This window comes from Herpailurus yagouaroundi, unplaced genomic scaffold (assembly GCF_014898765.1).
Source record: "Herpailurus yagouaroundi ecotype Mexico unplaced genomic scaffold, PumYag 139, whole genome shotgun sequence".
Classification (NCBI taxonomy): domain Eukaryota; kingdom Metazoa; phylum Chordata; class Mammalia; order Carnivora; family Felidae; genus Herpailurus; species Herpailurus yagouaroundi.
Window position 1 is genome coordinate 54335616 of NW_024412394.1, and position 72089 is coordinate 54407704.

Consider the following 72089-nt stretch of genomic DNA (forward strand, 5'->3'; position numbering starts at 1 on the left):
TTTCATTCCATGTAGTGAGAAACAGAAATCGAATAGGACCAGTCCCCTTCTTGAATGAGCAAAATATCGAAATTGAACTCATTATGTTTTACCACTTGCCATTGGCTGGACATGGCTCTAACAGTTGTAGGGGAGTAAGTTCTGTGTGACTGTCTCTCCAGCTAAAATGTCAGGATTCTCTTATTGAGGGAAGAAAGTTTTTTGGGGGGGCATTTTTAGTCTGCTACAGTTGGTAATCAAAGGAATGTTCTTACGTCTTATGGGATCCCGAGGCATTATTATCTATTTCCATACAATGTAATTCAGCAGGAAATAAAGAAAGTGAATTGGTAGCATTCGATTTCCATTATATTGTAAACCTAAAATTGAGACTCATGATTTAACAAATAAATATGAAACTAATGGAGGAATGTTATAAGTTAATATTGTTTCAGTGATCCCAGGAGGTGCAGGCAGGATACTGAGTGAATAGACACATGCGCTGCCGCCGTTGTCTTCAGCCTCGGCAGGTGTTTGTAATTCTCCAGCTTACTGTTATCAAAGTAACAAATTTTTTAGAGTCAGTTAGACCTAACTACTAAAGCTCATCAACTCGATCACATAGTTATTTAGCGTCTTTAAATTTTTTCTCCTCATCTGTAAAATGGAGCTAATTGTCATTTCAAGGTGTTAAGAAGATTAGAGATAGCATGCAGAGTGCCCAGCAGTGCCTGGCACAGAGAAGATACTCAGTAAATGGTGAATGTTATCATTAGTACTTTATGTGTTACTTCTCTATTTCAGCATACATTTTTTTACCCAGTGCTTTATATCTACTGAGCTTACTCTTTCCTAAGACTCCCCAAAAGTTCAAACAATCTCAAGCTAATACAAAACACTAAACTTTCTGCCTATATTGTGTTCCAGCAAAGAACTAAACCACTTAAAAAATACAAATTTGTTTTGGTCTGTATCTTGATTCCTTTCTTCAATTAATCTATTACACGTCTCTCACAAGCTAAACACTTGCTTTCATTTCTTCTGTGCATTTCCAAATCATAATCCTATCAATCACAGTAGACCCATTTTCCTCCTACTTTAGGAAGGGCAATATTGAAGTTAAATATGAATATCCACTTAAATGTACACAATAACAACAAATACTTATATAATAACCTTGCATCCTTAACAGCTGGGAACAACATATCTATTCTGGGAAACATGAAGTATTCTGAAGCTTGATCTTACTTAAAAGCATATTATATTGTGAAAGAAAGAAAGAAATAGCAGTATCCAATGCCTAAATATGTGTTTCTTCTTAACAGAGCCTAACTTTAAGAAAAATCAGCCTTGGGGCACCTGGCTGGTTCAGTCAGTAGAGCATCTGACTTTTGATATCTGGGTCATCAGTTCAAACCCCATGTTGGGTGTGAAGTCTACTTAAAGGAAAGAGGGAAGGAGGGAAGGAGGGTCAGTCAGCATTTAAATTTTAGTGAAAATGTCTTCTGCTGGGAAGAAATAACAGACATATCAAATACATGAAGGTTGTATACAGTAGGATTCTTAACCACAATAAGATTTTTATAATAAGAAAGAGAAAACAGAAATGAGTTACCATCATTACATAAAAATACAAAACAACAGTGTACAGACCAGACCGAAAATAACTGACAAATCGACTGTCCTTTAATAATAAATTTTCTATGATTTAATTGCATAAAGTAACTACACCCAGAACAAAGAGGCAAATTGATTTTTAAAGGCCATAATATTTTGCTGTGGCTTTGTCTTATAAATACTAGAAAGTGTAAGATTGATGATGTTTGCTAATATTCTATTAATCATAGAGAAATAAAAAATACACATCGTTATTCGTCAAATAACAACAGGAGATTAATCTGAGTAGGTTTATTGGAGCTCTATTTGAGGGAGCAGTTAAGATTTACAGAATCTGAAACATAACTTTAATGATCTTTTTTTTTTACTATGAGAAAGAAGATCAGTGAAAATGGAAAACTTTGGCTAAATTTCATCAAGATTCTATACTGTAAAATATTAGCAAATTCAGTATGTTCAGCAAATTAAAGTCATTTGCATCTGAAGATTTATTTCTTCAATAAGTTTATTAGCATACAGTCCTTTGAGTATAATGAAAAAATAGTTGGATTTCATTCCTGGTATGGAAACTGAATATCTGTGAATATTCTTTCACCTGTTTTCAGATATTAAATACATGTGTTTGAGAATAGAGAAATTGATCAGTCTGCTAAGTTAAAATAATGAAATTATTTTAAGCAAAAGATATTAACAAATATTCTATATGCCACCTAAGTATGAATACACTAATTTATATATTATGTTTTTGCTATAAATTCTAATAATTATCATGCCATAATATTAACAGAATAATTTAAATGATTTATTTTTTTTTAGAGCATATACATTTTTTTCTCAGTATATTAGAGTTTTGAGATCAGAGTCAGAAATTTTATATCAAATGATGCTATTATTGAAAGTATTATTTTGGTAGGTATTTGTTTTGTATATTTTCATGGAATAAATTTATTAGATAAAAGATAGCCTCCATATCAAGGCTCCAACTCATTCACACTTTTGGATTCTGCAATGTGAGGAAAGTCCTTTTTTGTCAAAGCCCAGCTACTCATCAGGAAATTGTTCTGACATTTCCATAAATATTCTACATTTAAATGTTCTCTAAAGACAACTTACCTATACACATATTTTAGGAAAATAATACATATTTGAATTAGAACAAAATTACTAAGTCACCTAAAAATTTTTAGGAAAAAAAGATGAAAGGTGAAAGCTTGATATGTTTATCAGGTATATTATTTTGTTTTTTCAAAATTTTATTTGTAAAGCATTAAGAAAAGCCCCACAAAAGGAATAATTGATGTCCTATTGTGTGAATGGTGACTAATATGTTTCTGGAAGGATGGATAGATGAGGAAGAGAATATAGATGCACAGATAATTAATCTGTCCAAGCTAATTTTTGCTACTCATAATCATAAATTTCGCATTCTCTTCTGTAAGTTGGTAAGTGCTTAGTGGTAATTATGAAATAAATTGCACTTAGACATTTGCCAGGCCTATGGCTCCATTAACAATGTGTGTGTGTGTGTGTGTGTATTGTATATACATATATGCAGTATATGTGTATAATATATATACCATATGTGTATATGTCTATATACATTTTTTTTTTAACTCAGCACTTTAGGTAACCAGGCCAAGTACTTTCTATCGTATAGGGCACATATTCAATTGCTATCCTGCCCCTTTGACAGTTCTGTGCTCTCTCAGAACAGTGAACATAATTATTTTAATGCCACATGCCGCATGCTGATCATAACAAAATCTCAATGTAACTATATGTTGAATTGTTCCTCTCTTACTAAGGTTATTGTGTTACTCGTATCTGGATGCCAGAGTCTAGCTCAGTGGTTGGCACAAAGTAGGTTCTCATATATTTTAAAAGAACATCCCAACTTTGCTCCAGAACTGAGTATGTCAAGGAAGAGGTTGAGATCAGAACTAAAGACGTGCATAAAAAATTGCCCAGATCCAGGGAATACATAGACACCAGATATACACACACACATTTATTTCAAACAGGGCAAAGTTTCAGAAGTAAACTAACATACAGAAGATAGAGGTGAAGGAAGTGCACCAAAATTACAGTGGAAGCAGATGTAATAAACAAGAAACAAGCATAAAAAAGAACATTTTAATACTCTTTCTGCTAAAAAATGCATCCACAGGCTACGTCTTAAGAGGGCAGAAATCATAGGTCTCTTCGGTGCAGTAACTTTTCAACTTGGAAGATTTATTATTTGTGCAATTTTATGCCTGATTAGGAGAAATGAGACAGTCCAACATGGGTTGGTCAGTGCATACATGTCATCAAAATAGCAAAAACAACTCAAAGCACAGTACTTATACAGTGACTGACATGTGACTTTTGCTTCGATGTGTAATCATGAAATAAGGCACCATCTGGCATGAATAGGGAAGACATCAGAATCCACAATGAAAAGCATACCAGAGAGTTTTTAATGTAGAATATGTGGCCAACTACCTCTCCAGCCTTGTCTTCAGGCCTAAGTTCTGATACCAGAGAAATTCTGAGATGAAAGAGAAGTTGAACTTCTCTGGTGTTTGAAACGAGTCTTTTTGGATTAATTTAATGTATATTATCTAATATGTAGAAATGTAGTCCCTTCTCTGAACACTCACCTCAGTTTGCAACTGCTCTGGAAGAGCCTTTCCAATAAAAAGTATGCTCCACTTACCTAAAATGAACAAGAAGATATTTAACAAACTTTTATGTTTATTTATTCTTGAGAGAGAGAGAGACAGAGCATGAGTGGGGGAGGACCAAAAAGAAAGGGAGACACAGAATCCGAAGCAGGCTTCAGGCGCCAAGCTGTCAGCACAGAGCCCGATACAGGGTTCAAACTCATAAACCATGAGATCATGACCTGAACCAAAGTGGGATGACTAACTAACTGAGCCACCCAGGAACCCCAACAAGCAGATATTCTTAAGGGCGAACTTAATATCTTTACAAAACTCTGTTGTCATACCACATCTAATCTCTGTAACAGTGTGGTGAGAACCAGGGACAACCACTGAGAGTGGAGGCTGCTGAAGGGAGGCAAGAAGAAACTTTTTTCCCCCAAATACTCAGGATGTAATTATTTATGTTTTAGAATGGGCTAGGTCATGCTAAGGTAATGAGTAATATTAAAACCAATATCGTACAAAATGATAAGGTTTATTTGTACACAGGTCCATCATGGCTTGCCTGGGGATATCTCTCAATTATCCAGGTTGATGATGTATCCAACATTTAGAGCATTACTGGATAGGTGGGGGAATGCATGTGGTGAGTTGCACCTTGGCTCTTAATTAAAGACTTCTGCCTAGAAGTGCAATCACTTCCATTATCATTTATCAGCCAGAGCCCAGTATGTGACTATACCGAACTTCAAGGGAAGGGGAAGGTGCCATCCTACCAGGTACAGAGACAGAATGGGGGACTTCTAAATTTTTGTAAAGTTATCACAGTTTATCATTGTAAGTAACGTTTCTTCAATTTTCTATTTTGGGGAACTAAAAAGCAACTGGCATGTTATTTAAATGTTAAGAGAGTCCGTCGCTTTCCATGTGCCATGTTATTGAGCAAAGACCATAAGACCTCATCTAAAGTGGAGAACGTAAACTATCCTATAATTGATGATAGATATGTTTAAAAGTTATGATGCTATTGATTCATTGAAGGAATAAAATTTAAAATCCCTTAAGGATAATCTTTTGAAAACTATGATTGTAGCTTAAATGACTAGCTGAATGTTAGAGAACTATTTTTTAAAAGAACAAATGACATTTTTACTTAAGTATTATTTCGTCTTGTTTTGCATTTCTCTGATTAGTGATGTCGAACATTTTTTTTCATGTGTCTCTTGGGCATCTGTATGTCTTCTTGAGAAAAATGTCTATTCAGATCTTCTGCCCATTTTTATTTCACTTTTTAAAAATGTTTATGTATTTTGAGAGAGAGAGAAGAGAAGAGAAGAGAAAAGAGACAGCTAGAGCACAACTAGTGGAGGGGCAGAAAGAGGGAGAGAGAGAATTCCAAGCAAGTACTACACTGTTAGCTCAGAGCCCAGTGCGGGGCTTGAACTCACAAACTGTGATATCATGACCTGAGCCAAAATCAAGAGTCAGACACTTAACCGAGTAAACCACCTAGGTGCTCCAAGATCTTCTGCCCATTTTAAAATCAGATTATGTGTAGGTTTTTTTTTTTGTGTGTGTGTGTTGAGTTGTATAAGTTCTTTATACATCTTGGATATTGACTCCTTATTGAATATATCATTTGAAAGTATCTTCTCCCATTCAGTAGATTGCTTTTCATTTTGTTGATTTTTTTCCCTGTGCAAAACTTTTTTTATTTTGCCATAGTCTTGCTACTTTATTTTTGCTTTTGTTTCTCTTGCCTGAGAAGACGTATTCATAAAAATGTTGCTAAGGCTGATGTCTAAGAGATTACTGCCTATGTTGTCCTCTAAGAATTTTATGGCTTCAGGTCTCACATTTAAATCTTTAATCCATTTTGAGTTTATTTTTGTGTATGATGTAAGAAAGTGGTTCCGTTTCATTCTTTTACATGTAGCTGTCCAGTTTTCCCAGCACCATTTGTTGAAGAGACTTTCTTTTCCCAATTGTATATTCTTGCCTCCTTTGTCATAGATTAATTGACCATATGAGTGTGGTTTTATATTTGAGTTCTCTTCCGTTTTATTGATCTCTGTGTCTGTTTTTGTGCCAGTACCATACTGTGTTAATTATTATAGCTTTTTAGTACATCTTGAAATCAGGAATTGTGATACCTCCAGCTTTGTTCTTTTTGTTGTTTCTTCTTTTCAAGATAAGTTTGGGATTCCATACAAATTTCAGTTGCACGAAAACTAGATATGGGAGTCCTAGCAAGCCCCAGTTCATGTGAAAAACAACCGAGGTTTTTATCTGATGACAAAATCCATACAACTCAAGAGCGTTATTTGTCTGCTGATGAAGCTTAAGAAATTTTACCCTGGGTTCATAGAAGTCTGGTGCCCCATTACGGGCTAGAATGGTACCTCTGGCAGCTGCACTGATGAGTCCAAATAGTAAATGTTATGTTGATTCTGTTCCCCCATACATGTATATATTTATAAGCTAGAACTGTGTCTAGAGTATCAGTAACAGTATATGTAAATAATTTATGAATGCCCACTTAATAAATTGTTGAAAGAAATGCTTAGAAAGAAAAGGTTAAATGGAGAGTGGCATCTGTCCTAAAATGTATGAAACATTATCAGGAACAAGAAAGGGATTCATCCCCGAGTTGTTTCAGAGATAACTGAAATCAAACTCATATTCTGGGGAGGCGAAATTTATCTCAGGATAAATAATTGTCAGTTGATTTGTACATTGGAACTAATCTTGTGACGAAATCACAAATTCCCATTCCTGGAGATTTTAAGCACAACTCATGGAAGGTTACCTGTCCTTACCTGGACGTGCCTTGTACTAGATGATTTCTAAGCCACTATCTGTTCTAAAGTTCCTATTTTAATCATGTAAATTTGTTTGTGGTTGTTTGCTGCATATTTTTCAAAAAACTTTCAAAGTTCCTATTCAAGTTTAATGTGTTGATTTCAAATGAAACACCCCCTTATAAACTGTTTGTATGTAAAAAGACTGCTGTTCTGGCCAAATGAACTCACACAGATAAAGCTAATCCTGTTCCAACATAGCACAGACTCACCACACACATACACACAAACTCACAACACACACACACACACACACACACACCAGTTCACACATTGTTACAGCTAGAAGTGCCTCTGCTAAGTGCTATCTTCAGATGTGGGTCCTTTCTCACTGTCATTTATCAGACTTCTTTCTTGGTTTGAGACACAGTGAGATGCAGAGAATGAGTGAGGACTGCATGGGGGATGGAGGCTCTTTGTCTCTCACTGACCTAACAGGCTGGTGCATTTCATGTTCTTGCAGAACACGCTTGCTTTCACTACAGCCCCCTTCTCTCAGCTTCTTCATTTTGTTTTCATTTTATTTGCACCCCTGGCTGAAGTTTTTCTTAATAAATTCAAGGTAAAAAACAAAAGTTCTTTGCATGACTAGGTTACACTCATTACATTAAGGGCCTGAGAATTATCATATATATAATTTTGGAAAACAGGGCACTTTGTGAAGGCCAGCTGTGGGATGCCTGGTAACTAAGAAGACCAGGAAGACATGTGGGATGGTGAGGGGGAGAAGATCAAAGAACAAGGAACAATAATGGTTAAAGACCTTTCTGTGTTATGGAATATTTTGTAAACCTTATGTCACTGAATCCTAACAGCAACCTATAAAATGAGTATTATTAAGCCTTTCTGTGGTTCAGAAAGAGCACTTAAATAACTTGCTTAAGATCACATCACTAATCCATGGCATAGCTAGACTTGAAAACAGAATTTTTGATTCTAAACCATCAGTTTTCATTTATTTAGCAGATGTATGCTAGGGAATTTCCACAATAATTTTATAAGCCTTGTTTGAAGATTAAGGAGATGAAAGCTCTGAGAAGGAAATGAGCATTCCTACAGACAAAGAATTAAGAAATGTTACAGGTGGAATGTCCGTCGATGTTTATGATCAGAGTCTGTTCTCCCATCACACGTGGATAGAGAGTGACCCTCTGTATTTTGTCTGTTGCTTTCCTTGGATTTGAAGAGCATTCTTAAAATAGGGGGGTAATCAAGATTTCTGGCATTACTTTGGAAAGTTGGAGTCATCCCCTTCAACTGTTTTTTTCTGTCATTCTTTATTGTCTGCTTAATCATATTTTGTCCCTTCCTTTGCTATCCTGGGGTTAGTTTTTCTTTATTCCCTAGAAGTTTTCTTGTGATACAAAAACTTGCTAAAATATTAACATTTTTGTAAAGTCAAGACTAATGGGAGAGTAACATATTATAGTAGTTAATGGCATAAGGACTTGGTGTCAGCCAGTGTTCAGTTTGAGTCTAGTTCTGAGCTTAGCTCTTTGCAAGCTGTGAAACCCAGAGCAAGTTTCTTAGTTTCTAACCCACTTATTCTCATCTGGGTATAAAGATATTAATACCTCTCTCATAGTAGGGAGCATGGTTAGTAGGACTATGAGAAATTATGAGTATAAAAGAGCTTACTCTGGTACCAGACATGTATTATACATCTCCTATATTATCATATAATGCCAGACATGCTCAATCCATGTAAAATACAGTATAATTTCCCAGATGATTGTGTTACATTTTGTGTTCTATCAGATGATGCCCGACCACATCAAGAAAAAAGACATTAAAGAAATATTTTGAAAGTAATTTTTATTTGTTTCAGAAAAGGAAGTTTAAGGGATTTTGGTGACAACAATCTCACAGTGACATAATGTCAAATCTGGGCATTAAATTCAGAATTCTCAGCCTTTGTTTTGCTTCCAAAATGCATGCATCCAAGAGAAACACAAGAAAGAAATATAGCCCTGTAACCTAATAATGCACTGCTGAACCCTGTACCACTCCTAACACATTTTCAGATTCAGATGGCTTTAAAGCATATTTCTCAAATGCACTTAAATTTGTTTAGATACACAGCATAACAATAGCTATGTCGAAAAATCAGAGTTTGTGGGCTTATCAGAATTCTATTTTAGTTATGTGCAAAATGTCTGCTGTACTCACTCATGGCTCTGCTTTAAAGACTTGGCTGTTCGACATTTATACATCCATTAATTAGCAGCTAAGCATGATTTAAAGGATAACGTTCCTGGCGTTCGGTGTACATGAAGCAGTAAACAGCTTTTGTGGAAGATTAAACGCTGTAGCAAATCAGAGACATTTGGTGACCCCCAGCAGCCATTTGTTGCCAGAAAACTGCAATGCTAGGATTTTTGTGCCAGGGGGGAAAACATAGTCAACTCGTAACACAACAAACAGAAGAATGCATTTGAATTTGCCTCTTGCATGTTTAGAAATAGGTCTCCTTTTTTGTTTCTATTTTAATTGAATTTCATTTGGAAAAAAGTTCATATGAGTCATTACATACAATGTATGTAAACATACCATAGATTGTAAGGAGTTAACAGTTCTAGAGATCAATGTGTGTTTGTAACTGAGAAGTAAGGTTGATGGACCTTATTTTTATTTCCCTTATTAAAATTGAATTTAAATTTGAAAGAGGTTTACCTATTCCTATTTATTAACTGTCAATAAATACATGGATTTTATACTGATACATATTTCTAAACATAGTATTTTTATTGGTCATTATCAAAATATATTTTGGCTTAAAAAGTAGAGAAATGAATTCTAATTATTGTTTGGAAAAATCTGACTATTAACAGTTTTATAAATTAATATATTGATTTGGAAATGTATGTTTATATGGACAAAGACAAACTAATTTAAGTTAGGATAATAATATTTTTCTAATGCATTTGTGAGACCACTGGATTTACATGTTGTTCTATCATTAATTTTGCAATTTCTTGATCCGTGTAAATCGATTCTAAATGAAATATAATTGAAATTTAAAACAAGGGGAAAATATTCTGCAAGAATAAAAAAGATGTTTGATAACACAGTAGCCAATGCATAGAGAAAAGTCCTTTTAATACATATACATGTTTATGTTCTAGGCTTACTGGAAAAAATTACATGGTTTAGTAAGCTGGTTTAGCTCTCAATAAGAAAAGAATTTCCACCGTTCTTTCTCCGTAATTGGATTTGGTATGCATTGTAAAAGAAACAGCGCCTTTCACTGAGCAGTGTTAGTAACCCATTTTATAATAATACAAAAGGCTTCTCACACCACGTGTTGATCACCATAAACGCTTGTCTAACTCACTTCTCTCTCTTCCTTCAGGGGCCTTTTTCTCCAGGCCCATGGTTGTGGATGGGGGGCGGAGGTGGTGGGTAGTGAAAACCTTTCACAGGAATCTGGGATCCTCGTTTTCAATGTTCCTGTTTGATTTTTCGGCAGCACAACTTTTAAAGTGCCATCAGAAGTTTCTAAGTCTCAAAATTGCTTTAACGTCAAAGGTGTATTTTGTTTGGCGAAGTGGGATGCTGCACTCCGTGAAATCTCTATCTTTTCAATGACTGTTGGGGAAGAGACATTCCAATAGTTCGAAGCAGGGCTTTAATACCTACAGAAAAGGCTGCGTATACACGGAGGCATCTGCCTGCACTGTGACTAAAATGTTTACTTTAGCAAACACTGCTCTATTAAATTTCAAAGTGGTGCTCTTTGAATTTTAAATTGTAAGGGAAACCTGGCCTCCATTCTTGAAAGCTTTGGTTTAAACATAAAAAGGAGAAAGTAGCTTTGAAGTTTGAATGAGATGCATGAACTCTTCTTTTTTCTGCAGAGTTTGAAGAACTTACAGGGCGAGTGTGTGTGCTATTTATTATTCTAACGTAGGACTTGAGTGATATTCTTATTTCGTTCACCCTTGACCATTTTTCCTTTTTAAAGAAAATAGGATTTGAATGTCAATGTGAGGTTTCATTTATTTTTCTCCAATCAGGGAACGTATCTAACAAGATAATTTTAGGCATTTTTTAAACAAACCCATTTCATTGCTCTTTAATGGACATCTAATTTTTTTCAAATTATATCTAGACTCCATGGTTTTTAATTGGTGCTGTAAATCTATTTCTCTAGAGTTTACAGTATACATACATAGTCAAAATGCAGAAAATTTGTATTTTTGGCATAGATGCTCACCTTAATGAGTATTTATTTTGGCAGATGAGTGCTTGCATAATTGAACAATTCATGGACCAGAGATAATTGAGCATTACAATAAGTTATGTCACCTATTTACAAATGGGAGCCATTAACTCTCTACTTTGCTTGCTGGAATGAACTTTTTAAACCAAATAATTACAAATGCACATTCACAAAATAAACCTTACAGGGTCAGTTCATTTTTATCTACTTTGATAAATAATAATTGTGACAGCATTCAGTTTCTGTTTTAAAATGAAATGAGCATTTTATCATAAAATCTGTTCAAGTGTAATTCTTAGTAAGTCAATAAAAACTAATTATAAGGGTCATAGAATATTGAGTAAACTTAATTAGTTCACTTCATATTTTCTTTCTAGAAATTACACATAACATTTACAGTAAAAAATTCATAACATTATTTTAATATTATAAATTATTACACTTGTGTCCTAGTTCAACAATAGCTCCTCCCCCCAATAAAATCTTTTCTAAGTAGAATAGGCTCTTTCCTTATTAAAACAAAGAGATGGCTAATTTGTTTCTGAATGTGGCAACAAGAGAAGAGAGACATTTAGGAGTTATTTTTTTCATCCTCCAAACATCTCTTTTACACTCCTTCCTTACTTCTGTCTTGAATTAAGTGATGTCTTGGGTTAAGACGTTAAGGATGTTTATACAAAGTATGGAAAATATTTAAGAATGAGTAAGGCATGACAGGGCCTTACTAAAACAACTGATCAGTTGGGACTGATGTTGGCTGTTAGCCTACACAGCCATCTACCCCACACATACCAATACTGTCCCTAATGCATCTCCAATTTTAGGGGGGGGGCAAGTGGACATTAACAAGGGATTCAAGGAAATGAGTGGCCTTCTTCCCTGGTATTGCCCCAATTGCTAATTTTGTGGAAGAAGATCTTTTGGCAGTGATTTTGGGTCAGACAAATTCTAATAAAGGCTGCATGCCATTTTCCTTTTGGGGAGATTTCCCATGCGTTGCTTTGGGTCCTTTTGTAGAGGAATCGGGGCATTGTAAAAAGGCCCATACTCTTGTCTCTATTTGGTAATTGTTTGACCTGGTGCCTGGCACTTAAGAATAAGAAAATCAAGAAGAAGTAATGCAAGTATAATTTTTATAGCCAAGTAACTTCTGCATATAAATATTTTGCAATTTCATTTTAACATGAAGATTCTCTTTCTGATATTGGACCATTCAATAATGGAGTGGAGTGCATTATGAGATAGTGAGATTTCTGTGTCATTTGGTGGTATTCCAGCAAACACTGGTATGTGTTTAGCAGTCTTCTGTGTTATAAAGATATCTTCCCTACTTTTTTGTACTAACAATCCCCCCCCCACAGAAAATCCAAAAGTCTATGACTTTTCAATACCTTATTTAAAACTTTGTTGTTCATACACATAACTTTGAATATTAATAAATTAAGTAATTTAACAGATGAGGAACCCATATCAAATACTTAAAATCATAATTGTATATGTATGTAAATAACTGTATTACTAATATATATATTTAAGTCAATGTATACTATTTTTACTCAATGCCAGTGATTGGAAATTAATTCAAGTGAATTAAATTATGTATAAACTATGAATTAAACATCTTCTGAAATAACTGACATGAATGAATACCAAACCACTAAAAATACTATCTTGAGTTAATGCCAATTAGTTATAAAATGCTAACAGGTTTTTAAATGCTTTTGTTCTACCATGATTTTTCAGTGTTTTTTTTTTTTTTTTAGTGTTTGTTTATTAGAGAGAGAGATGGAATGTGAGCAGGAGAGGGGCAGAGAGAAAGGGAGGCACAGCATCCAAAGCAAGCTCCAAACTCTGAGCTGTCAGCACAGAGGCCCAAAACAGGGCTTGAACTCAAAAATTGTGAGATCATGATCTGAGCTGAAGTTGGATGCTTAACTGACTGAACCACCAGGGTGCCCCTACCATGGTTTCTAAATAGCATGTCAACTATAATGCTTAAAATAGTAAACACTTGTTTAATATAAATTGTAATATTCATGTCAATTTCTACTAGATATTTAGGAAAGAGAACCTTTAGATATGAATCACATGTTGGCCTTCTCGGAAGTTTCTCAGCACATGAATCAAGTTACTTAAAATACATATGCCTGTGACCAGATGCCTCTCAATGTTATCAATATTCTTTTCTGGAATATTTAAGAACTATTATAATAATATCATATGAATACTGAAATGGATTAAAAACTCCTGAAATAGAAGGGGAAGGAAGGAGAGGGATACATATCTGCAAAAAGGAACTTAAAGGGTTCTAATCTCTCTGATTATAATAAATATATGTACTCTTGAATGTACTGATGTTTGTGGCATCAAATAAACAGTAAAGTTTAACATTCCCCAACTACAGCATATTATAAAGTTTCTATAAAAAGATAGTGTTTTTTTCTAACTACACTAAGTATTTTTAAATCCCTAGATTGTATTGAAAATTCAAAAATATACTAACCACTTAGCATCACTGGAACAAAGGAATCTATTTGAAGGACTAGATAGAAAAAAATTTGAATTATCACTATGTGAGTATCTATAGTGCTAAACTTGAAATCATTTTAGACTTTTGGAGGTGTGTTTGACTTTGCATAAGACGTGGATAATTTCTTTGACTTGCTTGATTTAAATAAGACGAGATTACTACGTAATGCTGTAACTCAATCATTATGCAGTCATCCAGAGCGAAAGTGAAACGTTCAGAAACATTTTCACATATGTAATTTGTATAAACCATAAGGTTATGATTAAGAAATCTTAGGAATATGTATTACTGTGGCAAAAGCAGTAGTACCAGCCTTTTTATCTTCTTGCTATAGACAGGAATATCCTCAAGGTTAGAAGGTTGCCTGCCTGTTATTTTATGAACCAAGAAAGTATTTCTGCTTTACAGGTATGGAATTTTCTAAAACCTCTTACAAGCCATAAGTAAATGTTAACAATATGCTACTTTACTCCAAACTCTCGTCACCAAAAGTACCTACATTAGGAAGATTTCAGACTAATTCTTGCATGCAGTTTTGCCCTAAGAAGATCTCAGCATGTAATGTACAGCCATTTTTTTGCTCCAAGTTCTTAATGAACTGAACACATTACAGAAGTATTTCTATTCTCTGTAGTGTACACAGTTCAAATAAAGTTGCCCAACTTCCACAAAATATACCATCTCATACCATCCATTGCACAGTTAAAAAAAATTTTCCAGGGGCGTCTGAGTGGCTCAGTAGGTTAAGTGTCTGACTTTGGCTCAGGTCATGATTTCACATGGCTTGTGAGTTTGAGCTCCATGTCAGGCTCTGTGCTGACAGCTCAGAGCCTGGAGCCTGCTTCAGATTCTATGTCTTCCTCTCTCTGCCCCTCTCCCACTCATGCGCTCTCTCTCTCTCTCTCTCTCCTTCAAAAATAAACGTTAAAAAAATTTAAAAAACAACGAAATAAATAAAGTTTCCATCTAGCCTTTAATGAGAACTTAAGTAAGTCCTTAAATAAAGACCCTTTCATTGGTTTTATACTTCCACAAATGTCATTCAGTTTAAATGACTGACTTATTTGCATAGCTTGTTGGAGAAATTGGTAAAACATTATTGCTGCATTTCTGATAGTTTCCTAATATTTTGCTACGTTTGTTTTATCCACATTACTTTGTCTCACATTACTTTCTTTTCTTATAGATGTTCAAAATTGTACTGACATGTTTTATTCAATAAACAAACACATTTTAAGCATTACCATATGAAAAACACTTTGTTAGATGTTATGAGAGACAAAAAGATACATCAATCCTGGTCCCAGACTTCACAGTCCGGGGGAAGTAGGTATATAAGTAATTCTCATGTCCTGAAAGAGAAAACAAAAATTTCCACGATGAAAGAATACAATGGGAAAAGGAGAGATTATTCCCAGTCGTGGAATTTTAGAGGAAAGCTAGTGTTTCCACAGGTGACAGAAATATTCTGTGGAGAGGGAATTCCCATTAGTGGCAAGCAGTATCCGTTTCACTGGGATTTCTACTAACCATGGCCTAGTGAGGTATCTGGTGCAGTGTCTTCAATCCAAAATCAAAACAACACATTTCTAAGAGCACTTCATTTATTTTGGAAAACCATTTTTCTGAGTTTTCAATTTCTTTCTCTGTAAAGTACAGCTTTTCTAATCTATATTCATGAGAAACTCTATAAGTTTGAGTAACAAATGGAATAATGTACAAAAAAGCACTTTGAAAATTACGATTCAAAATCGCAGGCTTTTTTTGTCAAGCTCTTCATGTGTATTTAAGATATTGATATAGGTTTTTGAGTGAAAGTTCTTGAGAAATAGAAAATCTAAATGTATTGCTGATGCATCACTGCTCATTACAAGAGCATCCCAATTCTAAGGAGACATCAGAGAATTGAGACTTGAAAGTCAGAAAGGTATTGCTGTCCTGTTTCAGGCCCCAGTTAGTTACAAAGAGACAATGATGCCCCTTAGATTATTTATTATTTTTCCTTCCAAAAACTTAAGTTCTCCAAAAGAAAAAGGACTTAGAAGGCAATTGTTACCTATTTCCTCCCCAGCCTGTGCATGGGGTAAGAGATGAAGCTAAGAAATTTTGCCATTTGATGATAAAAAGATAGTCAACTTACTTTTTTAATAGCCAACTTATTTTTAACAACACATTATTAAGCATGAGTTGAAAGAATATCTGTGTAAACAAATCAGAATCCAAGGAGATTCAGGCTTTATGATGCTCAAGTCATTCTCTTGAACCATGTAACTACACTTCTAGCACTACATTTGATGTTCTCAGTCCCAGAACTCTTTAACTGCCCTAAATCACCATGTTCTACTTTTTAAAAGACAAATCATTTAAATTTCCCCTGTGGTTTCCTGTTATAATCCTAATTCTTCCCTAAAAATCGTAGACTATTCCAATGAGTTATTGGTGAAGTTACCACCTTGATGAATAAATGGATTCCAGATAAATGAAAAGAAAAAAAATCATCAATTTTTCATCAATATTTTATTGGCAAGCTCTTAAGAAGTAGTTTCCTACTATAAAAAAATGCACACTGACAGTAAATTTTGAAATTTCTAAAAGATAACCAAAATACAATAACAAATCCCATTCAAAATGGAAACATGAACATTATAAATGTATTCAAATTCACATCTAGTAAATTTGTGAACTGAAAAATCTCAAGTCTTAAAAATAGTGAAGTATGACTGAACAAAGGAAAGATCATTTGAGATTTTCTCTTTATTCATTCAAAGATGATCATATGATATACTCCCATTTTCCATAGAATCTATTGCAGTAGGCAAACTATTTAAATATTAACAAGTTTTCATCAAATATTAACTTTAAACACATTAGAGATCATTTAAATCTAAGGAATACAATAACTTAAAATAATAGTTATGGTGGCATATAATTAGTGGCACTTTGGAATAAGCTATTTCACTTCACATTACATACTCTGAATGGGAACAGGTTTAGAAAGACATTAGCAGAAAATGTGACAGAATTTGCCTGAAGACTATAAACTGATTGATGTTTTGGAACTTTCCTCAGACCTCACTGAATGATGTTCTCATTCAGGCAACACTAAATGTACTAAAATATTCAAATTCGGTTTTATAATTTTCAAGAAAGAAAAATGAAAGAAAGGTCAGCAACAATCGTGGCTTAGAATTTAGGTTAAAAGAAAATGTTACATACTTGTCAATGTTGTTTGTATGTCATCCTGAAGGAGACATATGTGGGCATATTCACTGAAAATAAATGAGCAACGATAAGTATTTCCTCTTAATATTATCTTCCACTTTACAATTTTGTAGAGTTCATTTGCAAGCTCTTTCACAAAAACACAGGGCTTCAAATCAACTATTCTAGGAAGAAATACAGCCATATTTTTGTTGATACTTTAGAATGCAAGCACAGAAGACAAGATACCCTATTATAATCTCAAAGATATTTAACCTCATGTTAACAAAATTAAATAGGGTTCATACATTTTATGTAGCCTTACTTTTAGAAAGCTTCATCTGTAATAATAAAGACCCCATCTCACTGCCAGAGCTTTGATTCTGCATTAATTAAATATTTATTTCCTCTTTTATTCTTAACCTAATTTCTAACCCAGAGCTTTAGTTTCATGTTTTTGCTTCTGTAAACTTTAAACCACTGCTGCTAATTACAATAGCAGGATATATATGCTGAGTTATCCAAACCAACCTAAAACATTTGAGGTCCACCTGATTTTGCCTCATTATAGGTAGAAAATGGGTCAAAGCAAAAATTTCTTTGTAGGCATACAAACATTTGGTTCTTAATTTCACTGACACTGAGTTTCTGGGCAATAGATGTATTTTTCTCAGAATTGTCTTGGAGATATGTACGTGACTCGGACTTTGTGTCAACACAGTAAGAAAGAATTCTGGTTCACTGATCTTTTTTATCTGAGATACCTGCAAAGCTAAGTCATTATAATATTACAAGGCTGAACTTACTTCCTAACTAAATATGTTAAGCATTTCAAATGTAGTACCCGAATTTTCAAATTATTTAATGGAAAGTCAACAATACCCTGATGCAAGGCAATGTGTAATTAGCAAAAATATGCTTCCAAGATATGCTTAACATTTCAAGTTTATGTTCATTAACATATAAAAATATATATTCATCAACAGAATAAATATGAATTCAAAATCCTACAGGGTTTATTTTCCCCATTGATCATGAACGAAAGCCATTAAAGGGTGAAGTGTATCTACATCAGTGAGTAGCTTTGTTCTTCATTTCTGGATAAGGATTTAGGTTGTCTTCTTTAGATTTGTCTCATGTCTATAACTCAGATGTCTCAATGGCTTCTTCCCATTTTTAAGTCAATAAATCACCTCAAATAATGTGCAATTATTTTTTCCCAAAATCTGACTACTAATATCCTCTCTTGGATGACAATTAGTTATATGTACTCTTTATTCTCATTAAGAAGACCAATATCAGAGATCCAGTAGAAGTATTTACCTTGACATTCAAGTCAGTGTTAATTTCGGCATCTATGAACCCCAGCCCATAAAAACAAACTTCCTCTATCCTCCTAGATAATGTACCCTCCATGCCATGGCAATTTAAAGTTGATGCTTTGCATGAACATTTAAGTATCCTCTAGACTACATAGCCAATTTTAAGATCTTTGGTGATAGACCATGCTAGCCCTTGGGACCAATTGTTCCCAAACTCATCCCTCTTCCCATTTTCCATTCTTTATGAGAGGGGCTCACCTCTTCATCCATTTCCCAGGTACATTTCCCAGGACCCCTGTCAGTTGGCTTCTAGCTGCATTGGACAGTGGAGACACTGGTGGGATTTTTAGAGTGTAGTGAGAACGGAAATGCCAGGTTATTTTCACCTTCATCTTTGTTGGGCAGTATTTTCTGTTTAAGCTTATATCTGGCCCACTGTGGTTCGAGCTTTGAAAGAATGATTCTGACTAGTACCAACATTTAGTCCTCCAGTTTAAGGGTGACAGTAACTTCCCACTTTTGCTAATCTCTGGGTTAGGTCATAATCACTTTTATGGCTTCCCCAAATCCACAACACCTTTGTAACTAATTCCCAGAATTAAATAACCTGCTATAGGGGCACCTGTATGGCTCAGTTGGTTGAGCATCTGACTTTGGCTCAGGTCACAATCTCACGGTTTGTGGGTTCGAGCCCCACATCTGTCTCTGTGCTGAACTCTTGCTCAGAGCCTGGAGCCTGCTTCAGATTCTCCTTCTCTCAGTCTCTCTCTCTCTGACCCTTTCCCGCTCGCACTCTGTCTCACTCTATCTCTAAAAAATAAATAAATGTAAAAAAAATTTTAAATACCCTGTTATAAACATTTTACGTGGTTTCTTTCTTCCTGGTTAGACTTTGATACACCAATCCTATACATTGTTATAGTCATATAAAATGTTATGACATTGTTTTGATCCCATTTTATGTATCAGAATATTGATATTTGGAGACATTAATCAGATTTCTTAAGTCATAATTGATGATAATTGGTAGTGGAAATTGAATTTGGATTCGGATTGGTCTGTCTCTTTAGCCGGTGCCTTTAAACGCGGAACATATGTTTTGTTTGGTGCTCTGTATATCTACTAGACAAATATCTAAAGTTTTCCTTACTGGATCAAAGCCTTTAATGATCATAATACACAGCTAAAAGGAGCTTGTATTCCTTTACTTTGTGAGAGGGCCTTCTGAGTGACACAGTGTAACCATGTTTTCAAACATAACAGGATGCTGTACTGTACATGGGAGCAGTGAGACCAGAGAGGACGCTGTGTGATAATCCAGGCGGGAGCTCTTGTTGGTCTGGCCCAGGGTGGCAATATTGGGGTGGTAATAAGTGTTCAGATTCTGGATATACTTTGAAAATAGAGCCATCAGAATTTTTGGATGGATTAAAAGTGATCTTAGAACGAACTATTGCCATCAATTGAGATGAAGATATGCATGGGAGGAACATATCTACAGGAGTGCCATAGGTAGTTTTACATATGTGAAGTTATATTTGTAACAAGTGCATTATGTTATTATGAAAACTAGCTTTCCAGTGATAGAAATATGTCTGTCATGTAAGCACCCACTTGTATGATTGTAATCTAAGGAATTCAGAGAGAAGTTAACCCAATTTTGTAAACCACTGAGACCAAAATAACAACATTTTGAAAAAGTCACTTTCAAAAAAGGAGCAAATGATCAAGGATGCACAAATCATGGGTAAAGTTCCTAAAGGAAGAGTCAGTCCTGAGGTTTGGGCCTTCCTGAGTGGGGGACAGCCCCACCCCCCTCTTGCCTCACAGACTCAAAAGCTTGACAAAACCTATGGTTCAATGCAAATGAGAGATTTACAGAGTTTATAATTAAGCATAACTTATTTTAGATACTCAGCCTAACTTGTGTGTACATGTCTATTTTCTGCTCATTGGCTGTTGATCTAGAAAGCAGATTTTTGCCATCTTTCTACCATTTGCCCCTTTGTTGTTTCAAGCCAAGTTCTCAAATAGACAGGCAATTCCTTAAATACTGAGGTAAGTTTGCCAAAGGGTTTAGTGTAAAAATGAGTTCATATATAGTACATGACAGTCTATAAAAATGAAACCAGAGCAAAAGAAAAAAATAGTATATAAGGAATACATTGCACACGGCAATCATAAGTCCAAGTTTGGAACTTGTATTCTAGACACAGCATTGTTGCTCTATGTGTAACTAAAGCTTCAGTTTCATTATGGGTCCTTTCTTAGAGACTTCACTTTCTCAATTAAAGATTTCCTGTTTGTTGTAGTCCACAGGAAACTATTTTTATAAGTTTCCTCCTTTTATTTTGATGTTTATGAGTGTGTCTAACAGTAATATTTTTATATTGTATTTGTACTTTGATATTTAAAGGTAAGCTTAGGCCTAGAAGCAGATAGTATCAAAATTTTGGAGAAAACTAGGTAAGTTGTTTTTTTTTTTTTCTGTTTAATGAATCTTTGTGTGTAGAGTTAGGAACAGTGCATTCATTCACTAAAATAATTCTTTGCTTTTAGAAGTTTGAGAATTAAAAGTCATAAAATAAATTATATTTCCCTTTAAGGGACTTCACCTACATTTGTAGAACAAATAATAAATGCCACAAAAGGTAGAAATTATTTCCAGCTGTTTTTCCAGTGTGGGAAATAAAATTCATCTAGAGGGTGTTGATTTCCACTGGAAGGCCGGATGATGGGTAGAGAATTTCCTTAAACTATCATTTGGAAGACAGGCCTCAGGCATACTTCACTTAATGCATGGGAATTTAGTTCCCTTGAAACACCAAACTGGAACTTATATCTTCAAGTTGATGACTATTCATGTATCACCCATTGGTTGAGGTATACAGCAATGACAGTTTACTATTCAGACACTGTTATACACATTGTTTGCACTACAATGGCAAAGAAGTTAACAGTGTGAACTCTCATATCCTATACAAAAATAGGAAAACACAGTAAAAATTAGTTATAGTAATACTTCTGGTAATGATCATGGTAATTTATCAAAGCCTAATAAATACTACTTTTCCTCAGTGAAATATACATATAATAAAAAAGTTAAAATATTTGCAGTTATCAAAAAAAGTAAAGGGAACAATCTGATACTACAAACCTCAAAAGATGATGACAAAGGAAAAAAAAAAAGATTAGAGCTTCATGGTATTGTTTCTAACTTCCTTCCAGGCCCCCTTGCTTAAAGACATAGTGTCTAAGAAATGTGGTTGGAATATAAAATGTGTCCCCAAAAGTTAGTTCAGAGAGGATACTGAACAGGTCTCAGAAGAAAGTAAAGGGGAACCTGAACAAAATGTATCAGCACAAGGAGAAAATCAGGGCAAAATTCTCCAAGTATCATTCAAATAAAATGATGTATGAAATATACAAATACACCGTAGAATAAAAAAATGATAACTATTCAATCTAGAAAAAAAGGAAAGCCAAGGAATAAAAGGTATGATTGACTGCTACTGTTAGAATACGTGGGGTGTCTGGGTGGCTCAGTTGGTTAAGCATCCTATTTCCACTCATGTCATGATCTCGCGGTTTGTGAGTTTGAGCCCTGTGTTGGGCTCTGTACTGACAGTTCAGTGCCTGGAGCCTGCTTCGGATTCTGTGTCTTGCTCTCTCTCTGCCTCTCCCCTGCTTGTATTCTGTCTGTCTGTCTGTCTGTCTGTCTGTCTGTCTCTCTCAAAAATAAACAAACATTAAAAAGAAAATTTAGAATATGTGTCTTTCTTGCTTAAGGGAAACTCTCTGGCCCTGGGTATTTATGTTTTCCACTTTTGTCTGATAAGATGACAGTGACTACAGTGAACTTGAAAGCTGTGTGTTGAAGACCCAGAGTCTCTATTAGCCCCAGTCCATGAATACCCATAGGGAGAGCCACCCACTAACCTGGAACATCCACCCAGAGCTGTTAGCTAAATGGGAAATAAAAAGTCTCTCTGGTGTGAGTAATTGTATTTTGGGGGTTTCTTTATTATTAAATCTAGTAGAGCCCTAAATGAGTCACATGAAAATTTTGATCTTGGTGTGAAGGAGAGCGTGGTGTATAGACCTCTGGTTATCCAAAGAATGTCAAGGTAAGCAAAATCAGAGTTACACAAAGGAGAAATCAACATGTTGTACAGCCAATGGAAAGACAAAATTCTGCACCCCAAAATCTTCACAAAGTGTTGCCAGTAGTAATTTTCTAATTGTGTGTGAGTCACTTCAGACGTTTTCAGTCCCCCTCTTAGCTCTCTGCCTTGTATACATTGGCTTATATACCTAAACCTGGAATAGTCTTCATTCAAGCTAGTTGATATGTGCCAGGACTATCTCTTCTGGACCAAGTGCTTCTCATCAGTTTTAGAATTTACATAATACAAAATACTGTAACAAGGTAAGGTTTCACATACACAACATCTACCCAGATTCCATGTATCACCCCCTGCAGGCTTACACAGCCTGATGTAAGTACATTACTTGACTTGGGGCTGTAAAATAAGAACAAGGATCAGTTACCCAGATGTCTTAGGTAGTCATGTTTATAGGTATATTGATAAGTTCTATCTTTCAGCTAATTACCTCATCATTTATAAACAGAGTAAATAATACTGTAAAAAACTGAAAAATGTAGATTAAAAAGAAAACATACTAATTCAACCTCATAATGGGTTTCATAAATCCTTGACCTTAGCTTGATCTTTTGCAAATAAGTTCTTCTATGACAAAGAAACATTTCTCATGATCATCAGATTCTTTGTTTTTTCCTGTTTCTTTTCCCGCTGTTCAATTCAATAAAAATTGAGTGTTTCCTAATACAGTTTATGTATTATCCCATTTTAGTCAATGACTTGAATGTTCATTCTATCCATTATTTAATCGCTATGCCTGCATAGAATGTGGAGGTGTCCGAAATGGCATCACCTGATGTTAATGGTGACTGTGAGTGTTGTAACAATGATGTCCAAGCACTGTCTCCCAAGTTAGAAAATTTATTAGAGTGTGACTCAGATTCGTGTCTTTTTACTTCTATGCCATTAGTCACCATGTCTCCTTAAGGCTCCCCTTCGCTGTAACATTATCTCAGGCTTGTTTTTGATGGTCTTGAGAGTTTTGAGGAATAATCATCAGAAATTTTGTTGACTCTTCTTCAATTGATATTTGTCTGATGTTTATCTCCTGGTTAGACTGAGGTTATGGGTTTCTGTGGTGAGGACCACAGAGGTAAGGTGATGTTTCATCAGATCACATCAAGGATCCATATCCTCAAAATGACATCACTGTTGAAACAAACCCTGATCGCATAAGGTAGTGTTTGTCAGGTTTCTCTGTAAACAATAACATTATGCTGCCCCCTTCCTTTAATACCGTACTCTTTAGAATCAACGAAGTAGTTTTTAACCATTTCTTTCTTTCATATGTATATGACAGGAAACAAAGTATGTCAAGGTTAATAATTAAGTATTTTGAGGAGATTTGGGGAGATTTTTAAAAATTAAATGTTTGTTAGAAAGAGAAACTATTAACTAATTAGCTAACTAGTTAATTCTTATTGAGTGTTTACTCTCGCTAAGCACTATATATAAATTTTCTCATACAAACATTCATCTAACCATGAGGGAAGTAAGTATTATCCCTATTTTACAGACACATAAGGGATAGACTCAAAAAGTGGCTATTTGCTTAAGACCATACTATAGCAAATGGCAGAACTATATTTCAAATCCAGGCTTGCATGTGATCCAATAACATAATTTATATTACTACACATTAGTGCCCCCTAAAGTGTCAGATGCTGTTCAAAACAAGAAATCTCGTATAGTCATGCCATACTATCTAGACATTAAGTTTTAGGGAAATACCAGAGGTTATGTGATCTCCTTTCATCAGATTAAGCCTAGTTTGTTACTATCTATTAAACATTTTTGTTATTTGAGTTTTTTTCCCAAAATGAACTACGTGGCTTTCTTTGCCTTCATTGACTTAAATTATGCTGGCATGAGCTTTTTCTCAAGGTTATATAAATGATACTTCTGTACTCTATAGAATAAATAATGCTATGTAATATATCTATCATCAATAAATGAGTCTACTATTTATTCTGTCCGTAAAACTGAGGATAAAGCATTATTTAAATAAGTCTATTTTATGCCAAAATAAGTGAAAAGTGTAATTCTTTCTTCCCTATTATTTGAAAATACGAGTCAGCTTCTAGTAAAGAAAATGCAAAAATATAAAAAGAAAAGTAAATTAACATTAATGCTGACATTTAAATAAGTGATATGTCAGGGTAAAAAGACTGAGTGGAAAAAAAAATCAGTAAAGGGTATAATTACATTTCACAAGTCCTCAGCAGAGGTTCTGGGTTATTTTTTCTTTTTAGTAGCCAAAACCTCTAATAAGATAAATAGATTGAGGTATAAAGAAGCATCTCAGAAAATTGTTATAGGTGCCAATCCAAAATCTGCCAAGGATATCAACATGCACAAAACAACCAAATAGATAAATAGATTGAAGTATAAAGAAACATCTGGTAAAATTGTTATAGATGTCAATCAAAAATCTTCCAAGGATATCAACATACACAAAACAGCCAAATTTCTCTACCGATTTTCAGTAAACAAACATGTCAATGATTAAAAATAATAACCTCTCAATTTGTTTTACAAACATTACAAACATCTCAAGAACTGCCATAAAAATGTTAGTATTAAAGTATCCATAATTGAATTAAAAATCAGGCCCAGAAAGGTTATTTAATTTTACTGATGTCACACAGGAAATCTGACATTGAAAGAGGAGCCCACATTATCATTTAGATTCTCCACGCGGAGTAATGATAAATACAGAGAAAGGCTGATATGAAAAAAACCTCACTTTTTGTAGTATTTAAATACATATAGTAAGTTGGCAATGGTGATTAGCATTTGAATAGATAGATAGACGGCAGTGGAGTCTTGGTCTTCATTAATGGTACAGGTCAGTAGATTTGGAATTAAAAGATGAGCTTAGATTTTCATTTACAAAACCAGTGAAATAGTTGGTTGTCAGTACAAAGAGCCACTAAGAACTAGGAATACACCTTAACTTTTCACTCATTTTTCATAAAGCACATATTTTTATTCCCTTAAGGCCAGGGCCTCTGCAGCCACTGCAAATATCGCAGGCCATAGAACCCTGTAAACTACTGAAAAATGAACATTTCATCCTTGGGTGAATATTGTTATTGGCTCTGTATTTACATTGTGCAGTGTATATAGATATAACTTATCTATTTTTCCATTAAATGAAATCATAACTGGCATGTAGCAGTACTTATTCTGTATGCTTGCTCTCTTTATAAGAGATGATGTCCTCATTCTAGCTTTGCCAGGTCTTGGTAACAGTAGTTTTTGTTTGTAAAATGAAACAGCACCACCTTGTATCCTGAAGTAAAGCTACAACCTCTCTAAAATCTAAGAACATTCAGATCTGTGTTTCAAACATATGTACTGATGACTATCTTATGAAGCAGATGAGATTTAATTACAAGTGTGGTCTGTGCTGTGTTCTATCGTACTATTATTAAACCACTAGATTCACGCTACCATATTCACCCTCCAGAAGTTACTCCTCTCTTACTATCAAAATATACTCTGATGCAAACAAATGCAGAAAAATGTCATCTGCTTAATTGTGCAATATCTATCAAATGCTAAAAAGCCTATAATACCTCGCAAAAATTATGATCGATCCTCTCTAACCTTGTTATTTTATGACTCCAGTAATGTTTATGTACCTACAAAATAAGACAGGGTTCCTAATCTATACAGCACATGCGTTAGACAGCTCTTAAACTTACAAATAACATAGGCAAATGCTTTGATGTGATATATACATATAGATATAATTTACTGAATTATATAGTTGGAGTTATAATTATGGCATTTATTTTTGTTACTGTTGGTTTCTTTTTCAGTTTTAGTTTTCAAAATACATGATTTATTTACACCTTTATTTCCTCCTCAAGAAAGGATCTTTGTCATTTATTTAGCATACTTTTAAGTAGATTTAATTGGCCATAAAAATGATTCCAGGCAAATACAGACATAGATTTTCAAACTCTTCACCAATATCATGAAATGATATTCAGTCAGTTCCTCATACAGGTGGAAAATCAAAGTTCCTAATTGCTTCTGTGACTTAACAAAATGGTGAAGTATGCCATGATCTATGCTCATCTACTAAAATGTTTCTTTAAGTGCATTTTTATAATGATACAAATCTTATTTAACAACAAGATATTCTGCTTTCTAAGCCATTGCACATTGCAAACAAACCTAATTCACAACTCACTGAAAATGTAAAGAATATTAAAAATGTACTTATACAAATTATAAACGTTCTAAAAGCAAGTATATGCATTTGCGATTGCTGGAGCTATGTTTGCATTATGATTTCTAGGTCAGTGGCGTCATAACCTCTTTAAATTGTTGGCCAGAACTGCAACATTGTTAAAGGTGGAATGAGATCTCTTATTTTTCTCCTTGCCAACACAATATTACACTCCCTGTGCACAATTGCCAAGTACGGGTGACCCCGTATTTTGGGTTTCGGAGTAGATTCCGTGCCATAAAATCAAATTACAATATAGGAATACTTAAGCCCAGCCAGGTGCCTGGAATTGTATTCCCCATCCATTTGATTGCTTACAATTAGATATTCTATAAGGAAGGTTCACTTGTCACATTCCACTCTGCATTTAGAAGTGCTTGTTTGTATGCCTCTGCTCCTAGACTGTAAAATAGCATAAGGCTTGCACTGTACCTGACTTACTGTTTTAAGTTAAGCCCCAACACCAGTGAAGGGTCCATAAGAGGCACACAAAAATAGGTTTCTATAAATACATTCTCTCATGCGACTGACAGAACGAAGAGTAGGTAGTATTGAAAAACTTCACAGAGCTGAAGTTTCAGGCTGCACCCTTACTGTCAACTGAAAATATCGATAGTATGATATGCTTAATGAAATAGGGTGAGGGAAAGAACATATCTTTCCTTAGGGTTCCTGGTAGCCAACAGTAAACCATTTCCATTTTGTTCCCTCCATTATCTGTTTTGTCAATTTTAAGGATGATGTAAATACTGCTTACTTTTATCAGAATTAGAAAGGCTGTGGCTCAGGTCATGGCAGCTTCTGCTTTCTGCAGCCTATGGAGTAATTATAACCCATTAAGATTTTATACATATTTTGTTTCAAACTCAGGGATATTTCAATTTCGGCTGGTCTTATTTTACTCTTCTGGGTGAGTCTAAGTTAATGCCTAGTGTACCAAAAGGCAGTTCAATAAATGTTTGTTAAAGGAATACATGAATCATATTCTATATAAAATATGTATTAAAATATACCTATACCTGTGTACAGGTATTTAAATAAATATGGAGTTAAAGGCCTTATGTAACTAAAGTACACCTGATATAAGAAAACTTTGCAACTGTTTTCTATTTACTTGTATGACATTATTAAGAATAAGTAGAGAATCCATCCAACATTGTGTCTATATAGGAGTTTAAAAAATATATCTGGAAGCTGAGAAGATTTTAAGATTGGTAAGTGACCTTGGAATCCATCAGATCTTCAAGTTCCCAGCATATCCATTCTCTCATAACGTAGACAATATTTCAGTTCTCATCTGCTGTGAATCTTATTTTGACCTGAAATTGAGCTCTATTCCTTTGACACGTCGATAGTAAATCCCTCTAGATTCTACAATGAATTTCAAAAGATCCCGGAAGTTGAAAAACAGGATGGGGGTGAAATGTTAAGTTATAACAAATTCATTTAAGCATTTCATTTCATTAAAGTATGAAACTGAAATTAGATAATATATTCAATAAATATGATTCAAAGTGTAACATATGGTATATTCAGAATATAATATTTTAAAATATTCTGAACTTATGATTTCTAGGAAATGAAGAAAATTGGAGAATATGTAGAGATGGGATTGATTCAAAATTGAGGCTTAATCAAATGTGAAAAACATTACCAAACTCTAAAGAGAATAGGGAATAGAATGTGCTTGCTGATGACCTTATAGTTATTAACTGTGAATTAAACTGAATGGTTCAAATTAGATGCTGGGGAAGAGAGGACAGGAGGAAGCAGAATTTAGTAACTAATTTATTATTACTTATAATAAGGAACCATTAGATAATACCCCCACCCCTCAAAAAAAGGATTAGGAATGCTGTGGAAAGGTACTGTGTATGAAGGCAACCACTAGAAACCTTCCTGCATACCAGAAGTTTGAAAGAGGTATCTGTTTACATTAAAACACAAAAATAAGTACACGATAGAAGACTAAACATTAAGGGGGACAACTGTTGGCTCTAAGAAGAGAGCGAGAATAGCATAGAGGGGCAAACCCAGATCCTGGACTTCCTTGTTTTGTAGATATGACTTTAGAAATCTACAAACATTTTACATTTACCTTTAGAATTAAATTTTTAAAAGAAGCAAAACAAGAGACATACAAACATAAATGTGTATTTAGTTCATAGTATAAAGAGAGGAAATTTTTAAAAAGTGACTTTAAGTCATAGTAATTTGACAAAAATAAAGTGCAAAAGAAAATCTTGAACATTTAAGCAATCATTTTTGTTTTAGTGTTTGTATTTTTATACTGATATATTTGTACGTGTACTGTGGGATAAAGCAAATGAGTAATGTTTTCTTTGTCTAATTCTACAGTCTCAGTGTTATTGAGAACTGGAATTCTCAGTATAGATATGAGAGAAACATATATAATGCAAAAGAGATTAAATAAAAACCTTGGAGGCCCTAAATTTGAATTGGATGCATCATTATGAGTTCATGAGAAATTTTAATAAAAATATCTTTAAGAAAAAATAAACACATTTCCTGTATGTTTCTAGAAAAAAGCTTAGAAACAATAACCAACCATTAACAATGAATAAAATTTGGTCTTAAATTATATAGGTATTTCATATGTATCTATCTCTATTTATCTGTCATCTATCTATTATTTTTTTCTCTCTCATCAGAAGGAACTAGAACTTCTTACAGAAAAGACAAGCAGGAGGGATCAAGATGAAATGGACCATATTGTCATGACACAGAGTACAGAATGTTTCAAAGATGTTGAGTGCTGTGTCAAAATGATGCAGGAGTCCTCTTAGAAAGGATCCCACATGGACAAAATATGAAAAGTTTGAATATCAATATTACTTGCAATAGATAAAAATGTACAAAATATATTTAAAACCATGAAATTACAATGAGACCAAAACACAAAACAAAAAAGAACTACCATCCACCAATTGGTTATGGTTGAAAGATGTTTTCCATTATTTTGAAGCTGATAAAAAAGGAAATAATCACACATTTATCTCATCTTTCCCCCACTAACTATTCTACTGGGTAACCAAGCACTAGATAACTAGACAAAGGAACCTTCTCTTTAGGGAAGTATTCTGCCTAAGATACAAAGAAGACATGATCTAATTAGAATAGCACTTTTTTGGGGCGCCTGGGTGGCTCAGTTGGTTAAGCATCCAACTTCGGCTCAGGTCACGATTTCACTGTCCATGAGTTCGAGCCCCGCGTCAGGCTCTGTGCTGACTGCTCAGAGCCCAGAGCCTGTTTCAGATTCTGTGTCTCCCTCTCTCTCTGACCCTCCCCCGTTCATGCTCTGTCTCTCTCTGTCTCAAAAATAAATAAACGTTAAAAAAAATTTTTAGAATAGCATTTTGGTCTGAATTAATGGATCTATGCCGTTATCATATATAACTGCTAATATCAATAGAGACAACCAAACATTATGTGCATCCTGAGGGAGAAACAGAACACCACATGAATAGTAGCCATGCCAAATAAAGCAAAACAAATAACACAAATTACACACACACACACACTCATGCACATGAAAACTAAATCCAACCAAGCTTCTAAATTTTATCTTTATTCATAGGACATAAAAAAAGAAAAACATATTGAATAATGTCATTGTTATGTAGTCAAGAAATTCCAAAATGTGGGAAACTAGTGGACAAAGAACCAAATTGCTTCAATGACCAATTGTAACCAAATAAAATTTTGCAGAGAAAGAAAGCAAGAGAGCCTGCAGTATAAAAGACAGTTAATTATATCCTATTCAACAAGCAATCTACAAAAAGAAAAATATATAAATTTTATGAGACAAGTGAATATTTGAACACAGTATTTTACACTGTTAAGGAAGAATTCTTATATTTAGGTGTGATGGCAATCTGTTTTTGATTTTTATATTGGACTGTAATTTTCTAAAGCAGATTTAGGTTCACAGCAAAATTAAACAGAAATTACATTCTGGGCTCTTCTTCAGACACAGCCTCTCCCACTTGAGATATTTTAACAGGCTTTTGTTAAAATTGATAAGCCTACATTGAGTCATCATTATACACTAAATCCAGAGTTTATATTAGCATCCATTCTTGGTATTGTATAATCCATGGGTTTTGACAAACATATGATGGCGTGTACCCCCCATGACAGTATCACACAGAATAATTCCACTGCCTTAAAAATCCTCTGTGTTCTGCCTATCCATCCCTCTCTACAACCCCTGGAAACCACTGATCCATCTACTGTCTCCATAATTTCACCTTTTCCAGAATATCAAACAGTGTCATACAATATGGGGACTTTTTAGAGTGGTTTCTTGTAGTCAGTCATATTCATTTAAGTCTTTTCATGACTTGATAATTCATTTCTTTTTAGTGCCGAATGATATTCCTTTGTCTGGTTCTAGCACAGTTTGTCTATTACACACTAAAAGACATCTTGGTTGCCTGCATGTTTTGGAATTATGAAGAAAGCTGCTAAAAACATCTGCGTGCAAGTTTTTGTGTGGACATAAGCTTTCAACTTATTTGGGGAAATACCAAGAAGCAAGATTGTTGGATCATATATGGTAAGAGTAAGTTTAGTTTGATAAGAAATTGTCAGTCTTCCCAAGTAGCTTGACCATTTTTCATTCCCACAGATGACGAATGAGAGTTCTTATTGCTTTACATCCTTGCCAGCATTTGCTATTGTGTTTTGAGTTTTTGCCATTGTAATAGGTGTGTAGCGGCATCTCTTTTTGTTTTGCTTTGCAGTTCTCTTATGACATGTTAAGAATCTTTTCATGTGCTTGTTATCTATTTTAATTTTTAAGGTGTCTATTCAGGTCTTTTGACACATTTACTGATGAGGTTTTCTTATTGCTGAGTTTAAGTGTTCTTTATATATTTTGAATAGCGCTTTATCAGTTGTGTCTTTTGCAAATATTATTTCCCACCCTGTGGCTTACCTTTTCATTCTTACTGTCTTTTGCAGAGCAGAAGTTGTTACTTGTGATGAAATCTAGGTTATCAATTATTTCTTTCATAGGTTGTGCCTTTGGTGTTGTGTCTAAAAAGCCATTACCATGCCCAAGATCAATTTTCTTCTACATTTTATCATAAGCATTTTATAATTGTGTGTTTTACATTCAGGTCTATGATCTATCTTGAGTTAATTTTTATGAAGGGTTCTGTATTATATATATATATATATATATATGCATATGGTGTCCAGTTGTTCCATCACCATTGTTGAGAAGATTATCTTTGTTCTATTGTATTGCCTTTGCTCCTTTGTCAGTGATCAGTTTATATATATATATATATATATATATATATATATATATATATATATATAAAATCTATTTCTGGGCTCTCTGTTCTATTGATCTATTTGTCTATTCTTTCCATCAATACCACACTCTCTTGATTTCCACAGCTTTATCGTAAGTCTTAATGTCAGATAGTACCAAACCTCTGACTTAGTTTGGATCTTTTTAAAGAATGATGACACTAGTTTTTGGAAAGGTATTGAATCATAGGAAGAGATACACATTGCTGGTGACACTACAAATTGTTAAAAGAGTTTTAAAATCCATTTGGTAAATATCTAGTAAGGTTCATACTTTTTAGCCCATATTCTCAACTTTTTATAGATCTAAAACTTTGGCATATATGACAAGATATATATTGTAGCCCATTTTAGCAAAACAATTGTAAATAAGGCAAATGCCTGCTAACATGGAGATAAATTAGGCATGGGATACTTATAAAATCTTAAAACGAATTTTATTTAAACTTATTACTGTAGATAAATACTAAACACAAAAATGTTTGAAAAATGAAGTTGCACTTCAAATTGAATGATAGTGGGGTATCTAGGGGGCTCAGTCAGTTAATTGTCTGCCTCTTGATTTCCACTCAGGTCATGGTCTTCCAGTTCATAAGTGCAAGCCCCGCATCAGGCTCTGTGCTGACCACAGGGAACCTGTTTAGGATTCTCTCTCTCTCCCTCTCTCTCTCTCTCTCAATAAATAAATAATTTTTAAAAATGAATGATACTTACATAATAAACATTAGTGTAAAATTTTAAAAATAATAATACTATATTAATGCAGATACATAGTAATTTTCTACAAAAATGTCTTAAAAACATCAACAGCATGTCTCCTCCAATATCCTTTCATATTGGGTTGGGTATCTGTGTGTCTTTGCTATAGAAGAATTGGTCTTCATATAACTTAATATTTCTTTCATGATGCTTCCTCATCTTTGCCTACCTCCTTTAAAATTTATTCCTTTCCTAAAGAATATCAAATGGAATAAAGACAGTCTCTTCAGCAAGTGGTGCTGGGAAAACTGGACCACTATCTTACACCGTACACAAAAATAAACTCAAAATGGATGAAAGACTTAAATGTAAGACAGGAAGCCATCAAAATCCTCAAGGAGAAAGCAGGCAAAAACCTCTTTGACCTTGGCTGCAGCAACTTCTTACTCAACACGTCTCCAAAGGCAAGGGAAACAAAGGCAAGAATGAACTACTGGGACCTCATCAAAATAAAAAGCTTCTGTACAGCGAAGGAAACAATCAGCAAAACTAAAAGGCAACCAACAGAATGGGAGAAGATATTTGCAAACGACATATCAGATAAAGGGTTAGTATCCAAAATCGATAAAGAACTTATCAAACTCAACACCCAAAAAACAAATAATCCAGTGAAGAAATGGGCAAAAGACATGAATAGACACTCCTCCAAAGAAGACATCCAGGTGGCCAACCGACACAGGAAAAAATGCTCCACATCACTCATCATCAGGGAAATACAAATCAAAACCACAATGAGATACCACCTTACACCTGTCAGAATGGCTAACATGAACAACTCAGGCAACAACACATGTTGGCGAGGATGCGGAGAAAGAGGATCTCTTTTGCATTGTTGGCTGCAGTGCAAGCTGGTGCAGCCACTCTGGAAAACAGTATGGACTTTCCTCAAAACATTAATAATAGAACTACCCTACGACCCAGCAATTGCACTACTAGGCATTTATCCACGGGATACAGGTGTGCTGTTTTGAAGGGACACATGCACCCTATGTTTATAGCAGCACTATCAACAATAGCCGAAGTATGGAAAGAGCCCAAATGTGCATCGATGGATGAATGGATAAAAAGATGTGGTGTGTATATATTATATATATATATATATATATATATATATATATATATATATATATATACACACACACACACACACATACACACAATGGAGTATTACTCGGCAATCAAAAAGAATGAAATCTTGCCATTTGCAACTACATGGATGGTACTGGAGGGTATTATGCTAAGCGAAATTAGTCAGAGAAAGACAAATATCACATGACTTCACTCATATGAGAATTTTAAGAGACAATACAGATGAACATAAGGGAAGGGAAACAAAAATAATATAAAAACAGGGAGTGGGACAAAACAGAAGAGACTCTTAAATATGGAGAACAAACTGAGGGTTGCTGGAAGGGTTGTGGGAGGGGGGATGGGCTAAATAGGCAAGGGGCATTAAGGAACCTATTCATGAAATCATTGTTTCACTATATGCTAACTAATTTGGATGTAAATTTTAAAAAAAGTTAAAAAAAATAAATAAATAAATACTTGAGTAAAATAAATATTAACTCAAGGCCTCAAAAAAATTATTCCTTTCCTGGAACAAATCCCACACCCTTGAAAAAAATAAAAAGATCAAATGCAGTCACCTCCATGAAGCCTCTGTTCATCTAAACTCCAACACTGATCCTTAGTGTAATCGCTAAACTTTAAACAAAATCTATATTTATCACTTAAAAATAGAATGTATTCTACATCACAATTCTTGCTAATTGTTTTATAAGCTATTTGAATGTTTATGCAGTGAGCATACTCTTTGAGAACATATAAACATGTAAAAGATAACCTACCAGATCCATCAAATTCACAAAATGGTGACTATTGGTAGTCAGTCTGGAGGGTCTATTGCATGTGAGGTTCTAAGAGCTAAACATGTTAGATTTTTGAGTAAAATCTTATGACCTTCTATTTGAATTCTGAGTTATCTGATAAAGGAAAGATGACATGAAACGCCACTTTTGGACTCCTATGAGGGTTTAGTTTTTGGTGGAAAAATTTGGTGGAAAAATTAGTTATCTGCATTACTGTATCTAAAATAGACACACAATGAAAATGCCCACCTATACAATATATGAGAAAAATGAGAAAAAAAAACTGTATATAGAATATTTAGACTTGTGACTTTCTTGACTTGCTATGATGGTAAAAATAACATAATTATTATTAGTTTGAATGTAGCAATCCTAGTAGTAATAGAGATGGGATAAGTGGTAGTGGTATTGATTAGTATAAAGTAGAAAATACAAAACAAGCATAGGGACACTTTATTGACCTTATGATGGCTAAGAGTATCTTTCAACTTAGTATCCAGTGTCTCAATCCAGGTCAGATAAATCTTTTTTATAACATCCTATATAAGGTTGGTAGCTCTCTCATACTCATAAACACATTTCCAAATTCCGTCTCCTTTGATTTTTCTCTCCTGCTATCACCAAAACAATTAAGACTACTTAAAACAATCTCATGGAAGCGCTTGCACTTTTATGGCATTTTCCCTTAAGAAAAGCTTCCAATCTTAAAAAAAAAAAAAAAAAGAAAAGAAAAGCTTCCAGAGATCAATACTGGAAATGAGTAAAATTTAGAAATATGTTGGAAGTAGTTTCCTTCAAAATTCTTTAGTTAGATTTGAACCAGAAGGAAGTAAAATGACAATTTAAAAATTCCTCAACTCCTCATGCTGTCTGCTCATCACTCACCTCTAACCCTCCTTCAAGTCATGAGAGCTTTATGGCAGATGAAATAGTTCATCATTTTCTACTGCCAAAAATCAGGTTTATGGAGACAATTGTTTTGGTCATATGTGACTCAAAGATCAATTTGTGATAACTAAAACAAACTTTTAAATTCAGTAAAGAAAATAAAAGTCCATTTTAAAATGAACCAAATATTCAAAGCAAACAAAAGCATTATTCAAAGAGATGTCTGCACTCCCATATTCATTGAACCATTATTTACCATAGCCAATGTATGGAAACAACCTAAGTGTCTATCTATAGATGAATGGATGAATAAAATGTAATGTATACAATATGGAATATTAGCCTTAAAAAGAGAAGAAAATCCTGCCCTACGCATCAATATAGAACAACCTGGAGAGCATAATGCTAAGGGAAATAAGCCAGACAGTGAAAGATAAGACAAATACTGCAATGTATCACTTATATGTGGAATCTAAAAAAGAAAAAAAAAAGAAAAAAAGGATTTATAAGGTCTGAGAATCTAACCTAAAACATGGTTATTTACACTGTGTTGTACAGTTGAAATTTGCTAACAAAATAGAACTTAAATGTTCTCACCATAAAAAAAAAAAGGTAAAATATATGAAGTGATGGTGTGTTGATTAACTCAATGGGGGAGTCTTTTCACAATGTTTATGTATATGAAATCATCATGTTGTACACTTTAAAGATCTTACAATTTTGTCAGTTATACCAGACTGAAAATTTTTAAGCACTAAAAATATATAAATACATAAGTGGGCATTTATGTTTTTTATTTCACCACTTTATCAATAGTCTAGCAGTTACAATGGAAGAAAAAATACTTCATTATTAATAAGCGGGGCATTTGATTGTAGATGAATCTCAAAATACCAATAGAGCGCTTTTAGTTTGTTAGTTGGTCAAATAATACTTCTATTCCTGTTACATAACAGACATCACTTTGTCAATCCATGATCAAATCTGCCACAATTGAGAAAATATTTTTTTTCTTGGCTGTACATCAAATCCATGCAAGTAGAATGAAATTAGAAAGAGACAATGCAGATTTCCAACCACCCTTGTAAGTAATTGACATAGGTCTTTAGTAAGCAATCTTTTTCTCTTAGTCCCCTTTTTGCTTTAAGCAACCTTTCTCAGCCCCCTTTTTGCTTGATAGGGAATAAACCACAGACACCCAAGAAAGAAGAAATAGGAAAGATCATGAAAGGTAATATGCTTCCAATTTTACAGGAGGCACCCTACATTCTTTTAAGATATCAAGACAATCATTAACAGGCTTTTGTAAATTCTTAACTTTTAATTTGGCTTCCTGATTTCATACCTTCAAGATAGCTAGGCTTCCAAATTTTGCCAAATTCCTGAAATTTCTATTTAGTAGAGGGCTTGTTTGAATAACAAAGACCTAATAAAAAATCTCCAAAATGCTCCCTGCCACTGGGCTTCTTGTTATCTACCAAAAAAAAAAAAAAAAAAAAAAAAATTGTAAAGCTTCACAAGTACTCACTTGGCCTCTTTTGACAGAGAAAACCAAGGTTGATAATTTAAGCTTGAAAACATAGAAAGGTTAACGTATAAAGCCCAGAAAAGTCCTTACGACGTTTCACTTGAGTTCAGGACTTAAGTATATATGGTTTCAGTGATCCTTATAAGAAACGGCAGAATGGCTTAGTGGACCAGAGTATGTGAATTGGAATCAGATGCCCGTGAAACCCAACCCTTGAACTTGGCACCTTGAAAAATCCTTTTAATCATTTTGTCCTTAGAGAATTGTCACTTACCAGGTAGGGTGCACCACCTTACACAGATGCCAGAATGAAAATTTATAACTCATATTAAGCAGAAGTCATAGTGTCATTAAGCAGATCGTGACTCTATTACAACATATCCTGGGCTGAAATTGCGAAATGAGAGCAATTGGATTCAACATGTTGTTTTAGGATGTAATATACTCCAGCATATACGTAAAATCAACCAACTACACCTTCGTGCAGAAAGCAAAAGCACATATTGCCATTTAGTCATCTTGCTAAAAATTGAAAATAAATGTTTTTGCAAATGTTAATGTTCTCATTCAAAATGTTCTTTTCTAAAATTGGAATCATTTTTCAGTGCTTTCATTTTACACATTTGTAGCATTATTTTGTAAATGGATAGCTCCAAGCAATTTATAATGAGGTTACATTAATTTGCTAAAACAAATTCAGAATCCCTAAATGTTGTATATTATTTGGCTTTATATCATGTAACACATGTCATAGATGCATCATCATATGCTAGTTTGAGATCTGGAAAGAAAGAAGTAAAGTTTATCACAGTTGTTTACCATTTAATCCATTTATTTATTCAACAAATAATTATTGAACACCTTATATTTCCACGTTCTATGTCAGGTATACGTGTTAAAAAATACACACAAGGTATGCTCTCATGAAACTTACACTTCAGTAGGAAACACAAACTGAAAATAAATGAAAACAAGAGCACATTTTTTTTTGAAAATCACCTATCCCAAAGAAGCACGTTTTATAAGTTTAAGAGAATTAAGGCAGAGTCTGAGGACATGGAATTTAAATTAAGATCTGAACTTTGACGAAATTGTAAACAAGTGAAGGACATTTCATGGAATTGATAGCATGTGTGAATGCCTGGTGTAGGAAGTCAGTAAATTCAAGGAATTGGAAGGAGGACAGTGTTACTGACACAGTGAGTTAAGGAGGAAATGTCTAGAGATGAAGTTGGGGAGGTATTCAAACCAAGATCCTATAGGGTCAGTTTTACTTCCTGGAATAACTCATTGAATGCCATTGAATTTTGTTTTTAGTAGGGTGATAACATGATTAAGTGTCCAGTTGCAAAATAGCATTTTGAAATTTATGAATAATGACATATTTGAGGGCAAGAAAAAAGCAAGCACACAAAACAGGAGTCTATTGTAGTAAAAAATGATAGTGTCGTGAGTTAGTGATGCCAATAGAAATGCAAACAACTACAAGTCAAGAATTACAGAGAATGAGAACAGACTGAGCAAGAGCAGAGAATGAGAGAAGTGACAAGAACGATTTAAAAATATCTATTTTGAGTATCTGCATCATGGAGGTGCCATTTAAAAAAAACGAGAAAAAACAAAGCAAGAAATTAAGCAAAATCTGATCGAAAAGAGCAAAAAGTAAATTTTGGAACATAAAAGTTTATCATCGGGAAGCGTTCTGGTGAATGTGTCAGTTGGGTAGGTGCATACATAAATTTGCATCTTGTTAGCAGGTTCATGGCTAGAGATTAAAATGTGGGGTCATTTAAATCCATTAGCCATTAAGGACTGATGAGGGAGCAGTTTTCTTGTAGCAATTTGAGTAGAAGCCAGATTGGAGTACATTTTGGAGTGAAAGGAAATTGGATTAAATGAAAACAGTCATCCTAAATGGCTTTTTTGAGAAACTTACATGAAGAAAAGCAGAAGGGTTTTATATGTTAGATGTAAGGTTTGTCAGAAAGGGGTTTTTACTTATTATTATTATTATTATTATTATTATTTAATATAGAAGTATAGCAGGGCATATTTGAATGCAGGAATGATTTTGATGGAGGGAAACAATGAAAACGCAGAGTGGAGAAGTAAATATTGAAAGAAACAAGTTTAAAAACAGGCATCAAGATCATGACCAATTGTGGAAGGACTGAGTCTGTGGTAACAGGAGGTGGCATAGTATCTGGGAGGGCAGGGTCAGTGATCTTTAAATAATAAATTTTTTAATCCAATTGTAAAATAATCCTGCCTATTGCTACACCATTTCAGAGCATAGCTATGAAAATCTTCTGCCGCAGTTTCACACCAATTTGTTGATATCCTGTCCTTTAAAGTTGGAGACTAATGGGTTATTGTTGAGCCTGTATTTAAGTGTGTGTGTGTGTGTGTGTGTGTGTGTGTGTGTGTGTGTGTGCGCGCGCACAAGGCACAATGTATGGAGTAACCACGAAAGCCTTATGCTTCTAAGAATTCTACTTACTCTGTTAAGTATCTGTATAATAATAAATCTGCACAAAAACTGCTGAAGATCACAGGGGAAAATGAAAATGCTTGGTGAGAAAGGAGTAGAACGTGGATCTCCTAACATAGATACATTGTGCCTGCTTTATAGCAGACTAGGCTTCAAGCAAAATAATCTCAGTTCTTTCACTGCTTTCTCTGGGTTTAATGCTTCTCATGTTATTTTAGGAAAATAGGTTTGTCTGGATTGAATTAATACAAATGAATAATAAAAGCAAATGGGCATTTGCAGATGAAATCATGTCTAATTCATCTCATGTTCATGGTATGATTTTTGTCAAAATAAATGCGTGTGGGTGTTACAAATGAACCACTGTTTCAACAAAGGAAAGGAGATAACAATAGTGATTGTCAAAGTGATTTTAGGATGCATAATTTTACTAATATGTGCTATAGAGTCTACAGAGAAGAAAATATTTTGTATGGAGTCTAGAGAAAAACATTCTGTGGAGTAAGACTAAAAATTTATGGCAGGTTAAGAATCATATGGAGAACTTTCAAAAACACAGATTTGGGGCCGACGTGCGGAGATTTGGATTCAGTAGGTCTGAAGTGGGTCCTGGAAATCTGCACTGAAGAAACTTTTCCATGCAGTTGGCTTGCAAAGTGACCATATCTCACAATTTCAAAAACGAAGGTTAAAAAACAGGATCAGAATTGTTCTTTTATCCAAAATCTAACTTGTAGCAGTTAAGCAAAGTAGAAAAAATACAGGATGGAGAGGCAATCATACTTGGTTAAATTCACAGATTATTTTGACCTAAGATAAGTGATCTCATCTCTTTTTGGAGTAGAGAGAGTGGGGCAAAATAAACATTTGAAACTTGTCAATCTAGGAATTTATTTATTTATTTATTTATTTAGAGTGCAAGTGAGCATGGGGCAGAGAGAGAGAGAAAGAAGGAATCTCAGGAGGGGTAGAAAGAGAGAGAGAGAGAGACAAGTGGGAAGTGGGGCTCACCTAAAGCAGGGCACTAGCTCACCTGATGTGGTACTCGAACTCACGAACCATGAGATCATGACCTGAGCCAAAGTCACATGCTTAACAGCTGAGCTACCCAGGCACCCTCAATTTAGGATTTTATTAACTGAAATATATATTGGCAAATTTTACCGAGAGAAATTTATAAAATTACATTTGTGGCTTCATGTAATAGAATTTTCAACATTCCCCATTATAATTTCAAATTAAATATGGCCAATGAGTTTCAAATTTTGTTTTCAAATTTTATTATTATTAAAAAATGTTTTTTAATGTTTATTTTTGAGAGAGAGAGCGAGCGTGAGTGGGGGAGGGGCAGAGAGAGAGGGAGACACAGATTCTGAAGCAGGCTCCAGGCTCTGAGCTGTCAGCACAGAGGCCAACGTGGGGTTTGAACCTACGAACAGTGAGATCATGACCTGAGCCAAAGTTGAGCACTCAACCCACTGAGCCACCCAGGCGCCCCTAAAATTAATTTTAAAAAAGTATATTTCTGTAATTTGTTACAATTATATGTAAATCATCAAAGAATAACAATTAGTAACAATTACATATAGGTAGAAAAGTACTGTAATATTGAAACAATCACTTGAATATTTAAAATGCTGAAAGAAAAGGAAAGGCTACTGGGGTGCCTGGGTGGTTCAGTCCATTAAGCCTCTGACTCTTGATTTTGGCTCAGGTCATGTTCTCGTGGGTTTGAACCCTGCATATGGCTTCACTCTGGCAGTGTGGAACCTGCTTGGGACTCTCTCCTTCACTCTGCCCCTCCTCTGCTTGCACACTCTTTCAAAGTCAATAAATAAACTTAAAAAAATTAAAAAAAAAAAAAGGAAGTTTACTGAATGACATAATAGGTCCTAACGGCTAAACATTTTTGTCCACGCATCACTCCTAAACCATGCTGGTCACAAATGCCAAAACGAAGCTATGCAAAGAACAGGATATTCTTTCCTTGGTTGCAGATAGAAAAATTAAATCAGACAAATTCTATATATCTATTCTGCCAGTAATACCAGTGTCTTAATTATGCTTACTATATAGTAAATATTAAAATTGGATGGAGTGATTCCTTCCACTTTACTTTTTATGTGTATTTTATTTTTTAAATTAATTTTAGAGAAAGAGAGCAGGGCAGGGACAGAGAGACAAAGACAAGAGAATCTCATGCAGGCTCCACGCTCAACACGGAGCCCGATGAAGAGCTTCAACCCATGACCCTGGGATCATGACCTAAGCCAAAATCAGGAATTGGACACTTGACTAACTGAGCCATCCAGGTGCCCCTATTCTTCTTTTTCGAGGTCCCATGCCCTTGCATGTAAACATAATAATAAACGTCTTTATGTCTACCAAAATCTATGTTCTGATCTTGACAGAAATTGCTTCAAACCTATATGAATTTGGGGAGAATTATCATATTTACTTCCTTGAATCTTCCAATCCATTAATTTGCTAACAGTTCTGCTTTTTAGATGCCAGGGCTCTGTCATAGGAAAGCACCACGCATTATCAATGGGTAAAGCTGCACAGGGGGTAGGTCATCAAATTGGAATAATTGTAACATTAGATAGACTTGCATTTTGTTTATTTTTACTCTACAAAGTGATTATTTTATCTTCTGTTCAAAACCAGATAATAGACAAATGAATTGATCTACAATGTGTGTGAAGTATTACTGGGGATATTAAATATTTTAAGTGGAATGCAGTTTATCTTGAAAGCATAACAGTACCTATTTATTGCCATCTCCAGATTAGGACAAAGAATAGAAATTGCCCTATGGTGACCAGGCCTTTGGGAGGGCCCAGAGAGGCAGTTGGTGAAGAAAGTGAGGTAGTTCCCAATTAACTCTATAGGTGAACCATTGACTTCATGAAACTGTGGGGCTTCTCATTTTGCCTTCAGCATTATTGGTTCCCTTTCCTCCCTAAGCTATTTTACTAAGTCATTTGAGGTTAAACACAAAGGTGTGTCTTACGGAAAGGGCAGAGTCAGAAAGGATAAGTGACCCAAAGTGATTCAAACCAGACTTGGAACCTCTCTAAATATGGTCTGTTCACCAGTTTCCCAGAATGGAGTGGGGCTCTGAAAGTGTATTTTCCCATCCTTTTCCTCATTTACCTTCTGACCGTGGAGAGCGAAACTTCTCAATTGGGCGGTGCATTAGATGTGCTGTGATTTACAAACAGATTTGCCAGCATCCTTCCCTGCCCCCTCCACCCCCTGAGGAAGACCATGAAATAAAAAGTTTTTCACCCCACGTACCATTTAAAAAATTCCACAGGTGATTCTGACACAAAGCCTAGGTGCAGAACACTGGTGTGGAGACTAAAGTAGGTAATGCCAGTTATTAAAACCAACAGATGCAGAGAGCTTAATGGAAAAGCCATTGTAACTTCCTACTGATCTCTGCCTTTTCTATTAGCTTCAGTTAGATTTTCATGGGAATTCATGTTTGTGACTGAATGGTGAATTTATCTGGTCACAGGTGGAAACCAGTGGTCTCATGGCCTTGTGATTTAGAAAGCAGTAGGAGAGGAAAACATTGCTAAGGTGGGATAAAGGGGAATTTTGTTCTGGCAGAAAACCGTAAACCTTTCTGTAAGGTTAAGCTCTACACCACCTCCAGCCAATTAGCGAGAACAACATCGATAGGGCAGCCTTGCAAAAATGGTCATGAGCCTCCCATGCTAAACAACACAAAATTCTGAAAATTTATAGGCAAATTATGTAGAGTTAAGGTGCACAGTCAAATGCAGTCAATTAATGTTATCATTATAAATCAAGATTACAGCTTGCCATGTAAATAATAGTTCATAGTAAGCATAAATAACAGCACAAGTGACTCAATTTAGCAAATCACACAGGCTGCTGTGCATGGTCAGTGTACCGAACTGTTGAAGAGAAAATGAGCCAATTTAGTGCTGGCAGAGAGATTGCTGGAATGCTAATTCAATATTAAACAGACATCAAAGCAGCTGATAGAACTGAAAGCAAACTACAGGCAAAGAAATTCAAGACCAGTAGCAAACAAACAAAAGGCTCAGGAAAACAAGGTGGCGGAAGTTTTAAATTAATAACCAAAGAAAGTGCATCGTCCTTTTAAAAATGTAGCCGATGCAGTAGTGGTTCTGAGACAGAATGCAGCAGGGAGCATAGGTTATGCACAGCAGTGGGAGGTCAGATGCTCTAGGTTCAAACTGCCACCAAAATTCCGAAGTCACTGTACCTCTCCTTTGAAAAAATGGAGAGCTATAAATGGCCCTTAACTCATAGAATTGCTCTGACAGCAGTACAGGCTAATGAACATAGCATGGTGTGTGTTGTGCAGTAAACTCAATAGATGTAATAGAGTAAACTCAGCCAAAAAAACCCCACAAAAAACAAACAAACAAAAAAAAAACAAAAACTTAAACACTCAGGCCTTAGCTGCTGTAGTTACATTTGATAATTCATCACGTCACTCAAGATATGTTTTGTTGTCCACACCTTTGCTTAAGGGAAGAAATCTGCTTTCTTATTGTAAAGAGGGCACTCTGAAAGTATTGGAGTAGTATAGTTTACCCTTCTGTATTTCTCTAGGAAGTCAGAACACGGAGCACGGAGTGTGTCAGCTCCCCAGGACGGCTGTAACAGTGCCACAGAATGAATGGCTGACAAAAATAGAAATTCATTGTCTCACAGTTCACGAGACTGAGTATGAAGTCAGGGTGCCCGTAGGGCCAAGCCCCCCTCTGAGATTCTGGGTAGCACCCTCCCTTGCTTCCACCTTGACCCTGCAAGGCCAGCCACCTTGGCCTCCCTGGTGCTTTACCAAGCATGCCAAGGCTACTCCTCCTTCAGGGATTTGAACATTCCGCCGCCTTTGCCGGGAGCATTCCTCCTCAGCATCCCTGTGTTTACTCCTCACTTCCTGCAAGTCTTTCCATAAATACCACTTTCTCAGAGACAGCCTCTCTAGACTGCCCTCCGTGACAGAAATTCCGATAAACCTTCCATCTACCCTGCTTTCGACTTCTCCATATCATTAATACATTAAAAATCCAAGTATTTGTTAAGGTTCTAGTCAATCCTGTAGAGTAAAAATATCACTGTAGGGTGTGTTTTTGTCTGTTTATATGGCACTAAGAACATAACCTGCATGAATTAGGCACTCGATAAGTAGGTTGAATGAAATAAAAAAATGAAATTTAATAATCTTACAAGATACTTGGAAAAGTGTCTGGTGTATTGTCAGCATTTGATACATGTAAATTATTGTTTTACTATTACTAGTAAATGCTCTTTGAGAAAAATTGATGATCACCATCATTATTGCACTTATGGAGGATATATTGTGTTTCAGAAAATGTACTGTTCTGTGTATTACCTCATTTAATTCCTTCAACAATTCTATGGGGCAGGTATTGTTATTATTAATATCACTATTTTATGAAGGGGAAAACAGACATTCAGAAATAAAAATAATTTGTTGAGGCTCAATTATCTTATAAATATGGTAAAGTTTATTTTTTATTAAAAAATATCAGCTAAGTCACGGGCCCCTGGGTGGTTCAGTCAGTTGAGCGTCCAATTTCAGCTCAGGTCATGATCTCATGGTCTGCAAATTCAAGCCCCACATTGGTTTTGCTGCTGTCAGCACAGAACTTGCTTTGGATCTTCTGTCTTCCTCTCTGCCCCTTCCCTGCTCACGCACTCTCTCTCAAAAGTAAATAAAACATTAAAAATATATATCCGCTAAGTCATTAGACTTTTTAAATAATGGACCAGATGAAAATAAATTCCATTTTAAAAGAAAATGAAATGGAAAAACTGAAGTCTTCATGATATTTTATGCTTTTAGATGGCCTAATTGTCCTGCATGTTCCTGGTCAGGCTCTCATGCTAGGGTCCCTATGCCCCCAACACTGAAACAGAAGCATTCTGACACATGCTTTATAATTTCCACCAATCACTGAGGACAGTCCAAAGATTAAATAGGATTGATGGTTAATACTGCCACTAATCTAAACACAGCAATCCAGTGGTTATATTCTCAAAGCTGTTCTGGCACAGCTTGGCACCATTTGTAGCTGGGAAAGGAGCTGTGTCACTCTTGAGGGGTCTGTTCTCTTGTGTAAGAGCACAGGAGGCCTCAGCTAGTGTTAGAAGATGCTAAATTCTGAAATTCACTTATTTCCAAAGAAGCCCAATTGTTAAGGACATTCTAAAGGACTTATCATCTGTAAAATCAGAAGGAGAGCAGCCTATTCATTTAGTGCTCTTTGGAAAGAAACCAAGTCATCCCCTTCTATCATTGAGAATTCTGCCAAAGACATGGGACTCTGTGGGCAATGGAGGTCAGACTAGTCCCAACCCACCCCTGTGAGTAACATTAAAAAAAAAAAAAAAAAAAAAGCTTCTCGGAAACATTTGGAATCATGGTAAATGTTTCCTGCCTACACAGAATATCCTTTAAAACTTCTCAGGAGTTAAGTCTCCAACTGTGGAAACATTTGTATAAATTATATGTAGATTAGGCACTCTGTATATGCATTATATAAAACTGAACTCTCTATTCACTTTTATAACCCTCTGAATTTTAACTGAAGGCATTGATTTTTAAATTTTCCCTAGTAAGAGCAGTTGATTTCATATCTACAGCTACCATTTAAGGGTTATATAAATTTTAAAACATCTTTGAGAATGAATAGCAATAATATATAGAGTGCTTATAAATATTTATATAATACAACATAATATATAGCATTAATAAAATATGTATAGCTTATTGTATACTAGGTACTGTTCTAAGTTCTTCAGAAGCTGTAAGTAAACAGTGAATTGTGTTGAGATTCTGATGTAATTATTGTGAATTATATCAATTAGAATAACTACTTTTTAAAGTTTTTATTTAAATTGCAGTTAGTGAACATACAATATAATATTAATTTTAGATGTACAATATAGTGATTTAACACCTCCATACAACACCCAGTGCTCATCACAAGTGCACCCATTAATCCCCATCACCTCTTTAACCCATCCCCTCACCCACCTCCATTCTGGTAACCATCAGTTTGTTCTCTATAGTTAAGAGTCTGTTTCTTGGTTTGCCCTCTCTCTCTTTTCTTGCACTTTGCTCATTTGTTTTGTTTCTTAAATTATACATCTGGGTGAAATCCTATCATATTTGTCTTTTGACTTTTTAAATAAGTCTGACTTATTTGACTTATAATAAGTCAGACTGCTTTCACTTAGCTGACTGACTTCTTTCACTTAGCATAATACTCTCTTACTCCATCCGTGTTGTTGCAAATGGCAAGATTTCATTCTTTTTTATGGCTGAATAATATTCCATCAGATACATATGTCACCTCTTCCTTATCTAGTCATCAGTTGATGGACACTTGAGCTGTTTCCATAATTTAGCTATTGTAGATAATGCTGCTATAAACATTGGGAGATCATATTTTCCTTTGAATTAGTATTTTTGTATTCTTTGGGTAAATACCTACTAGTGTAATTACTGGATCCTGGGGTAGTTCTATTTTTAACTTTTTGAGGAAACTTCATACTGTTTGCCAGAGTGGCTTTACCGGTTCTCAGTCTCATCAATATTGCAAGAGGGGTCCCTTTCTCCACATCCTCCCCAACACCTGTTGTTTCCTGTATTGTTGATTTTAGCCATTTTGACAGGTGTGAGGTGATATATCATTGTCTTTTTTATTTACATTTCCCTGATGATGAGTGATGTTCAGCATCTTTTCATGGGTCTGTTGGTCATTTGTATGTCTTCTTTGTAAAAATGTCTATTCCTATCTTCTGCCTATTTTCGATCAGATTACTTATTTTTTGGTGGTTGACTTTCATAAGTTCTTTATATATTTTAGATACTAACCCCTTACCAGACATGTCCTTTGCAAATATCTTCTCTTAATCCATAGGTTGTCTTTTAGTTTTGTTGATCATTTCCTTCACTGTGCAGAAAATTTTTATTTTACTGTAGTCCCAATAGTTTATTTTTTCTTTTGTTTCCCTTGTTTTAGTTTACGTATCTGGAAAGAAATTGCTATGACTGATGTCAAAGAAGTTATTGTCTGTGTACTCTTCTAGAACTTTTATGGTTTCTGGTCTCACACTTAGGTCTGTCATCCATTTTGAATTTATGTTTGTATCCAGTGTAAGAAGGTGGTCCACTTTTATTCCCCTGCATGTTGCTGTCCAGTGTTCCCAAAACCATTTTCTGAAGAGACTTTCTTTAGCCCATTAGATATTCTTTACTGCTTTGTTGAAGATTAATTGACCATAATAGTTGTGAGTTCATTTCTGGGTTTTCTATTCGGTTCTATTGACCTACATGTCTATTTTGTGCCAGTACCATACTGTTTTAATTAGTACAGCTTTTAATATAACTTGAAGTCTGGAATTGTGATGCCTTCTTTTCTTTTTTAAGGTTGCTTTGGCTATTTGGGGTCTATTGTGGTTCCATACAAGTTTTAGGATTATTTTTTCTAGTTCTGTGAAGAATGCTGGTAGTATTTGGTAGGGATCACATTAAATGTAGAATATTTTTTAATGTTTAAAAATACATTTAAATGATAATGCATATTATTAAATAATCCAATTAGAGATTTATGTGTTTTGTGCTATCAGAATAAAATTCTGTGGCTGTGAAATCAGTTTTGCTATATTGCCATCATTAGTATATAGCTAATATGTCCAATTCTAAACTAAATACTATTCTGATTGTTTAGTGTTATTTAGATCTGTCTCTTACTATTCTTTTACCAGGCATTCTGGTAAAGTTCTGGTCAGTTTACAGATGAACAATTCTAGTTTTTAACTTGGTTGCTCTTAAGCCTCTATATTTTCTCCATAGTTTTACTTTTAATGAGGTGTACAAAATAAAACCATCCTTTTAAATCAGTATTATGGCTACGTTGATCATTTTTAGTATGGTCTGTGTTGAATATTGTTAGGGCAAGTATAGTCTACTTTATTTTCCATATTGCCAAGTATGACAACATATTATGCTTAAATTATTGTTTGATAACTCTTCTAAAATTCTTTATTTTTACATGTGCAGTATTTTATATGAATCATTCATCTATGAGTTTAAAATAAAACAATTTCACTGTTTCATTTGGCCAGGGGCATACCTTTTTTCCTCTCCATTAATCTTCTCTTTAAATACTAACTAGCTATATTTCTTCTATGTTTTCAGTTCATATGTTCTAGATTGAATTTCAGTCTGATATCTATTAAAAGAATGTTTATGAAAAATAAGATCCCTAAAGAGAATAACTTTAGAGAACTTGTCTATTGTTCCAATGGATTCTGCATACTTTAAATGTGATATTTTAAAATCCACAAAATAATTTAGTTTTATGAGAATCCAATGTCCATTTGAAAGAAGGAAAGCCATTTATAGAAATTAATCTAAGGGAAAAATTAACACAATTATCCTTAGACTAAAGCAGGTTCATAATCTCTGGTATGTCAAATAGGATTTTACTCTGTAATAGTAATACATTAAAAAATATGCCTACCAAGTATTGAAAAATGGACTCCAATGGCATAAAAGGAAAACAGAATATATGAAATTATTGACAACATTTTAATTTTCTTTGGAAGTTAATTGAAATGTCCTTATATATTATTAAAATAGAAATTCATACCAAAATTTGCATTTTGAGAGCCATGGACAAAATAGTGTTTAACTTTATCCTAGTAATTTCTCTTGGAGCTATAATTACAGATTTTTTTTCATCAGTCTATTCTCAGTCTGAGATTTCAGTTCTGATTGGTATTGTAGGTTTAATTTCTGGGTGCTAACAGAAGAGCAAAAGATATAACATTAGTTAAGTGTCTATTATGTCTATTAAGAGTCATTAAATCTCAGGATAACTTCTCGATTAGGTATATAAAAGAATGAAGATCTTTAAGAAAGTGGTTGTTACAGAAAATCCTTATTGAATACAGCATCAGTTATGATAGGCAGAACATGGTAATATAAGTCCATGAGAAAATAAACAAAACAGACTTTCATCAAATGCAGGGAAATTGATAATCTCAGTAGCACTTAGATCTTCAACATTTATCGTTGTTAACCAAATGCAAAATTTGCACCAGAAATGCTGTGGCTAATTCGTTCTCTCAATTTATTATTGTGAACAGTAACTACTGAGTGGAATTAACTGTGCTAGACTAGAGACTGACAAGAGATTTAATGAGTGTTTATTTTTTAACACAGATCAAATAACATCATGCACACATGGAAATTGTAGTATAAAGAAATGGTGTCATCATCATGAACAACTAAAGTGGAATTTACCATGTGACTCACTGATCCTAAGAATAAAGTCTTTCAAATCCAGTATCATTAAAAATGCTAATATTTCAATTATACAGGCATTCTCTAATGCCCTAATCATCAGGTCAACAGAAAGATGTGGAAAGCTATAATTTTAGAATTAAAACAAAGATATTAGATCATCATATTAAACTCAAGCTACTAATAAGATTAAAGGTCATTCTTATCTCTATACTTTAAGAGAATAGGTAACAGTTTTTTTTTCTAATTATATATTTTCCTTACAATTTAAATGCCTTGGATATGTAGGGAGGAGAATATGAAATTTACCAAAGGAAAATATAGCTTATTTCTTCTTGTTAAATAATAACTAAATTTTCTGGAAATTTTGTTGGACATGGTCCAAAAAAAAAAAAAAAGAAAGATTTCACTGCTAAGATATTAGTTTCCAGCATCATCAAGAATATGTTCAAATTTGTCTCTGAAATCAATGAGGTGTCCTGCCAAGCACTCTTGATCATAAAACATAAAGTTGTATTGATCTCTCCTCAATGGGGGTGGGGTGGGGTTAAAATGTCTTTTAATAAAAAACAAATGGGTGTGTGGAGATCATAAAATTCTGTGCAAACAATATTCTAAGTCCTATTAACCTCCATGCTATCATGGTTAAGAACAGTTTTCAAACACCACATAATGAAATGATTATACTAAGGCAAGTTTCTGAGGAGAAGAAGGGATGATTAAAACACCAAGAATTTACCAGAGCTGCAAGAAGAGAAGTGTTGAGTGGGTCAGTAGACATATTTACTGTTAAAAAATCTACATAAATGAGCCTAGACAGAGAAAGCATCTGTGAATTTGTTAAATTTGAAAACTCTGAGGAGAATAATAAATATAGCACAGGCAGCATGAAAAAAAAAAGTCCGTGAAATTTGGCAGTCTACTGTGCTAAAAGTAGTTGTATGTACAAAAATGGAACCTTGTACAGCTGGCTTAAGTATAAAGAACCAAAATGGAGAGCCAAAAACTCTAGTACATTAAGAGCCCTTATAGAATATTCAATAAAAAAATAAGTGTCTATTAATATTAAGGACTGTATTTTGGGCATGTAGTTGAGAAAAAGAAAATACAGGGGTTTAGAAAAATATGTTAGAAGAGACAAAATGATTGATGTGAAAGTAATATCAGTTTATTACCATACATCATCACTGAAATGTATGTGGTCACTATTCATCTAGCTATCTTTTAGACAGTGTAGTAGAGTTAGTTAAATCTTACATGCTACATAATAGCAAATAATTACTTTTCTGTTCACAGAAAATGTACCTTGTGAGGAGGATAGGGGCAATGGTTTCTAACACTGGTTATAAACCTATACATTTATTAACATGTTTAATTATTTTAAATTAAATTATTTAGTACCTATTGAAAGTACACATTGAAATCATTTTAAATTTTTTTTTTCAACGTTTATTTATTTTTGGGACAGAGAGAGACAGAGCATGAACGGGGGAGGGGCAGAGAGAGAGGGAGACACAGAATCGGAAACAGGCTCCAGGCTCCGAGCCATCAGCCCAGAGCCCGACGCGGGGCTCGAACTCACGGACCGCGAGATTGTGACCTGGCTGAAGTCGGACGCTTAACCGACTGCGCCACCCAGGCGCCCCGAAAGCATTTTCATGTGTTGCAGAGTTTTACATTTCACCAGGTACATAGGACAATGTTGAATGATAATTTTTCAAAACATATCTCCAAACTACTACCATTTTAAATCACTGTCCTACTTCTCTCTTCAGCAGCAAACATTTTAAGAGAGAATTGTACTTGAATCTGTAACTGTCAGAGACAAACTTTTACCATGTTGGTAGAAGCTGAGGTGGGATGGTTTATCTCCTACTTTGACTCTATTGTGAAGACAAGATGTTCATTAGAGTCTACTTGAATCCAAGAAGCTCTCTTACATGACTTCTGTGCCATAGTAAATTTGGGACTGAGTTTAGTCATTTACTCACCTACTCATTTATTACTTCAAAAATATTTATTGTTCACTATAGTCTGAATTTGTGCTAGGTGCTGGGGATATAGCAGTCACTGGAAAATACAGGGCCCTGCACCTTTTATTTGGGAATAACTGAAAGAGGAATTCTTCTTATTAAATTTAAAAAAATGACTACATTTAATAAATCATTAAATTACAGACAATGAATCACGAATATCTCCAAGAGAGCAGTATACTATATATTAGAGTCTACGATTAATATCCTTCTTAAGGGTTGATAATAACTTGCAAGACTACAAGGCTACAACTGTTTTATTCCATTTACTATCTGTCCTCATGCTCTTGGTCTTTCATTTTCTGAAGTTGCTTAGTCCTTATTGATGCCATCAGTAGATACATGAGTTGATCATCGTCTCACAGGATCTCCATCCTCATTTCAAGAGGGACTGCCGACTCCCTCACCAAGTGGGCGAGCATGATATTTCCATCATCCCTAGGGTTTGCTACCCTTGTCATAGAACCTCATAACTGTGTTTGTGTTTTCTCATTCTACTTTGTCTCTTTCATTTCTTCTGTATGCCTCATGCACTGGGTGGTATACATGGGGATGCTTCCTTTGCTGCCTTTCCTATCCCAGGATATTGGATGGCCTCCCTTCCCTCTCTTTGTCCTCCTCACTTATAGTCTATAATACTTTGTTGTCCAGACTCTTTTTTTCCATCTATTCGTCAATTTTAACTTTCTGATTTTGGTCATGGAGAAAGAAGTTATCTATTCATTTCTCAGTAAACCACATTGTTTTAGGTGAAAAATATTACCATCCATGTCCTGTGGAAAGGGCTCCAAAAAACTGTTAAACTTGATTTGTAAGTACCATTCTTTTCATTTCACAAATGTTCATAGATGGATAATTGTTTTGTGAATCTCACCACAAGCTATAAATATAGTGATCCACTTAGCACATTGATGCTTTTGGCCTTTTCATGATGGCACACTTCTTTGTACATGGCCCGATTACCGATGGCCACACTGATGACGTCTCTTTTTGGATGCAGCTGGAAAATTTGCCTGTCATCGTTTCTTCAGAATTAACATCTCTAAAAATGAAGTTATCTGAATATTGTCCAAACCACTCAAGGTTTCCTTTTCCTACTCACTTTCCTACTTCTAATATCATCTACTCAAAATAGGCTAAACAAGCTGAGTCCCTTACCTTCATCAATGCTCATCTGCCTTGAAACTCCTAACATCCTGGGGTTTTTAGTTTCACCTGCCCAAACATTTCTTCTTCTTTATTCTAAATTCTAAATTCTAAATTCTAATTCTTCTTTATTCTAAATTTATTCTAAATTCCCTAATAGATTTCCTCATTAACTTTATTCTTATTTAATTTATTCTACTTAATGTTTCAAGTTTTTATTTAAATTATAGTCAGTTAACATATAGTGAATTCTAGTTTCAGGAGTAGAATTTAGTGATTTACCACTTACATATAATACCCAGTGTCCATCACAACAAGTGCTCTCCTTAATATCGGAAAGACTCCACCAAAAAATTGCTAGAACTGAAACACAAATTGAGCAAAGTCACAGGATACAAGAAATCTGTTGCATATCTATATATCAATAATGAAGCAGCAGAAAGAGAAATCAAGGAATCAATCACATTTGCAATTACACTGAAAACCATAAGATACCTAGGAATAAAAAGAGGTAAAAGATCTGTACTCTGAAAACTGCAGAACGCTTATGAAAGAACTTGAAGATGACACAAAGATATGGGAAGACATCCCATGGATGCTCATGGATTGGAAGAGCAAATATTGTCGAAATGTCAATACTACCCAAAGCAATCTATACATTTAATGCAACCCCTATCAAAATACCACCAGCATTTTTCACAGAGCTAGCGCAAACAATCCTAAAATTTGTATGGAACCACAAATGATCCTGAATAGCCAAAACAATCCTGAAAAAGAAAAGCAAAGCTGGAGGCATCACAATTCTGGACTTCAAGCTATATTACAAAGCTGTAGTCTTCAGGATAACATGGTCCTGGCACAAAAACAGACACATAGATCAATGGAACATAATAGAAAACCCAGAAATGGACCCATAACTATATGGTCAGCCAATCTCAACAAAGCAGGAAAGAGTATCCAATGGGAAACAAAGACAGTCTCTTCAACAAATGGTGTTGGGAAAACTGGACAGCAGCGTGCAGAAGAATGAAAATGGACCACATTTCTTACACCATGCACAAAAATAAATTCAAAATGGATGAAAGACCTAAATGTAAGACAGGAAACCATCTAAATTCTAGAGGAGAACAGAGGCAGCAACGTCTTTGACATTGGCTGGACCAAGTTCTTCCTAGACATGTCTCCAGAGGCCAGGGAAGCAAAGTAAAAATGAACTATTAGGACTTCTTCAAGAAGCTTCTGCACAGTGTAGGAAACAATCAATGAAATAAAAAGACAACCTTTGGAATGAGAGAAGATATTTGCAAATTGCATATACGATAGGGGGTTAGTATCCAAAATCTATAAAGAACTCATCAAACTCAACATCCAAATTTCAAATAATCCAGTTAAAAAATAGGCAGATGACATGAATAGATATTTTTCCAAAGAATACATCCAGATGGCTAACAGATACATGAAAAGATGCTCAATATCACTCATCATCAGGGAAACACAAATCAAAACTAAAATGAGATGCCTCCTTATTAACTTTAACTGAGAGTATTTTACTCTTACAACAGATCTTCCCATCTACATTCACCCTTATTTTTGCAGCCCAATCACCCAGTTTTCTTCTTTGATATGTCATTCAGATTTTAAGAAGCCTGCAAAATCTCTCTAATGCCTAGAAAATAAAGCCCACATTCCAATTTTACTCCTTATTTGTTTTTGTTCATCTACCCTACTCCCCAGGGCATCTCCTTTCCCCTGAATATTATTTATACTTCTCTTATCTGTTCCTTCTAATAAAATATCTCTACTTGTAGAATGTTCTCCCAGTGTCTTCACTGCCATGCCTCTTCTCTAAACCTTATGTCCAAATCTTGCCCATGTTCAAATCACAATAAAAATATCACTCTGTCTATGGTCCTACCTGTAAGATCCATTGTCTTCCTCTATACTCATGATTAACTCCCTTTGTTTGTCTTTCTCAATTTCATTATGTTAATTTGTTTATGTGATTAGTTTGTTTTGCTTTGCTTTTTTGTTATGGTTTACAATTTCTTATTCAAAGTATATTGTGGAAAATATTTTTTTTCTCCTGGAATTCAAATTCACCTTGAGAGAAATTACTGTGTTACCTTATTTAATAAAAAGAAACAGATTTGTAGTCAGATAGGCCTAGCCTTTCTGTAGTCCAAGAGACTCTAAATGATTTGGGGCAATATGTGGACTAGATCCTTGCATGCATAAGCAATTTTAACCTCAACATGAGGAAGTCAGTTTAATTATCAGTAATGAAAAATTAAACGCAATCTGTGACGGTGAGATGAGAATCTTACAATGTCTAGCTGTCTTCCAAGCCTAGAAACCTAAGGGATAGGATGTCAGCATTCTGGGGGCCCTGAGGCCTCTGCATTATTCTTGCTTTTTGACTCCTCCTGCTCTGTGAGGAAATCACCCATGTCTTGCTAATAGGCTACTCTGAAGTCTTTTCAAGGTTGTAGATTTTCACCAGACTTTTTTACCTAGAGATGTTCATGATCACGTTTATGATTTGGCTGGAAAAGATTATCCATCCAACATCCAACCATGGCACTTCTCACATGGCAAGCTCCCCAAAAGGGAAATAAAAAGTCTTATACTCTCCTCTATTGTTTAATTGTTCCTGTAAGAGACAAGATTAGAAAAATAGTTTTTAAAATATTAGAAAAATATTGACAGTGACACCTAACTTTTATGTAGGTAATGTTGGCTGAAATAGGCTCAAAAGATACAAAGAGAGAAGAGGCTGAGGGATGGTCCAGGCAGAGGCCTCCACTCTGCAGCAGTTATCACAAGGGGGGTGTGCTCAGGCTACCCACAGCGAGGCTCTCCCTTATAGTAGAAAGCAGAGAGAGAGGTTATAGAAATCCTTTAAAATCTTTGGCTGCACCACCCAGAAACTTCAGCATAAATACTTTACGTAGTAGAAAATAAAACTTTTGAGCTTTTGTCAAATCACAGCACCTAGAAATAAAATCCCAGGGATAGCTGCTGGAATAGTTTTCTAATATAAAGTTATGCACAGTTTTCATTGCCAAGGCTATGTGTCACAAGGTCAAATCGGCACTAAAGAGGAGATTACACAAATGTGTAAATAGCAGGAGGCCAAGAGAGCAACTGTTCACCATAATGTTTGACTTAAAAAGATGTAACTGATTAAGTGTAGAGTTAAGTGTAGAAGGACAGCAACATTGTAACTTACAAGGAGTTACCCTCCTAAGTGATTATCAAAGTAACTTCACCAGCTTGGCTCAATAAGGAACATAGAAAAAGAAGAAATAGTGTCCAGAAATGCTTACAATTGGGGAGGAGAAAGGAGGACTAGTGAAGAATTCTTGGGGACGAGTGTCCAGAGGATTTAGAAAGAAGCCTGACTGTGAGGGAAGAGGCTTTGCAGACAGACAAGCATGAACACAATCAGAGCTCCTCTTTTCACCTAGTTGTAGTGTGATTTTGAGCAAGTTGTTTACCAATTCTGAGCTATCATTCTTTTGCAAAAATGAGGTGACTGCATTTGCCCAGAATAAAAATGGAATAAATAAAAAATTGACTATATACGCATATATACTTGGCACAGTTAATTTGCAAAAAATGGCAGCTATTTGGGACGAAAGCCAGATATAGTATCATGAAGGCTATAATCCTTACGTCTAAGGTAAACTTGAAATTTAATAGTAGATCAATGAGAATTATTTATCATCACTCTATTTCTATCATCCCATCAAATCTGAAATTGACAGACATAAAAACATAATTAGATAATTTTCTGCTTCCTAACCTAGGTCCCCAACCTCCTTTACAAAACAAAACAAAACAAAACGAAACAAAACAGAACAAAACAGTTTTGAGCTAATTTCATCACTGAACTTAGTATGTAGCAGTTGTTTAGAACATTCTTGTTTTACTACCACAAATGGCAGGAAAGACTCCTATTTGGATAATGTCGAGTACACCATCCAGTGTTAGCATTTCAAGTCAAGGCTAACTTGCGATGGTACAGCTAGACAGCTATCTTCCCGTCATCCCCGGAAGCTCAGGAGAGCCAAACAGTGGTTGTACCTGCAGTTAAAATTTACCATTTGTGAGCAAAATTTTAAACTGCAGTATAGAATTACTTTACCATTGATGCAAAAGCAGTTTACTTTTTAAGCCTGCTTCATTTTAGAGATTTCCTATGGCACAAAATTTATAACAAACTAAAACTAAAAGCTTGCCTATAAACCAGGAATCTAGAAATCCAGAGATAATATATTCAAAAATGTGGTTTATAGACAGGCTTCAAATCTTATTGACAAACAAATATGTATGGGTATATACATGTATAAATGCATATGCATATTTAAAATGTAAAATAAACATTTTAGACATACATCATACTGTATATATTTCTAAATACATTATTTTTTCAATTGAATAATACCTCATAGATATGGTGTATCACATTAAATATCCTTGAAAACATGATTTTAATTATTATATCTTTTTGTATCAAGTCAAATAATTTTCTCTCTTGGCAATTTAGGCATCGTTTTTGTATTTTGTTTTAATATTAAGATAATACTATAAAAAACATATATCAAATATATGTGCACACACACAGTCATGGCTATCACTGAAGTTTTATTTTATTTGTGATACATTTACTTTATTATTTATATAACCTTGACTAGACAATTTTTTATATTTATGATGTTTAATGTCCAAGTACAAACAAATTTCTACGCACGTACTAGTTCTTGATTTGTTTTAGGAGATGTGCTATGGAGGTAGAAATGCAGAAATTTGTATTTGTTAACATCTTATTATTATCATTTCTTATTTATTGCTGTTAAAGTCCCTTATTTCCATAGGCCTCTGTGGAATTCTCTCCTGTGTTTTATCTCTAATCCCTGTCACTAAAGACCAATGCTGTCATTTCCTGCTGGTTAATGGAGAGCTCCATCCTGTGGCCACTCTTCAAGCACTTCAATCCTTCAAAACCAGACACTGCACAGCTCTCACATCTAATTAGTTTTGAAAGCCTATTGATTACTCCCTGCAAAGATCCCCTCACATCTGCTGCCTCATTTCCAGACCCAGTGGCTCTGCACTAATTCTGTCCTTATCATTCCACCTCTGAACCACTGCAATAATTTCCTAACTCTTTAACTCACCAACATGGCCCCATGACGTAAATTACAAAGATGAACACTCAGTATCTCTCAACATACTGTGTCCTCCATGATCCTTTCTCTATAGCTATTCAGGTATACTCAATAACCCTGTAATCACCTTGAAATCACCACTAAAATTTTCCCCAACCTACTCCTGCAGCCTAGAGTGCACCCCTCCCCTTCTCTTCTCCTTTCCCTTCCCCATTCCACCCTTCTTCAGAAATTCACTTGTACCTCAAGCCTCACATCAACTTCTTCCACCTCTCCCTAAGCTTAAAGCACTCTGTCTTCTCTCTGAATTTCTATTACACTTGTTGTGGGTCCTCCAATTTCCTCGGTCTTTCTGTCTCCCTGTTTCCTCATTGGCAAAATGGGTATAATGTCAGCAACATACCTCATAGAATTAATATAAAGATTGGATGATGGGATCTGTGCTTAGAAACAAATACTTCCGGACATTGTAAATGCTCAGTAAATTTTGTTTTGCTGTTAAAACGAAGTGGATGAATATCATAATGATGTTGTGTTCACTCATTAATTATATTTTCTGTTGGCCTGCATCGGTACTCCCCAAGTAGAAAAAAAAATTTCCTGCAGAATAGAGACTGTCTTCCTATTTTGCTTCTTATAGAATGTCTTACATAAAGTGGATGTCTCAGGACTACTTATTGATTAATGTGTTCCTTTAAGCACAAGAGGGCTGAGGGGCGGCACTGCTGTCAACATTCCCTTCGTAGGACCTGTAGCACTTCAGGAATATTGCACAACTATGAAGAAAATGAACATTAGTCTCTGTGAATGAATCTGAGTAGATTTTTATTGCAAGAAAACTTTTCAGCCTCACAATAAAATAATTTTGATGAACACATAAAAAATAGGAAAAAAAAAAACAAACCAGCCCTTGTCTTAGTTCAGGCTGCTATAACAAATGGCCACAGGTTAGGCAGCTCAAACAACAACATTTATTTCTCATAGTTTTAGAACTTGGATGTCCAAGATCATGGTGTTTGCGTAGTCAGGTTCTGGTGAGAGCCTTTTTCTGGTTTATAGAGGCCTGACTTCTTTCTGTATCCTCACATGGTAGAAAGAAAGCTAGCTAGATCTCTGGGCTCTTATAGTAAGGGCACTAATTCCATTCATGAGGCCTCTGCTCTCATGACCAAATTACCTCCCAATGGTGGCACTTCCAAATACCATTACTTTGGGATTTGGGTTTCAATATTTAACATTCCAAACTCAACATTCAGGAGGGGAAGGGGAAATATGTGTAGTATTATGTCCCTGGCCTTATCTCTCATCTATTTACCCTGTGAAGTCCGCTCATAGTTTTTTTTTTTTTCTTAATGTTTATTTATTTTTGAGAGAGAGAACGAGAGAGAACGAGAGAGAGACAGAGAGAGACAGAGAGACAGAGAGAGAGACAGAGACAGAGAGAGTACAAGCAGGGGAGGGACAGAGAGATCTGCTCTTTTTGAAGGCTGGTAACAGCTCATAACTCTGTGCCTTCAAGACTGAAATAACCTCATTTACTAGATCTCCTGCAGACCCAGGGACATCCCTTGGACTCTCCCCAACATCCTATATACTGGAACTTTGTTAAATTAACACTTGTTGAGTAGACCCCCAGGGTGCATATGGTGAGCCACAGTTCAACAAAAGACCACAAGGGCAAGTGAAATAGAGCAGTTTTTGACTCACAGATCCTGGAATAGGTACACAGCACACCTGGAGGAGCCACGTGAGGAAGTCAAAGCAGGGTACAGGTAGAGCATGGGAGGACCTGGGGCATAAGCTTTTATTAACATCCAAAAGTGAAGTGCCTTGGAGTTCCTAACCTAAGGATGGACTGGTCAATTCAAACCAAGAGGAGTTCTGATAAGCTTCAAGAGGGGAGGAGGCTTATCTAAGGGTTGCATTAGGGGAAGGCACTGGGGAGACTGCTTATCACAGGATTTTGGGGGGAGTCATATCAGGAATTTACATTTACTTTTACTTGTGACTTTGGAGGCTGTTACCTAGGGCTGGAGGGAGGGGCTAGTGTCAGTTCAAGGCAAGCCACATGACCACACAATATGGATGCCAAGAGAGCAATATTATGGAGTAATTTAAATACATTCTCAACATCACAGTGAACAGTAATAATACATCAACCAGGTTACACTTATCTCCTAGCATTCCCTGTCTCAGTTCCCTTACTCAGCCTCCATTCTGTTAATCTAACACTCCAAGTCCTTTTCTCCTAAATCCGTTCACATCAGTTTATCTGATTGAAGCATACCTCCCACACATCATCCTTTGACTGCTTATCATTCTTTAGTCTTAGCTTGCATGGTATGTCCTTAGCCTTTTGAGACACTCATTCTAAAATACCCTTCACTCTTTTTTTTTTTTCTCCTAAAATTTATTTATTTATTTTTGAGAGAGAGAGAAAGAGTTGGGGGGAGGCAGAGAGAAAATCCTAAGCAGGCTTCAAACCTGACTCAGGGCTCGATCTCACGAATGGTGAGATCATGACTCAAGCTGGAATTGAGTCTGGTGCTTAACTAGTTGAGCCACCCAGGCACCCTGACTTCACTCTTATTCTATTGCATATTTTAGTCTGTACGTATTTTGTAATTTTTTTTTTTTGGTCTCAAAAAATCAGGAACTTTGTCTCCTTTATGTACTATTACGTAAAAAAATGCTTGCCATATAGTAAGCATTTTATTCTGAAACGTGCATAAAGAAATAAAGAGGAAAAATGAAATAATTAAAAAAATGTTAAAATATTTTTGCTTGTAAATAATTTAAATGTTGACTAGTACATTCTTTTAATGAAAGCAGTACACAATTCTCAAAAAGTGTCTCTTAAATTTTTACTGATATTTTTTCCAATAGAAAGTGGGATTACTGAAATAATGTTAAAATAATGTCTGTTTTAAAATAACTGAAAATTATGATTAATTCTTATTAAGAAGATACTTTATAATATTCAAAAAAATCTCTTAATTTTTTTCTTTCTGATTCTTTCCAAGTGTTACATAGAAATTCATGCCAAAATTTGTAAAGTGTTTTGCATTTCCAATGAATTTTTTTCCCTTTGTTTTATATATGCACCTGTTTTCAACTCCTACATATGTAATTCTCAAAAAAAAAAAACAAACCTAGGTGAAGAATTGGCATCTACAAAAATCTGTTGTTTCAGAATTACATGTATTAAAATGCAATGGGTCTAATCTGTTCTAAAAAACAGATATAAAAAGATAAGAAAAATATTTTATAAATATGGTTAATATAAGATCATTCTCTCCATAATATAAAAAAAGACAAAATTATAATTTTATTTTTATGTTGCTATTTGTTCTATAAATACCTACATATCACTTTATTAAAATTTTATCAAATGACCTAATCACATTGACTAACCTTCCCCTAATGTTCTCCAATACTTTTCCATGAGGAATTTTCCCCAGCATTTGAAATTCCTTCTGACTTTTATTTAAACAGAGTTGAGTTTAATTTCTTTCCCACATTGCAATAGTCTTGAACAAATTCTTCCTAGCCATTTTCAACAAGCATCCAGTGCAATTTCTCTTTGACAGTTCTTTTACCTAGGTAACCTGCTTTGAGAGAAGCTTAATTTGGCAGACAAGAAAATAATTGAAAGACCAAGCCAAAAGACCTAAGACAGGAAAGGAATCGAAAGACCAAGACAAAAGACCAAAGACAAGAAAGGAATTGAAAGACCTTACTGAAAGGGCCAATAATATAATACAACAACCTGACAAGTGTAGAGTTTGTTTTCCCCTAGGTGAACTAGATGAGTGGGTTGAAGGTGGGAGGAGAATTAAATCAGTTACAGTGAATTAAAGATCAGTGTTTTCTTTACACATTAGATTGGAGTGTAAATGAATTGTGACCCCTTTACTCAAGTTATAGGAAGTTATGGCAGAGCCAACCAAACTCATGAAAGTCACCCTCCTGTTATAAGCCAATCCAGGCACCCTCCCTTCACAGGGAGTATTGGAGGAATCAAGCTGCTCTGAAAATCAATTGACAACAGCTCAGCATTTAAAGTGAAATATGAGCATTTGTGGATGTAAATAGTAACAACTTTTTGAAAATAGCAGTAAGGAACATAAAATAAAGACAGTAAATGATTCTTACACAGACATAATTAAACAATAATGCCATAAGATAAACAGAAGAGGATTAGTATGAGCTGTAAGAGGAGAATTTAAACCAGAAAACAATGTATATTATTCCCTTAGTCCCTGGCTAAGTGATTTCTTCCAATTCAAGAACTAATAAATTCTTCGTGTGTGTGTGTGTGTGTGTGTGTGTGTGTGTGTGTGTGTGTATTCTATATATATGTTGATAGTGGAAAACATATATATATATATTAAATCAGTTATATATGTGTGTGTGTGTATATATATATATATATATATATATATATATATATATTACCCTCTACAACTATATTCAGGGAATATAATTTAAAATTGATAGACTGGTGTGTGTGTATACACACACACACACACACACACACACACATATATATATGTTTTCCGCTATCAACATAATCCAAAACCCTAATCTACTGTGCATGTTTATTCTTGAGACTATGCCCAAGAGTTATACAAAGTCCAGAAATATGACTTAATACCCAGGCCCTGGAGAGGATCTTTCAACCATTGGCGCTCAGTGTTCACTAGCTACACCCGTCATACCCAATTTGAGGATCTTCATGGTCCCTTTGATCTAGAGATCTGTTGCTTTTGTCCCATATTTATCATGTGAAAATACTTGTCATGGGGAGACACCCAGTACTCACTACCCAGCATGCCCAACATTCATTTCCTTGAGGTTGGCTACTTCCCCAGGGATACAGCCATGGAGCAGGGCATACAGAAATTCTGCCCCCTTCCTAGGCTCTAGGAATTGTGTCTCTATCTCTTGCTTCCCAAAAACCTTCATCATTCCCTTTCCACTCTGTGACACCAAAATTCTCTGCTTTTAGAGCAGGAGCAAATACAAATCGGATTATGCTACTTATGAGTAAATAAAATGGTATATTAGAAGTTATTTAATGTGACTGAATACTAAAGTTGCAATACAGATTATTCTTGCCAGTTATATTTTTTTCTGAGAATAACTTTGACTATCCAAAGTAAAAATTAAATATTTGATCAACCTATTGTCCTGTCACAAATGTTTACATAAAAACCCCTTTCACAGCATTTCTGGATATTATTTATATTTACACATACATAGGTAGATAGATATGAAAAATATGCACAAAATTACACATAATAATATGAATGCATATATACACACATATCTTAATATATAGTAAATATATATATATATATTTTTTTTTCTCATTTGAGAATATAGTTACAATTACCCTTCACAGATTATTTGGACATTTGCTTCAAGTTCACAGGTAATGACTCATAGATATTGCTGTACAAGGAAACCTAAACCAGGTGAACAATATCTGAAGATTTCTAGTGCCGAGAGTAGAGAGAAGTTATGCAGTTCTTACCTATCCATGAATACTGGCTTACTGAGGTTTGCTTCTCTGTGTTTGTTGTGCACTCTGCTTTTATGACAGAGGTGGGATGACTCAGAAACATATTGTGGTTAAAGTTCACACCAGTCTATCAATTTTAAATTATATTCCATGAATATAGTTGTAGAGGGTAATCTGTCACTCTTACAGCACTCAAATTAAACAGATTATTAAATAATTAATGTATGTGAGCATGTCTAGAATAGTGTCTTTTCTGCCAGGTAGCCTTTCAGTCCATGCTTATGTAATCCAGCCATGAATTATAAGGAAGGGTACTTATAGTGAGGGAGGTCCTAGATCTTAAGTGTTTTTGTAGTTTAACATGGACTTAAAACATGAAAAGACAGAAATTCAGAAGGCTTGAGACTCTTCAAGTTCATACACTTGGAGTGAGAATTAGAACCTGAGATGCATAATAATGTCCAGGCTGGCAGTCTTTCCACATGCCATGCTACTTCCCTAGACACTGGTATCATAACAGGATCATACTGCATTAATATGTAGATCCTGATTTGCCAGGAAATAGCTCCAGAAAACTTTTTGGCTCTAAAATATAACAGAAAGATTGAATAAGCAATCCAAAACATTTCACAAGTTAAAATCCTATGGAGACAAATGTGTGTTCTCTCACTGTTTCTTCCAGTGAAAACAGACAGGTGGTATCTATAGATTACAGAGCCAGGAACTTGGCTTATTTCTGACTTGTGAGCTCTCATTGCCAACCCCAATCCTGACAGTAACTCATTAAAAGACGTTGGGCAAGCTATTGTTCTCCATATGAGAACAACCTCATTATGCAAAGAGAATGAACACACACCTGACTGAGAGCTGCATTACAGCTGCAAATATTGGCATTGGTGACTTCTTCCTTTAGGAAACAATCTCCTCAGACACAACACTCTCCTTTGATTTTGTGACTCTGTATCATTCTCATTTGGATTATCCTCATCTGACCCTCACGCCTGGCACTCCTGAAGAAATCTGTTCTGCCCTAAGTTGTATTCCTGCTTACCCTCCTACCATAAACTTCAGAAGCCCTAGCCACAGGACTCTTTTTTTTCTCTACCCCAAAGTCTCCTTTGATGAAATTGATCTATCATTTCCATTCAGGTGAAATCTGTGTTAGTACAGCAAATTGCTCTTTATATGTGTTGTGGATTGAATGATGTCTTCCCCAAAATTCAATTGTTGAAGTCCTAGTCCCTCGTGCCTCAGACTATGACCTTACTTGAGAATAGGATGGTTACAGATATAATTAGTTAAGATGAGGTTATACTAAAGAAGTGTGGGCTATGAATTCAATATGAGTGTTGTCCTTATAAAAAGGAGAAATTTGAACATATATATGGTGAGAACACCATGTTAAGGTGAAGTCAGAGATTAAGGTAATGATTGTATAAGGCGAGGAATTCCAGAGATTGCCAGGAAACCACTGGAAGTTAGGCAAGAGGCATGGGACAGATTCTTACCTACAGCCCTTAGAAAGGACTAGTCCTACTGAAACTTTGATCTTGGACATCTAGCCTCCAGACCTATGTGACAGTAAATTTCTGTTGTTTAAGACACTTAATTTGTGTTATGTCATCAAAGCAGTTCTAGCAAACTAATAGAATATCTCAATCACTAGCAGATCGTCATCAAATTCTGTTTCTTCTTCCTTGTGGGTGCATGTCTAGATGATGTTTCCAGCCCCCCTCATAATTAAATGACTCTTCTGGTCAGTGGAAATGTGAGTGAAAGCAATCTACATCTTTTTCAGGCCTGGTCCATAAAAATGTCCACAGGCAATCTCTGTTATTTTTTTAATTCTGGTTGGCTAGAATGAAGAACACCTCCAGGACAATAAAACCATATGTTAAAGATGAAGGAGCCACAAGATAAAGCATTAGTCCCTAAATTGCTTTCTCAAGATCGCAGCCTGACCAGAATACTACTATAGACTGTGAAGTAAGCAACATTTTTCTCTCACTCAATCAGCTATTCTCCCTAAACTTGCTAATCACCTATCTTTACAATTTTGGGATTATTCTGTCTTCATTTTCCTTATTTTCACAAATCTCCTTCATGTGCAAGACTCATAGATACCCCTTCCCAAATCTCTCCCATGGATGCATTCTTTGATTTTACCAGTCATGCATAGATAAGTTTGGTTTTGGGAACTAATATAGTTTTTCTCCATCTATCCCTCCTATCTAAAAACTCAATTGTTCTAATATTTATGTGCCCCAAGCCAGTGTTTTTCAAATTCCTGGTTATAACCCAGGTTAGGGCCTTACAATTAGGCTAGTGGGCCATAAACAGTATTTTAAAAAGAGAACAGAACAGAAAATATTGGAGAGAATAAAAGTAAAATACAACACAAGCAAAAACATATCCCTTATAAGTGTGTATAAGTAATTTTATGGTATCTTTTTTATGACATGTATATGTATATATGGGGCAGGTGGTGGTAAATTATATCTCTTACTGTGATTTCAGGCAAATAAAAATAAGCATGGCCTTATATGCTACTGACCTGCCAATATTTAAAGGGTACAGGTCATATTATGTCAGGTATAGGCCAAAAAGGAAATATAAGTGACCTCCTAGAACACTTCTACACATAAGATGAACTCTAATATTTTGTACCATACACAAATTCTGTCCTCCAGTATAGTAGGATTGTTTGTGTCTCCTTTACACATCTTCATGTTTTTATCTCCACGTGATTACTCAGACTCTTCCTTAGAGATAAAAGCCATCTGTACAATTCCACTTCTATAGTACCATCTAGCAAAGCCAGCACGCACGATACAACATTGCAGTTTTTCCTGATATCCTGAAACAAATGATAGCACCCTGTCTCTTACTATCATGAGAACATTTTGGACCCCTAATCCAGAATTTCTCACATTCTGTCGAGCATTTCTGCCTCCTATATACTTTCCCTATCATGTACACTTTAGTACAAGACAAAGACCTTAGCTTAACATCAAAAATGTTGCTGAGATGATTTCTTAACAGGCTTAGGCATGAATATCAACAGATAGTACAGTTTACTAAGTATTGTGCATGGGTGGGTGAATATTTCTCAGGTTCATTAAATGTACTGAATAAATGTGAAGTTGCCCTGATTCTAAATTCATTGATAAATACATTAAAAAATAAATATGATATGAAGGGCGAAAAAATCAATACTTCAGTAGGTATTGCAATTTCACAAGTTATAAAAAACTGCTGCCACTGATACTTAGATCTGGGTCTAAAGAATTTACACAAATGGTCAACCAACTCAGGTTCTGAGTGGCTACTACCTGAGGACACCAGATGTCCTGGGTGATGACAGAACAACCTTGAATTTCCTAGTAAGATCTCCGATAATGAATCCACTCCCTCAATGAACCTACTTCTCAATATGAAAACATACATGTCTGAAAATACTTTCCCCCAGGTACACGCCTACCATATTGTGAGAGATTCTGAGTTTCTTGGGACAAATGCACATATGAAAAAAAATAAGTTTTCTCAAAGGAACTTGAAGTCATTTAGAAGCAAATATGAACATATGTAAAAAATAAGTAGATTTCAGAAACAGGCAATGAATGCAAATGTCATATAGGATGATGAATAGCTTCCAAGTTTCAAAGTTGATTAAGGACCTTAGTTAAAAGTAGAGAAGTATGACCATCATTGAAAAGTAAGATAGAGATGGTGAAGAGTAGAGATGACCAGAGATCAAGTGCCTCAGAAAAAGAAAACCATTTATCATGACTAATAAAATTAAGAATTACAAAAGTAAAAATAAAAAAAAATAAAACCTGTCTTACATCTCATTAAGATTTCAGTACACATAGCTGCTCCCACATCTGAAAAGTAATGGCATTGCTGGTTGAATTTTCTGTTTGACTTCCCTACTATGGAATGTCTAACACCATATTAAATCTCCAGATTCTGGTATGATATGAAGCATATCCTGACTTCATCTCTGAGAACTGAATCAAAACTTAGTGCCCTTGAAACATTAGAATTCCTTTTGCTTTGGCAGTACTTTTTTATTCTATAGCCATGGCTTACATTTAAATTCAGAGTCATTCTCTGTTACAGAAGCTAATTATTTTTGGCATACATTCTAAAATCAAGTGCAAATGGTGTTCCTTATTTCCAATTCAGGAAGTTAAGAGGCTTTGTGCTAATTGGGTGGGGGGAGTACTTAAACTAATAGAGTAATGAAGTCTAAAATATTCACCTTCAGTACCAAATATATATATATTTATATATTAACTTTGAATATATATATATATATATATATTCAATATTCAAGGACCTGATGATATTAAGTCTCTATGGCCTGAAGATTATGGTATAATGACAGAAATTAGAAGAGTTTAAAATATGTCATTGTATGACAACCAAGAAAAATACAGTTTTAGGCAAATCTAAAAAAATGCATTTTCATATCCATTGACTTGCATCTTATAGTTTAAAGAATAACAAAAAATACTAAAGGCATTTTTATACAATGTAAAAAAATTAGATAAGGGAAAACAAAGATACCAATTATAATAATATTCAAAGTTAAAGAAAAGACTATATTATTCTCAGACAAAAGACATAGGAATATATATTAAAGAACAGAGATAAAACCACCCACTATATTGTAGTTTAAATGAAAATTAAATTAAAGCTTTCTGGGATTGATATCTGAGGTATTATTATTGAGGCAATAATTGAATCTATTTCTGAGGCATTACCTATTTTTTAAAATGTGTATGTTAAATAATCTGTTGTTTTCACGTTTCATGGAATATTATACAAGAAGCCATTATTTATAAATATTTGCAGATAAGCCAATTTTGACGTATGAAAATTACTACTTGATCATTTCTATCGGAAGAAATATTTGGTCTAAATGAAATTAAATCAGCAGTTTATTGTGTAATAAAAACACCTAACATTTTTTGAGTATGTACTGTGTGCCAAGCTTATTTCCAAGCTCCTTACAAGTATTCATATATTTAATTTTTATGGCAGTTTTCTGAAACAGACAACATGCTCTTAGAGGATGCAGGCTGAGGGCTCTGATTTTGAAGATGATTGTATTGCCATCGCTCCATTTGGGTGTTTGGCCCATGGTTTTTATGCCTACTCTTAGTTAATACAAGATGCTTCAGTCCCTTTAACTGACAAACACAATCTTGACTAAGACATGTGGATGTCAGGTACATGATGTAGTCAAAGCAAATTTGATGTAAATATTTTTATGTCTTTTTTTCCCTCTCTTGAACCTGTTTTCACCTGAATGTTTGCCAAAAGATAAGAAAAAAGAAAAAGGAAAAAAAAAAAAACAAAAGACAAGTTTGGTGTCTTCTCTAATAGTCTTTTTTTTTTTTTAATACATTTCTGATTGAGACCTGGGGTGGACATGAGAAGCGTGGTGGGGAGGGTATGAAGCATGATAAGAAGTTAAGGTAGAGAAGATCTTACTTGAATTGGTTGCATGCAGTATAAGCTGAGAGTACGCTGCTTTGTGTGCCTGATGACTCTCTCTTGTGGATTCTTTAGAGTCATTTGCTGGGGACCTCTGTCCTGCAGATCATTTGAGTTGGCTGAAGGAATTCCTTTTGGGTGGTCTCCTTTAACTCCTCCTTTATCCTCCAGGGGTCTGGAGTTCACCTTCATCTTCTTGCTGTTGTAGTTCTTCCACCCCTGTAGGTGGCCTTACAGGACCTAATAGGAGCCTTGGTTGTCCTCTTCTATATCTGGTATACAGGCAGGATTTATATGCAACCTTTACTTTGAAAAAAAGGCTGATTCTGGGATTGCAAACCCAAGTAAATACAATAGCCAACTCCAACTGATCCCCAAAGTGCTGCCATCTGTACTTTTGTAGTGAGTTAGTCTGTCTTTTATTCTCCAGATCTCTGTGTAACCTGATGCTTGTCTTCTGTGGCTCATGACTTCAAGAAACATAATTCAGAAATCTGAGTGGTCCCATTGCTTTGCCAACCTAAGGAAAAGGAGATAGAGTCATTCCTCTTCTTAGGAATTCACATTCTAACACAGCTCTCTTCAACAATCCTTCTTAGTCCTTTCTTGTCTCAACACTCTGATCCATTTTTCTAACTTAGATCTACAGGGTCTGTCTACACATCATGGAACTCATTTTTGTCATTTTCTCTGTAAAGTCTATATGTAATGATTTTCCCACATGCACTTTGCTGTCAGATATTTATTTTATTTGTATTTCAGCCAACTTTGAGTTACAAAAGTACTGTGTAGACTCCTGTCAATATTTCAGATCAATATTTGTCATGAAATTATAATTCATTATATGCTACATATATATGTTTGTGTGTGTGTGTATATATATATATAATATGTATTTTTTTCAGAGTAATGTTTTATTGCTGCAGATAGCATTAGAAGTAAGGTAAGAGTCATTCCTAAATGAGTGGTGGACATTTCGAATTTCTAGATTGCCTCTATTTCTTTCTTAGTAAACCAGTGCAGCATTAGCACTTTTGGTGAGGATCTCATTTCTTAGATGGACGTTGCTACTCGAGAATGTATCTGTGTTTCTTTTGTGTTGTTGAAAGTACATTTTTTGCATGTTTTTAGGTATTGTGTTTCTAGGGCTTTGAGAGATTTGTTCCAGTGGGTTCATAACAAATTGACATATTTTAAAATATATTATGTGGGATATTTAGTGGTATGTGTCTCTTTAAGTTTGAATTAATGTTTCTAAAATGGTGGTTACTTTGAATGTTACAAATGGATCAAGGCATTAAAATGTATGAGATTTATCTTTCCCCAAATCCAAGTACTGATGCTATTGTAAACAACAGTGTGTATGGTGCCTAAGAATTGTATGAAAATCCTTTTAACCATTTCAACCCAGATGTTTAACAAGTCCAATCTCTTATTCTAATAAATATACTATCAAGTTAAAAAAAAACAAAAACAAACAAAAAATGACATGTGGTTCTATTTCTTTTCCTAATTAATAAAGAGATAATTATATAATAACTAATGATTTTTTCTCTTTAAAATGAAATATTTCAAGAATTCATGAACTTATATTGAGTGACAATCTCAAGTTTGTGGGGTCACATGGGCAACTCCTGGCACCATTAATTACTCAGGTTATCAATTCAGTTTGCTTTCACTAACCAGAGCATAGTTATAATCATTAAATAGCTTTAAAGACCTTTTTTTTTTTTTTTTTCATTCTCACTCACACTTTGGTTACGTTATGCCCATAATGGACTATTAGTAAAAACAGGAGGCTCAGAACACACTGATATGGAAACATGACAAGATAATGAGAAATACTGAAACTGATAATTTTGCAAAACCACTTAGATTTTACCAGATGTGTACATTACATTCTTCTGATAAAATGTCTTTGGCAGTACATCAAAATTCCTCTAGTAATTGAAAACTAATGTAAAAGTGATAAAATATTTTATAACATTAATTCCCATTTAGATTTTTATTAGTTGGGATCTAAGCTCTTTTCACCAAAGCTACATTCAGGCAAATACTTAAACACAGCAACCAGGAACACTCTCACCTTAGCCATTATTTGGAATAGAAACTTCCTAATTAAAAAAATAACATTAAATATTTTTAAAGTATGACATATAAGAATTCTTAAATCAAATGGCTAGTTCTGTCATTTCTGCTTATTTTAGATGAAGAAAGCTCTCATTTTAAGATGCAGGTTTGGCTTCATTTTGTGGGTTTTTTTTTGCTTTGATCTCTATAATAGGCCAAACCTCCCAACTGATTCAGTTGATCTCAGCACTGTTTTTTCGACAGAAGTCAGTCAGAGATGAGAACTACAAGTTATCATTTCCACTTGCCATTATTCCTTTATTAATAGGAGCAATCAATGACTTGCCAGATATGCCACATTTCTTAGCTCAATATAATCAAATAGCATCCCAAATCCAAAACTTACTATTTCTTATAATCAATGTACATCATCCATGCTCTGAAAATTCCAGGACATAAAATAATTAGAAAAAAATATATAGTAGACCTACAATATTAAATATTTCCAAGTTAAATTTTAAATAATAAAAATTTAAATGTATTAGTAATTGAAAACAGCACCAAATTCAGTAAGCAGATTTGATAGAAATGGGCAGATATAATTTATAAGTAGAAAGTTT

General features: G+C 34.7%; 1 long non-coding RNA gene across 1 annotated transcript; it reads right to left on the reverse strand.

The window, feature by feature from the left end:
• Positions 1 to 15055: 15055 nt before the first annotated feature.
• LOC121029169 (uncharacterized) lies at positions 15056 to 53276 on the reverse strand. Its single transcript, XR_005789626.1, has 4 exons — positions 53209 to 53276; positions 27544 to 27601; positions 17074 to 17126; positions 15056 to 15209 (listed from the first exon to the last, which is right to left on the reverse strand). It is a non-coding gene; the product is annotated as an uncharacterized LOC121029169 (long non-coding RNA).
• Positions 53277 to 72089: the final 18813 nt, after the last annotated feature.